Source organism: Macaca nemestrina, chromosome 1, assembly GCF_043159975.1.
Source record: "Macaca nemestrina isolate mMacNem1 chromosome 1, mMacNem.hap1, whole genome shotgun sequence".
NCBI lineage: Eukaryota > Metazoa > Chordata > Mammalia > Primates > Cercopithecidae > Macaca > Macaca nemestrina.
Genome location: NC_092125.1, coordinates 103126126 through 103196434, shown reverse-complemented (window position 1 = coordinate 103196434; position 70309 = coordinate 103126126). Strand labels below are relative to the sequence as shown.

At 48.8% G+C, this 70309-nt stretch overlaps 1 protein-coding gene and 1 non-coding gene across 6 annotated transcripts; one reads left to right on the top strand and one right to left on the bottom strand.

Moving 5' to 3' along the window:
• Positions 1–23507: 23507 nt before the first annotated feature.
• LOC105498056 (IQ motif containing GTPase activating protein 3) lies at positions 23508–69544 on the bottom strand. Of its 5 annotated transcripts, XM_024798036.2 has the most exons (39): positions 69446–69540; positions 67673–67725; positions 66089–66176; positions 62479–62635; positions 62115–62192; positions 60694–60770; positions 59851–59918; positions 59647–59760; positions 59228–59406; positions 58681–58759; positions 57932–58095; positions 57032–57119; positions 54835–54998; positions 52563–52720; positions 50390–50511; positions 50123–50286; positions 48689–48779; positions 47026–47193; positions 46793–46932; positions 46518–46688; positions 42697–42780; positions 42464–42535; positions 42293–42362; positions 39059–39267; positions 38190–38342; positions 37726–37889; positions 37161–37385; positions 35850–35990; positions 33509–33593; positions 32877–33109; positions 32385–32517; positions 32149–32251; positions 31367–31493; positions 29553–29640; positions 28492–28704; positions 27011–27177; positions 26604–26705; positions 26043–26151; positions 23508–24683 (listed from the first exon to the last, which is right to left on the bottom strand). In XM_024798036.2, the coding sequence occupies exons 3-39, from the start codon at positions 66151–66153 to the stop codon at positions 24570–24572; spliced, it is 4839 nt and encodes a 1612-aa protein (XP_024653804.2). In that variant the 5' UTR covers positions 66154–66176; positions 67673–67725; positions 69446–69540; the 3' UTR covers positions 23508–24569. The 5 variants fall into 5 exon arrangements, with proteins under 5 accessions (XP_024653804.2, XP_011768145.2, XP_011768146.2 ...); XM_011769843.2 differs by lacking the exon at positions 67673–67725 and having other exon boundaries at positions 69446–69544; XM_011769844.3 differs by lacking the exon at positions 67673–67725 and having other exon boundaries at positions 46793–46929; positions 69446–69544.
• Positions 27422–27522, top strand: LOC112429540 (small nucleolar RNA U13). The gene has a single exon (XR_003021832.2). It is a non-coding gene; the product is annotated as a small nucleolar RNA U13 (small nucleolar RNA).
• Positions 69545–70309: the final 765 nt, after the last annotated feature.

Below are 70309 nucleotides of genomic sequence, written 5' to 3'. Positions count from 1 at the left end.
GTTGCTGGAAGTTAGATTGAAATAAGGACTTCCTCAAAGTGTCTCACTAAATCTTTTTCTTCTGGCCCCTGGATTTCCCATTCCAGAATCCCCTAGGTAGGAAATACCTGAGCGAGTTCAGATGCCTAGGTCTCATTTTTCCTCCTCCCACTCTGGCTACCCATCCATTTTTCCTAGAGAAAAGTTACCTAACAGGCCAAAGCTGCTATAAAATCCTTTAGGAATCAAACACTTACATGCTCACTGAAGTCTTTTAAAAGTGTGTGTAAACTCCTCTCCACCATATCATCTTCGTAAGTTTATATGACAGAGGGATATAGACAACTCTTTTTGTTCACCCCTTCCCAAGCATCCCTAATCCAGCTTAAATTTGTAAAAGTCTTCCTCATCCTCGTGCCCCAAGGGCCGTTTCTCTGCCTGCCTATCCAGTAGCCCTGGGAAGCCATTACTGCTGGTCCAGCCTCTAATCTGTCTGGCACCTTGGTTGGCCCCCTCTCACCTTCCCTGCAGCCATCTGGACAATCTCCAGTCCCCTATGTCCATCCCTCATCCCTTCCATTGAGCTGATCATTTTTCCCCCAGTTTTCAAGTGATCCCAGCAGTCCCTACATCTGCCACCTTGTCTTGTGAGAGGAAAGGCCATCAGCAGGTGTACAGCAGTTCTGTGTATACATGCTCTGTGTGGACTTGGGTATTATTCTGCACCTGCTTGTATAGTGCACCCTGCTCTGTGTATCTGCCTCCTCTGTACACACTCCTCACCAGATCCTGGGCCCCTTAAGGGCAGCAATCTAACTCGACTTTGAGTCTTCAGGGCCTTGCAGGACCTGGCATAGAATGCACTCAGCAAATGTGTTAACATGAATCTGTATATGTGTGTGCGTATGTGTGTGCAGCTATGTATCTGAGTTCAGATTATAAAACCGTTTATTGAACACCTCATTTGTCCATTGACAACTGTGCTAGCCTGAGGATGGGGCTGTGGTCTGGCCTGTCCCACCGCCCCGCACAAGTCCCACTTAAGTTTAGGCCAGAGTTGGGGGGAAAGGGCAGTCAGGCAGAGAGGTGTCAGGCTGTACTGGCAGAGTTGTGCCCCAAGCTCAGGGTCAGGGTGCTTGGGGCAAAGGGCAGACGGCCCACCCTGGAGCTGAAGCGGGCAGGGAGGGGGTGCCAAAGCCAGGTCCTCGGTCAGTGCATCAACCCCACAGAAGCTCCCTGCCCCCGGCTGGGCAGGATGTGGTGGCAGCTGCAGGAGAGTGGGCAGGATGTGGGGGTGGGGGCAGCTGAAACACAGCCTGACAGTCGTCTCCCCAGCTCCTCCCTCCTTCTCTCTTGCCCCCCCCACATCCGCCCCCTCCCGGTCACGTGCTCCCAGCCAGGGCACCGACGGACTATTTCCCCCTTTCCGCGGAAGGACATAATTGTCAGCGCAAACTCCAGTCGCCGCCTATTTCAGCTGTACCACGGCTTTTTCTTGCCCCATAACCCAGGACAGAAAGTTTGTCGAATAAACATTTCTTTAGAGCCCTGATCGCTAACCAGGGAGTGGCCCCTTTAAATGCAAATTAACCGCCTTCTCTCTCGCCCCCCACCCCCATCCCAACTTCGCTCCTCGTGCCCAGACTCCACCAGCTGCCATTGACGTCACGCGTGCGTCAGCGTCGCCAGCCCAACCAGACGGCACGTGGGGGGAAGAAGGTAGACTTAAAGGGCCAGACGCTCGCGGCCTGCCAGGTTTTGGCTATGAGACTTGGCCTGGGAGGAACGAAATGGGATGTGGGGAAATGTCTTGGAGCAGAAGGAAATGCAGGGTAGAGCCGGGCGCGGTGGCTCACGCCTGCAATCCCAGCACTTTGGGAGGCCGAGGTGGGCGGATCACGAGGTCAGGAGTTCGAGACCAGCCTGGCCAATATGGTGAAACCCCATCTCTACTGCAAATACAAAAATTAGCCTGGCGTGGTGGCGCGCGCCTGTAGTCCTAGATACGCGGGAGGATGAGGCAGAAGGATCGCTTGAACCCGGAAGGCGGAGGTTGCAGTGAGCCAAGATCGCGCCACTGCACTCCAGCCTGGGCGACAGAGCGAGACTCCGTCTCAAAAACAAGAAAAAAGAAATGCAGGGTAGACGTTAAGAAGGACTTCCCAGAGTAGGAGGGTGTATTTGCTCATGGGAGAGAAACCCAGGAGCAGGAGAGCAGAACCACTGTGAAAGTGGAGGCTTGGCATTTGAGACTTGCCCAATTATAATTTTAGCCTTTCCCTTATCCTTGCCCTGCATGTCCATAAGCACAAGGACTTCTTTCACTTGTGTGTCGCCAGCATCTAGAAAGCAGCATGTAGTAGGGACTCAATTTAAGTCCAGTCCTTCCTCCTTACCTGATGGGGTACTGGTTCCAGGACACTTCCCATAGCAAAATCTGCTGAATCTGTGATATAATGTAACATTTGCATGTGACCTATGCACCACCTCCGATACACTTTAAATCATCTCTAGATAACTTAGTATCTAATACAATGTAAATGCTATGAAAATAGTTGTTATACGGCATTGTTTAAGGAATAATGACAAGAAAAAAAAGTCTGTTCATGTTCAGTACAGATGCAATTTTTTTTCTGAGTATTCACCATCCAAGGTTGGTTGAATCCATGGATGCACAGTATTTGTAGAATGAATGAACTGATCCATTGAGTCCAGTGCAAAAACACTTCCTTTAGGTGGCTTTCCTTGATTGCTCCACCCAGCATGCATAGCACAAACACGCCCAGCTAAAGACAATTGCACTGTCTTTTGAATGCTCACAGCAATTAATAAGCCTGTCGCTTCCTTCCATGCATTAGAGACCATGAGAGCAGTGGTTAAGAGCACAGAACTAGGAATAATATAAACTTGGGTTACAATTTCATTAATACTGTTTACTAGTGGAGTGACCTTAGACAAGTCTCTTCATCTTAGTAGTAATAACTGTCCTATGGGGTTAATGCTACTTAGAGCTAGACTTGCTGTTTGAATTAAATGCATCCATTTCTGTGAAGTTCTAGTATGGTACCTGTTGCATAGTAAGCATTCAATACTTGTGGGGGGTAGGTTTTAACATGGCCCTTTCTCCCACTAAAGTGTGAGCTTCTTGAGAACAAGGACTTTGCCATCCTGATTTATTCCCCAGCATCAAGCTGGGGGATAAAGGCTTATAATTGGTGCTTTAAAAATGTTTTCGGCCAGGCGCAGTGGCTCACATTTGTAATCCCAACACTTTGGGAAGCCAAGATGGGAGGATCACTTGAGGTCAGGAGTTTGGGGCCAGGTGTTCAAGACCAGCTTGGTCAACATAGTGAGACGTTGTCTCTATTTAAAAAAAAAAAAAAAAGGCCGGGTGTGTTGGCTCACACCTGTAATTCTAGAACTTTGGGAGGCTGAGGTGGGCAGATCACGAGGTCAGGAGATCAAGACCATCCTGGCCAACATGGTAAAACCCCATCTCTACTAAAATACAAAAAAATTAGCCAGGTGTGGTGGCACATGCCTGTAGTCCCAGCTACTCGGGAGGCTGAGGCAGGGGAATCGCTTGAACCGGGGAAGCAGAGGTTGCAGTGAGCAGAGATCGTGCCACAGGACTCTAGCCTGGCGACAGAGCGAGACTCCGTCTTAAGGAGGAAAAAAAAGTTTTTAGAATGAATAAACATCTCTTTCTTTTTTTTCTTTTCTTTTTTTTTTTTTTTTCAGATGGAGTCTCACTCTGTTGCCCTGGCTAGATGGCTGGAGTACAGTGGCACAATTTCGGCTCACTGCTACCTCCGTCTCCCCTCCCGGGTTCAAGTGATTCTCCTGCCTCAGCCTCCTGAGTAACTGGGACTACAGGTGAGTGCCACCACGCCTGGCTAATTTTTATCTTTTTAGTTGAGATGGGGTTTCACCATATGGGCCAGACTGGTCTTGAACTCCTGACCTTGTGATCCACCCACCTCAGCCTCCCAAAGTACTGGGATTACAGGCATGAGCCGCTGCATCCGGCCACAGCGAGACATCATCTTTTAAATAAAAATTTAAAAAATTAAATGAATACGTGAACAATTTCAGTATTCCCTGAAATTTGACCTCCAAACTCAAATCTGAAGTTGTTATCCAAAGGAAGAAAACATTATAAATACCCCCTTACCACTTGTTGTGCCCCTTCTGTGCCCCAGGTTTTAAGGCTCTGTGGTAGAAGCTCAAGGTACAGTTGAGGTTAATCTCTACAGTTGAACCAAAAGTACTGTATTATGCAAACAAGCCACAAAGGATTGGTCTGCGATGAAGACCTGGGTGGGGAAGGGGGCTTCTGACCTCTCCTCATCCCCAGTTTAGCTACTGAAACCCTGTCCCAAGAAACCCAGGCTGGGCTTCTGTCAAGGACAGAGAACACTAAAAGAGAGCTGGAAAAGGGGTTTTTCATCCAAACACTAACCCACGTTTGAGCTTTTCTTCTCTGGAGCCTCATCTTACTCCTGACCCCCAGCCAGTTCCTCTCCTGTCCCTAGCTCTGGTTCCCACTCCCCACCCCCACCTTCATTCCCTCCACAGCTCCCCAGTGATTATAGTGGAGCGGGGGACAAGACCTCCTATCACCTGGTTCCAGTTCCTTGGCCAGAGGAGCAGTAGCCACCTTGTCCTTGTTCAGCCTGTCTTGCAGCTGCTTATCGATCTGATTTTCAATATCTGTCACCATCTCTGAAGTAGAAGGCCTGACAGACAACAGGAGGGACTTCCTGCCCGGGGAATAGCTATGATCAGAAGGCAGTGAGAGCCCTCTCTTTCCTTGAGGAGGAGGAAGAAGTGGTGAGACCCTCCTCTGGCTGAGAGCAACCTCCTCAACACAAGGAACCCTGGGGGTGTGGGTGGGTTTCCCCCACAGGAATCTCCCATCAGCCTTGATGTTAGCTCCGCCCCCCTGGAGGGGTGGGGTGACACCCAGGAGCACTGTGTTCCAGAAAACCCCAAAATAACCTGCCTTCACTGTCCGGCTGCTATTTCTGTCCGTCTTGTTTAATTATTCAAACCTAAGTTGGGGAGTGAACTATAAAAAGCTCTCCTACTTGGGGACCCAGGAGACCTGGGAGACTCGCCAGGTTGCAATAGCAGCAGACCACAGTGTTTGGGTGAGGTCACTTGGTCCGGCCTCTGGCCTGAAAGTTCCTTCTGCTGTTTGGCTGCTTCCTCTGCTAGAAGGCAGAACCCAGGCCTCCCTCCCAAAGCTCCCTCGTGCCCTCACTTCAGCACCCCTCCAGCCCCTATCTTGCCTGGGGACTGTCCTCCACCCCACCCCACTTGACTCTGGCCATACTTATTGTCAGCTGTCCCTTTGCCAACCTACTCCCTAGTTCAGGATTCTTAACCCACAGATGATATTGTTAGACCCAAGCATCAGCAGTGGAGGGAGATGGGATGGCAGAGGACTAGTTTGGTGAACACAGAGACCGGAAGATGGCACCAGGCCCTCGGGTGGCATCACCATCAGCAGGGGGTGGAGAACACTGTTCTGGGTGGGCCAGTTCTTGGCTGTCACGGGTGCTGAGCCTCTTCAGGAGCTTCTCTTGGGAACTCTGACATGGTAGCTGAAGGGATGGAGGTAAGGTAGTCCTTCTTTTCTTTCCTGGGCCTGGCCCTCTTCTTTTTTTCTGTCACCCAGGCTGGAGTGCAGTGGCGCTATCTCGGCTCACTGCAAGCTCTGCCTCCCAAGTTCACACCATTCTCCTGCCTCAGACTCCCGAGTAGCTGGGACTACAGGCGCCCGCCACCATGCCCGGCTGATTTTTTTGTATTTTTAGTAGAGATGGGGTTTCACCGTGTTAGCCAGGACAGTCTTGATCTCCTGACCTCGTGATCCGCCCACCTCGGCCTCCCAAAGTGCTGGGATTACAGGCGTGAGCCACCGCGCCCAGCCAGGCCTGGTCTTCTTCTAATTGGACTATGCTGAAGTCCAATGTCAGTTTCCACTGAAACAGAAGCACAGGGCAGGCTAAGTGAGAAAGGCAGGTCTCCCTGAGGGCCACTTCTGTGACCCCTCCTACCACAGGCCTTTCCTAAAAAGGTAGTAACAGAGGATTATAGTCATGGTGATTCTGGCAATGTGGGGTTATCACAGTGAGCAGCCCTTGGGGGTGGGAATGAGGGGATTCTTGCAGCGAGGGAGAGACTGGCAGTTACACAGCTTGAGCAGGAAGGAGGGCAAGAGAGGCTGTGGCAGCCACAGAGACCCAGAGACCCATACGTGGACAGGAGTTATAGGATGGGCAGAAGGACAAGTGGCAGCAAAAGTGACACTTGAGCCCCAAGAGAGGGAGAGACCCCAGGAGCAGACCCAGAGACCCAGGGCAGACAGAGGGGCAGACACCAAGCGCACAGAGGTGGAGTAAGAGGCCCAGTGTGGCGGGGGAAGGCAGCAGCGTGGCAGAAGCTGGGGACAGGGGAGCATGGCAGGGCTTTCCAAGAGTCAGTGTGGGACCTGAGTGTTTAAAAAGAGCCTTGGGTTTCACACTCAGGCCTATTTTGGGGTTTGTTCCCACACATCTCCGTCAGCAGCAGTGGCAGCTCCTGCAAGGTCCAGCTCAGCTTTCCTTTTCACGGCTGCTCTTTGAGCTGCTGTGGGAGGTTGCTGAGCTATGGGGAAGAGGTACGCCGTCGCTAAGCAACGAGAGGCTGTGCACCTGGAGGTCCTAGGAGAAGACCCTGTCACCAACGGTATGGGGGAGGCAGGGAGACAGTAAAGGGTTGACCAAGCTCAAGGCTCCCTCTCCCAGCCTCCCCAAGACAGTTACAGAGGTATGGACCCATCGCTCAGGAAGCCTGTTGAGTTAGCTCACAATCCTCCGGGAGGCTGCGATTGTGCATGCGAACCTGTGTGACATTCCATGGACTGAGAGTTGGAGAGGGCAAGGGCTAGGGCATGAAAGACAAGGGTGAGCATCTTTCACACCAATCTTGGAGGAAGGTCGAGGACTTGCCCATCTGCTAAAAGGTAGGAACTTCTGTGGAAGTGCAAAGACCTGAGGGAGGAGACTTGGTAGGGAGGTGACAGAATGGGAAGGGAAGCCAGTTGGACCCTGGACCAGCCTCCCAGTCACAGAGGCTACTGAGGAGCCTACACAGAAGGGAGGTGGTGGGGCAGCAGGGGCCCTGCACCCATCAGTCATCTGCTGGAAGTCTCAGTGTCCTCAAAGCTGAAGTGCTGCACTATTTGCCGTTATTTTTCTTCTCTTTTATTATTATTATTATTATTTTTTTTTGGTGGACTGGAGTTTGAATGAGGTAATGATCAAGAGGGAAAGACTTGTCGATTGACCCTGTCACCTGCCTCACTGCATCTCTAACAGGCCTGTGTGCCTGTAAATGTGAGGAACAGCTCAGGGTTGACAGAGGGCCATTGCCTCCCTTTTTCTGTCACTTCCTCCATTGCCTCAACCCCTATCCAGAAGAGGGCACCTTCATTAAGCAAGCATGGATCAAGCACTCATGACCTGCCAGCCAGGGTGCTGGGGAAGTGATGAGGGGTGTGTTCCGTGGTGGCGGACACCCAGCCCCTCCTCCTCAGTGCCCGTCTCCTCTCTGGTATCTTGGCAGGCTCCTGTTCTCCCATCAGATGCTACACTCACACATGCTGCACATACTGGTGAATAGCTTCTTGCTGTCCATCCTGGCACGGTCCCCAAATTCCGCAGGGAACAGGGTGTGCTTCAGCCCTCTCCCTCTCTCACTAAGGGCTAGGAAGTTCTGAGTTTTCCATCTCACACACCCCAGAGGCTGCATTGCCGAGAAGACATAGGGGCAACGTGAGGCCCACGAGAAAGATGCCAAGTTGAGGACAAGAAGGGCACAGGCTTGTTTTGCTTTCATTCCTGCTTTATGCCAGGCACTCTGAAAGGCATTGTGTGCACTATTTTCATCATCAGACAATAGCCCATAATACTTTGTCTGACATCTGACAAAGAACGATCAGCCTTATTTTACAGATGGTGAAACTGAAGGAGGATGTTCATGTTCATACAGCACAAAGTGAGTGGCTCTGGGATTTCAACCCATAGAGTACTGTTAGGATAATACCCTCACAAATTCAATGTTGAAAGTGTTAATGAAGGCCGGGTGCGGTGGCTCATGCCTGTAACCTCCCACTTTGGGAGGCCAAGGCGGGCAGATCACCTGAGGTCAGGAGTTTGAGACTAGCCTAACCAACATGGAGAAACCCCGTCTCTACTAAAAATACAAAATTAGCTGGGCATGGTGGCGCATGCCTGTAGTCCCAGCTACTCGGGAGGCTGAGGCAGGAGAATCGCTTGAATCCGGGAGGCGGAGGTTGCGGTGAGCCAAGATCGTGCCATTGCACTCCAGTCTTGGCAACAAGAGTGAAACTCCATCTCAATAAATAAATAAATAAAGTGCTAATGAGACAGAAAGGGCACTGAAAGATCCAGTCACCCAGGGACCTCTCAATTGCTCAGATTTGGAGAAGGTGGGGAGAGAAGATTGGGTCAAACAGACCTGAGATCCAATCTCAGCTCAGTCATTTCCAGCTGTGTGACCTTGGGTAAGTCACTCACCCTTTCTGAGTCTCAGTTTTCTCAATGATTATGTGACAGCAATGTTCATGAAGTGCTGCCAAAGTTACAATAGATCATGTAAACTATGTGCAATGTACTTCGTTGCCTTGCAGCAATGGATGGCGCCTCTCCTTCCGTCCTCTACAGAAGTAGGAAGAGGTAACCAAGAACAAGTTCAGGAGGGTGCAAATCTGTTGGTATAGTATCAGGAAGCCCAAAGCCTGGCAGAGGTTTGTAGAACAGGTAAAGGATAGCAAAAGGCCCTTTCTCTCTTTCAAGGGGGTGGGGGGTGATGGGTGGGAGGAGGGAACCAGGGGAGGGGAGTCATTTTTGGAGCAAGAGTATCAAGAAAAGCCAAAAAAGGGACCTCTGCTGGAGCAGGTAGAGTAACGGTGGCAGATGACAGAGTGAATAGAACTCCCAACTCCTATTTTCTTCCCGTTTCTCTCCTAAGACAGATGTTTAAAGTGGAAATAAGAGAATTGGAGTTCTGAAAATGTGAGAATCAAATCTACAGCCCCATTCGTTCAGTGACTTCCTATCTCCACCCTGTGAAGTTCACCAGAGGCACAGAGGGAACTTGCCCAGATGGTTGTGGTGGCATTGTCCCTGGTGTGTGAATAATTTTGGAGAATAGAAGAGGTGTAAAAATACTATAGATGAAAATAGGAGGTTCTAATCTTTAAGAAGAGGGAAAGATATTTTCAAAACTCTGGGATTTCATTCCCACGACTGTTGTGGAAGGCTAGAGAAAAAAAGAGGGACGATCAGGAGCTAGATGGGGTTCACTAATTAATCCCTGGCTAAATGGGCATCACCCGGGAGATTGTCAGGACATCAGAGGATCCCACTCCACTCCAGACCTGTGAATCACAGTTGGCACTTTAACAAGAGGCATAGGTGATTCAAATATACATTCAAGACCGAGATGCACTGCCATAACCTGCTCGTTTTTTTTTGTTTGCTTGTTTGTTTGTTTGTTTGTTTTTTGAGACAGTCTTGCTCTGTCGCCTAGGCTGGAGAGCAATGGCGCGATCTCAGCTCACTGCAACCTCCACCTCCCGGGTTCAAGCGATTATCCTGCTTCAGCCTCGTGAGTAACTGGAATTACAGGGGTGCATCACTATGCCTGGCTAATTTTTGTATTTTTAGTAGAGACAAGGTTTCACCATGTTGACCAGGCTGGTCCCAAACTCCTGAGCTTGTGATCCACCCACCTCAGCCTCCCAAAGGCCTGGGATTACAGGCGTGAGCCACTGTGCCCAGCCCGTAACCTGTTCTTGAACCCTATAAATAGGTGAGTGATTGTAAAGATGCCATGGAAAGCTAAGAGTTCCTTCAGGAACCTCTTCCTCCAGGAGAGGATTGGAGGGCACTGTTCAGGGCGGGGTTCTGCCTCCTTTGCCCCGTGGCTTCGTTCACTTGTTTTACACAGTGGGCTTCCAACTAAGCTTTCCTTTGAAGAGCCGGGCCACAGCCAAAGATGTGTGAAACTCGTCTGTGCCGTGTTATGGAACATCTGTGCTATGGAATGCTGCACAGTCTTACGAGGCATGAACTGGATCTGGGCCCACTGACAGAATGGTCCCAGAGACAAATTGTTTAGTGAAAAAAGCAAGTCTCAGGCCGGGCGTGGTGGTTCACACCTGTAATCCCAGCACTTTGGGAGGCCAAGGTGGGCAGATCACCTGAAGTCAGGATTTCAAGACCAGCCTGGCCAACATGATGAAACCCCGTCTCTACTAAAAGTACAAAAATTAGTTGAGCGTGGTGGCAGGTGCCCATAATTCCAGCTACTTGGGTGGCTGAGACACAAGAATCGCTTGAGGCCGGGCGCGGTGGCTCAAGCCTGTAATCCCAGCACTTTGGGAGGCCGAGACGGGCGGATCACGAGGTCAGGAGATTGAGACCATCCTGGCTAACACAATGAAACGCCGTCTCTACTAAAAATACAAAAAAATTAGCTGGGCGTGGTGGCGGCGCCTGTAGTCCCAGCTACTCGGGAGGCTGAGGCAGGAGAATGGTGGGAACCCGGGAGGCGGAGCTTGCAGTGAGCCGAGATCGCGCCACTGCACTCCAGCCTGGGCGACAGAGCGAGACTTGGCCTCAAAAAAAAAAAAAAAAAAAAAAAAGAATCGCTTGAACCAGGAAGGCGGAGGTTGCAGTGAGCCGAGATCACGCCACTGCATTCCAGTCTGGGTGACAGAGTGAGACTCTGTCAAAAAAATAAATAAATAAAACAAAAGAAAGAAAGAAAGAAAGAAAGAAAGACGGAAGCAGCTGCCAGGCATGGTGGCTCATGCCTGTAATCTCAGCACTTTGGGAGGTCGAGTCGGGTGGATTACCTGAGGTCGGGAGTTCAAGACCAGCCCAACCAACATGGAGAAACCCCGTCTCTACTAAAAATACAAAATTAGGGCCGGGTGTGCTGGTTCATGCCTGTAATCCCAGCACATTGGGAGGCTGAGGCAGGTGGATCACCTGAGGTCAGGAGTTTGAGACCAGCCTGACCAACATAGTGAAACCCTATCTCTACTAAAAATACACACACACCAAAAAAAAAAAAAAATTAGCTGGGCATGGTGGCAGGTGCCTGTAATCCCAGCTAGTCAGGTGGCTGATGCAGGAGACTTGCTTGGACCCGGAAGGCAGAGATTGCGGTGAGCCGAGATCGCGCCACTGCCCTCCAACCTGGGCAATAAGAGTGAAACTCCATCTCAAAAAAGAAAAAAAGGCCAAGTACGGTGGCTCTCACCTGTAATCTCAGCACTTTGGGAGGCCTAGGCGGGCGGATCACGAGGTCAGGAGATCGAGACCATCCTGGCTAACACCGTGAAACCCTGTCTCTACTAAGAAATACAAAAAATTAGCCAGGCGTGGTGGCGGGCGCCTGTAGTCCCAGCTACTTGGGAGGCTGAGACAAGAGAATGGCGTGAACCCAGGAGGTGGAGCTTACAGTGAGCCGAGTTCGTGCCACTGCACTCCAGCCTGGGTGACAGGGCGAGACTCTGTCTCAGAAAAAAAAAAAGAGGCCGGGCGTGGTGGCTCACGCCTGTAATCCCAGCACTTTGGGAGGCCGAGGTGGGCGGATCACAAGGTCAGGAGATCGAGACCATGGTGAAACCCCGTCTCTACTAAAAATAGAAAAAATTAGCCGGGCACAGGGGCGGGCGCCTGTAGTCCCAGCTACTCGGGAGGCTGAGGCAGGAGAATGGCGTGAACCCGGGAGGCGGAGCTTGCAGTGAGCCGAGATAGCGCCACTGCACTCCAGCCTGGGCGACAGAGCGAGACTCCGTCTCAAAAAAAGAAAAAAAAAAAAAAAAAGAAAAAGAAAAGAAAAAAAAAAAGAAAAAAGTAATTATCTGTGTAATCTATAGAATAGACTATTTATGTAAATAAGCATGTATAGGTATGTGTGTATTCATCAACTATCTGTACTCAGTGACTTAAAACAGCAATGACTGCTTTTGTTTTTGGGGATTGACTGGGTTCCACCAGGTGATTTTCCCTCAGGGTCTCGTGCTGTTGCAGTCTGACAAGGTTTGGATCAGGGGTCTCAAAGTCTTCTTCACATGTCTGCCACCGAGGCTGGGAACACTTAAGCAGGTGGCGTCCAGAACAGCTACAGTCTCTTTCTGTCTTTGGTCTCTCCTCGTGGTCCTTGTGGTCTCTCCAGCACGGGGGCTTTAGGGTAGCCAGCCTTCTTACAAGGAGGACTGGGGCTCTGAAGGCATTATCCTGAGATAGAGAGCTAAGGGGAATCAATATTGCTTTTTATGACCTAGCCTTGGGTGTCACCGAGCATCACTGTCATACATTAGTGGAGGCAGTCACAGAGTCCTGCTCATGTTCTAGGGCAGAGGACAGAGCCTTCCACCTCATGTGGAGGCTCCAAACCTCAGGGTTTTGGAAGAGCCCATGGAATGGGAAATGTTGTGGCCATATTTGGAAAATACATTCTGCCACAATATGAACATATATATGAGGGCAAATGTATAGAAAGAAGGCCTGGAAGGATCTATACCAAATTATCAACAATGTTTATTTCTGGGGAAGATGCAGATATATTTTACCTTATTTTTGTACATATGACTTGGATCTTTTACATTGAGATGATATATACATTATTTTATTTGTTTAATGAAAAGGGAACTCAGGAAAGAAAAATTTGCTGTAGGCTTTTTATAATAAAAGGGTTTAATAGATTGGTATTGCTGAGGAGTGTTTCATAATGCATCTGAATTTTATGAAAGCATTTCATTAGGTTGATTATATTATCTTTTTTAAAAGATGCAGGAACATGGACAGCATTACTCATTCATTTAACAAATAGTCAGTGAATGCCTACTGTGTGTTAATGGAACAGTTATACCCAGAAAATCTTGTTAATAAATCTGAGTCAGCTTGGAGAGATATCACTGGTAGCTCCATACATTGCCCTGTCCTGGTTAGCACTTTTGTCTGGAAAGAGAAAAGGCAGACTAGGCAAGAAGGTGGCTTATTGGTACAAAAACACTTGACTATATTAGATTAAAACAGTGGCAAATGTTCAGCTCCACTCTTCCATTTATCTATTGCTATGTAACAGACCACCTTAAAACTTAGAGGCTTAAAACAACATTCTTTCATTATTATTATGGTCCTGGGCTCTACTGGGCTAAACTAGGCAGTCGTCGCTTGACAGGTCTCTTACGTGGTTGCAGACAGCAGCTGGAGTCATCTCAAAGGCTTCCTCATATGTCTGGTTGTCAGCTAGGACCTCAGCTGGGAAGATCAACAGGAACGTCATAGAGATGTGGACTTCTCCATGTGGCCTCAGCTTCCTCACAGCATGGCAGTAGGGTTCCCAGAGCAAATGGCCCTTAGGACCAGGTGGAAGCCATAAGTCACATAATCTCACTTTCACTGTAGTTAGAGGCCTTCCCAGATTCAAAGGGAGGGGCTGTGGATGCTCCCTCTCAATGGGATGATGGATAATTCCCCTGTAAGAAGAGCATGAAGGAGCGGAGACTTTGTTATGGACATCTTAGAAAATAAAACCTGCTGGGCTGGGCGCGATGGCTCATGCCTGTAATCCCAGCAGTTTGGTAGACCGAGGTGGGTGGATCATGGATCCTTTGAGATCAGGAGTTCGAGACCAGCCTGGCCAACATGGTGAAACGTGGCTCTACTAAAAATACAAAAATTAGCCGGGCGTGGTGGCATGTGCCTGTAGTCACAGCTATTTGGGAGGCTGAGGCAGGAGAATTGCTTGAACCTGGGAGGCAGAGGTTGCAGTGAGCCGAGATCGTGCCACTGCCCTCCAGCCTGGGGAACAGAGCAATACTTCATCTCAAAAAAAAAAAAAAAAAAAAAGAAAAGAAAAGAAAAGAAAACCTGCTGCATTCACTAATTATCAAATAAATAAAAACTAATCAATGATGCTTCCCCTTCTTCAAAGTAACAATTGACTCAGTTAACACAGAGTAAAAAAGTCAAGCCCTTCTGTATCAGGCCAGATGGGTTAAGTTATGCTGTAGTGGTAACCATTCCCTCAAGTCTCAGTAGGTTAATGTAATACGTCTCAGTGGCAGATAGTGACTGTCTTTCTTTCCAGGTTGCTACCAGCTGGTGATAGCTCATGACACATATCACACTCAGGTTAGTAGGGGAGGCTCTGTTCCACATAGTCACTCAGGGACCCAGGCTGACAGAGGCTCTACCATTTTCTAGCTACACCATCTGGAACACAGATACCATATCTGGGAAAGAAAGATCAGAGAATCGCATATGGGATTTTTATACTTTTTATTTCCTTTTCTTTTTTTTGAGATGGAGTTTCACTCTTGTTGCCCAAGCTGGAGTTCAATGGCGCAATCTTGGCTCACTGCAAACTCCGCCCTCCGGGTTCAAGTGATTCTTCTTCCTCAGCCTCCCAAGTAGCTGGGATTATAGGCGCCCACCACCATGCCTGGCTAATTTTTTGTGTTTTTAGTAGAGATAGGGTTTCACCATGTTGGCCAGGCGGGTCTCAAACTCCAGACCTCAGGTGATCCATATGCCTCGGCCTCCCAAAGTGCTGAGATTACAGGTGTGAGCCACCGCACTCAGCCTTTTTATACTTCTAAAGTTTTTTTTTTTTTCTTAAAAAAAAAAAAAAAAAAAAGTAGGTCCACTTGTGGTGGCTCATGCCTGTAATCCCAGCACTTTAGGAGGCTGAGGTTGGGGGATCCCTTGAGTCCAGGAGTTTGAGACCAGCCTGAGCAATATAGGGAGATCCTGTCTTTACCAAAAAAAAAAAAAAAAAAAAAAATCAGCTGAACGTGGCGACACATGCCTATGGTCCTAGCTACTTGGGAGGCTGAGGTGGGAGGATTGCTTGCTTGGACCCAGGAGGTTGAGGCTGTAGTGAGTCCTGATCATGCCACTGCACTCTAGCCTGGGCAACCGACTGAAACCCTGTCTCAAAAAACAAACAAACAAACAAACAAAACATGTGATGGGGTCTTGCTATGTTGCTCAGGCTGGCCTCGAACTCCTGGGCTCAAGCGATCCTCCCACCTCAGCCTTCCAAAGTGTTGGGATTACACGTGTGAGCCACTGTGCCTGGACTCATATGGGATTTTTATTGTCTAAGCATGGAAATGGTACATTGTACTTCAGTCACCTTTCATTGGCCTAAACTAGTCATATAGTTCTGCCTAACTGCAAGGGGATTGGGAAATGTAGCAGAGTAAATGGAGTTTTTGGTGAGTGTTTGGTGGTATCTGTCACACCTTGTTATAGCCTACAAGGTTATATCAGATCTGTCCTTCCACCTTACTTTTTAGACCTTGTCTCCACAGATAGTTCATCTTTTAGCTCCTTCAAGTCATTGCTGAGATGTTGCCTTCTCAAGGAAGCCTCTCCTGGTCACCCTGTTTAAAATCGCAACCCATCCCTTACTCCTCTCCTCCACCCTTGATGTCCCTTACCCTGTTTTTCCTTTTTCCAAGGCACTTATTTCTTTCTTTTTTTTTTTGAGACAGAGTCTTTCTCTGTCACCCAGGCAGGAGTGTAGTGGCATGATCTTGGCTCATGGCAACCTCCGCCTCCTAGGTTCAAGTGATCCTCCTGCCTCAGCCTCTGGAATAGCTAGAATTATAGGTGCGCACCACCACGCCCAGATAATTTTTGTATTTTTAGTAGAGATGGGGTCACCATGTTGGCCTGGCTGGTCTCGAACTCCTGGACTTTGTGTTTGTGTTTCTCTGCTGCAACGTCAGCTCCACTAGGTCATTGATTTATGTCTGCTTTGTTCAGTGATGTATCCCAAGTACCTAGGGCAGTGTCTGGCACACAGAGGGCACTTAATAAATATTTGTTGAAGGATTAAATTTTTTAAAAAATATTTGCTGCTAGCAAGGGTGTGGTTACACTAACAGTTCCACATACTTTTAGTGGGATTCTACATTGGTGCAATACATTTTTAAAAATAAAACATCAAATTTTGTACTAATTTTAGATTTGTGGAAAAGTTGCAAAGATAGTACAGTGAGTTCCTGTGTACCCCTTACTGAGTCTACCCTAAGGTTAACATCTTACATTGCTGTGGTACGTTTCTCAAACTAAGAAACCACTATGAACCTATTACTGTTAAATAAACTCCAGAATTTATTTAATTTCACCAGTTTTCTATTAATGTCCCTTTTTCTTCTGTGCCAGGATCCAGTTCAGGTTACCAAATTGTATTTGACAACACATATTTTTTAAATGTCCATGCTTCTTGCAGAGAATGGGGCCCTCTTCCCTGCACTGGTAGAAAGGTAACTGAGAGGTTTCATAAGCCCCAGCAGAGACAGATTTGTGTTGATTTGCAGCAAAGTCAGTCTGGGCTGCTTTCTTGACCCTGAACGACTGGCCCCAGTAGTATAGACCATTTTCTCTCACTTTCTGTCCCTTCTTTCTTTCTGTGAATGGGTGTAGATTTTCTGTAGGACATTAGGCCTCATGTAAAAAGATCCTTTATAAGATGCACTCTGACCAAGCAACTTCTCATCTAGGGGCCGGGCGCGGTGGCTCAAGCCTGTAATCCCAGCACTTTGGGAGGCCGAGACGGGCGGATCACGAGGTCAGGAGATGGAGACCATCCTGGCTAACCCGGTGAAACCCCGTCTCTACTAAAAAATACAAAAAAACTAGCCGGGCGAGGTGGCGGGCGCCTGTAGTCCCAGCTACTCGGGAGGCTGAGGCAGGAGAATGGCGTGAACCCGGGAGGCGGAGCTTGCAGTGAGCTGAGATCCGGCCACTGCACTCCAGCCTGGGCGACAGAGCGAGACTCCGTCTCAAAAAAAAAAAAAAAAAAAAAAAAAAAACAACTTCTCATCTAGACATGTAGTCCAATACAGCATTATTTTATTTTATTTTTTATTTTTTTATTTTTTTGAGACACAGTCTCGCTTGGTCCCCAGGCTGGAGTGCAGTGGCGCGATATTGGCTCACTGCAACCTCCACCTCCCAGGTTCAAGCAATTCTCCTGCCTCAGCCTTCCTAGTAGCTGGGACTACAGGTGCTTGTTACTGGGCATAGCTAATTTTTGTAGTTTTAGTAGAGATGGGATTTCCCCACGTTGGCCAGGCTGGTCTCAAACTCCTGGCCTCAAGTGATCTGCCTGCCTTGGCCTCCCAAAGTGCTGGAATTACAGGCTTGAGCCACCACGCCCGGGCAATACAGCATTATTTTATATACTAAAACTTAAACAATCTAGTTATTTTATAGTGGATGGATTAAATAGATTATGTTATATCCCATGTAATATGGGAGAATGTTTATAATGATAAATGGAAAAAGCAGGTTACAAAAGAAGATACATAGTGTGGCTCTAATTACAAATATGATTGGAAGAAAATGTATCAAAATGTTACAAGTGGTCACCACTTGTTATGGTATCATGAATTATTTTTACCTTTTTTGTTTTTTTATATTTTCTAAATTTCCCACAAAAAATATGTATTATAATTAGGAAAAAAACCTATAATTTTTTAAAAAGTATATACTCTTTGAACTACCTTCTGTTCTAGTATTCTATTCTAAGGAGTTAATTAGAGATGTAACAAAGGACCGGGTGCAGTGGCTCACGCCTGTAATCCCAGCACTTTGGGAGGCTGAGGTGGGAGGATCACTTGAGCCCAGGAGTTTGAGACCAGCCTGGGCAATACCCCCTCTTTACAAAAAATAAAACATAAGCTGGGCATAGTGGTACATGCCTATAGTTCCAGCTACTCAGTAGGCTGAGGTGGGAAGATGCCTTGAGCCCAGGAATTGGAGGTGGCAGTGAGCCGTGATGGCGCCACTCCCTCCAACCCGGGCAACAGAGTGAGACCCTGTCTAAAAAAAAGAAAGAAAAAAATGTAACAAAGATTTTGTCTACAAAGATATCCATTACATAATTACTTATACTAGTGAAAATGGAAAACAATTCAACATCGTAGGAATGTTAAATACATATGGGCTATATTATAGGCATTAATAATATTTTTGAAGAAATTTTAAAGACAGAGGAAAATATTTTTCATGGCTAAGTGAATAAAGCAGAATCTAAAATTGCATATACAATACGATCTCAGCTATTCTCAACTCAAGTCTCTTTACTTTTTATTGTAAATTGGCAAATTATAGTGCTATATAAGTCTCTCTAGTTTGGTTCAACAGAGCAAATGCATTCTTATATCACATTATTAAAGTATGCCCTCTAGAACAGTTCTCAAACTGTCTGTAGTGAAGGATGCATTTTTTAAAATTTCCAGTCTTTTATGGACTGATATTTTTGTGAAATGCAAGAAAAACTAGTTACTAGAAAACTGAAATGAAAAAGAGCTATAAAATACAAGCCTCAATTTTTAAAATTATTACATTCAGATGAAAAATTACTGGCAGTTCCTGTAAGCTTCTAAATGTTTGCTCTCAATTATTGCATTTATCCAGTTGTGGACCAGTAACAGTTTGTGGTGCTCACTTTTAGAAGCACTGCTCTAGAACAAGCAGCCTGCCACTCTGTCCTGTTGCTCACATCTGGGCAACAGAGGGAGATCTCATCTCTAAATTAAAAAAAAAAAAAAAAAAAAGAGCAATATAAGCTTATTGTAATAATAGTACAAGAAGGGCCTTCTCCTCATCTCTACTCTCCAAAGGTGACCACCGCCAAGTTTCTTGTGTATCAGTCCAAAATGACAGCTTTCTACATTGGCACACACAGATCCACCTTGTTTTTTTTTTAAGAGACAGGGTCTCACTGTGTTGCCCAGGCTGGTCTCTCTTTTTTTTTTTTAATTAGATTAATTAATTAATTAATGTTTTTTGAGACAGAGTTTCGCTCTTTTCACCCAGGCTGGAGTGCAATGGCGCAATCTTGGCTCACTGCAACATCTGCCTCCTGGGTTCAAGCAATTCTCCTGCCTCAGCCTCTTGAGTAGCTGGGATTACAGGCACACACCACCACACCTGGCTAATTTTGTATTTTTAGTAGAGACGGGGTTTCTCCATGTTGGTCAGGCTGGTCTTGAACTCCCAACCTCAGGTGATCCCCTGCCTCAGCCTCCCAAAGTGCTTGGATTACAGGCGTGAGCCACCATGCCCAGCCTTTTTTTTTTTTTTTTTTTTTGGCTCTGTCACCCAGGTTGGAGTGCAGTGGCGTGACTTCGGCTCACTGCAACCTCTGCCTCACAGGTTCAAGTGATTCTCCTGCCTCAGCCTCCCGAGTAGCTGGGATCACAGGTGCATGCCATCACGCCTGGCTAATTTTTTTGTATTTTCAGTAGAGACAGGGTTTCACCATGTTGGCCAGCCTAATCTCGAACTCCTGACCTCAGGTGATCCAGCCACCTTGGCCTCCCAAAGTGCTGAGATTCCAGGTGTAAGTCACCATGCCTGGCCTTCCCAGGCTGGTCTTGAACTCCTGGGTTCAAGCGATCTTCTGGCCTTGGCCTCCCAAGTGCTGGGATTACAGGCATGATCCACCATACCCAGCTTCCAGCTAATAATTTTTATTGGCTGCATAATGTTCCATTGCGTGGCTGCCCTACTGAGTTTATTGCCAATACCAACAATACTGCAACAAATCCTCCAGAGCTCTATGCCCACGTATCCAAGTATATCCACAGGAAAAAGTCCTTGCTGGGGTATGTGCACTTACATTAAGAAAAACAAGCTCGGGGCCGGGCGCGGTGGCTCAAGCCTGTAATCCCAGCACTTTGGGAGGCCGAGGCGGGCGGATCACGAGGTCAGGAGATCGAGACCATCCTGGCTAACACGGTGAAACCCCGTCTCTACTAAAAAATACAAAAAACTAGCCGGGCGAGGTGGCGGGCGCCTGTAGTCCCAGCTACTCGGGAGGCTGAGGCAGGAGAATGGCGTGAACCCCGGAGGCGGAGCTTGCAGTGAGCTGAGATCCAGCCACTGTACTCCAGCCTGGACGGCAGAGCGAGACTCCCTCTCAAAAAAAAAAAAAAAAAAAAAAAAAAAAAAAAAAAAAAAAGAAAAACAAGCTCTATTGAAATATAATTCACAGACCATACAATTCACCCTTTTAAAGTATGTAATTGTGTGATATTTTATTATACTCAGAGTTGTGCAGCTATCACCACTCATTACAGAACATTTTTATCACCCCTAAAAGAAAGCCCATATCCATTAGCAGTCACTCTCTGTTCTTCCCTTTACCCAGGCCTTTGCAATTACTGATCTACTTTCTGTTCCTATGGATCTGACTATTCTGGGCATTTCACATAAATAAAAGTGTACAGTATGTGGCATTTTGTGTCTGGCTTCTTTCATTTAGCAGCACATTTTCTTTTTTTTTTTTTTTTTTTTTTTTTGAGACAGAGTCTGGCTCTGTTGCCCAGGCTGGAGTGCAGTGGCCGGATCTCAGCTCACTGCAAGCCCCGCCTCCCGGGTTCACGCCATTCTCCTGCCTCAGCCTCCCGAGTAGCTGGGAGTACAGGCGCCCGCCACCTCGCCCGGCTAGTTTTTTTTGTATTTTTAGTAGAGACGGGGTTTCACTGTGTTAGCCAGGATGGTCTCGATCTCCTGACCTCGTAGCAGCACATTTTCAAATTCATCCATGTTGTAGCATGTGTCAGTACTTCATTCCTTTTGATAGGTGAATAATATTCCACTGTGTGGAGATAACACTTTTGTTTATCCACTCATCAGTTGATGGCCATTTGGATTGCTTCCATTTTTTGGCTATTATGAATAGTGCTGCTATAGATATTCATGTGCAGATATTTGTGTGGACATATGCTTTCAATTTTGTTAGATGTACACCTAGGAGAGGAATTGTTAGGTCACATGATAACTCTATGTTTAACATTTTGAGGAGTTGCCAAATTGTTTATCAAAGTGGCTCCACTATTTTAACCCTTCCAGCAATGCATATGAGTTATTTCTCCACATCCTCACCACATTGATTATTGTGTCTGCTTTATTTTAGCCATCCTAATGGGAGTAAAATGGGATCTCATAGTGATTTTGATTTGCATTTCTCTAATGGCTAGTGATGGCCAGGCACAGTGGCCCTGGCCTGTAATCCCAGCACTTTGGGAGGCCAACGAGGGCAGATCACTCGAGCCTAGGAGTTCAAGACCAGCCTGGGCAGCATGGCGAATACTTTGTCTCTATAAAAAATACAAAAATTAGCTGGACATGGTGGCAAATGCCTGTAGTCCCAGCTATGTGGGAGGCTGAGGTAGGAGATCACCTGAGCCTTGGGAGATCAAGGCTTCAGTGAGCCATGATCACGCCACTGCACTCCAGTGTGGGTGACAGGGTGAGACTTCATTTCAAAAGAAAAAAGGCCATTTGTATATGTTCTTTTGGGAGAAATGTGTATTCAAATCCTTTGCCAATTTCTTAATTAGGTTGTCTTTTTATTGTTATGAGTTCTTTATATAGTCTGGATCTAAATCCCTTATCACATATATGATTAGCAAATATTTTCTCCCACTCTGTGGGTTTTTTCATTTTTTTTCTTCCAAGTTTTATTTTTATTTTGTTTTTTGAGATGGAGTCTTGCTCTGTCACCCAGGTTGAAGAGCAGTGGCATGATCTCGGATGACTGTAACCTCCACCTCTGAGTTCAAGCGATTCTCCTGCCTTAGCCTCCCAAGTAGCTGGGATTACAGGTGTGCGCCACCATGCCTAGCTAATTTTTGTATTTTCAGTAGAGACGGGATTTCTCCATGTTGGCCAGGCTGGTCTCGAACTCCCAACCTCAGGTGATCCACCCAGCTCGGCCTCCTAAAGTGCTGGGATTACAGGCGTGAGCCACCATACCTGGCCTAAAATACCTACATTTTTTAGAGATGGGAGTCTCACTATGTTGCCCAGGCTGGTCTTTAACTCCCTGGACTCAAGCAATCCTCCCATCTTGGTCTCCCAAAGTGCTGGGATTACAGGTGTGAGCCACCATGCCTGGCCTTTTTAAAAAGAGTTTTATAGTTTCATCTCCTACAGTTAGGTTTGTGGTTCATTTTGAGTTTATTTTTGTATATGGTGTGGGGTAGGGGTTCGACTGCCTCCTTTTGCATGTGGATTTCCAGTTGTCCTGACACCATTTGTTGAAAAGACTACTTTCTCTGTTGAATTATCCTGGCACCCTGCACTTAATTTTTTTCATGCCACCTTGTCTAAGAAGCACTTATATGTTTTATATTCCCAAATTGTCCTCCAAAGAGGTTACAATGGCATATAATCCCATCCATAGAAGCTAAGAGACTGTATCTCAGATTGGGCATTGAAGGTTAGCAAGGACATTAATGAGCTCAAGCTTATCAGGGACACACAGCAGAGTGGAGTGTGCAGGGAGCTTGAGAGTGTCATGAAAGGGGAGGTTGAAGGAAGTAAAAATGTTTCTCTCAGAGAAGAGAAAAAATGCTGGGGAATGTATATCTGGTGGGCCTGAGTTTAAAGCCCCGTTCTGCTCCTTTCCAGCTGAGTAGCCTTGGGTAGCTGTCAGATCCAACTCTGAACCTCAGTTTCATCATGTTAAACCAAGATGGAGACCACAACAACCTTTGTAGGGTTGTTGTGAGGAGTAAATGTATGTAAATATCCCAGCCCACGACAGACTCTCAGTAACGGTAGCTATTGTGACTTTTCTATATGTGGTATATGTGGCTGAGATCATGTGATTGTGGGGGAGCATTGCAGCCATTTGGTGAGTATGAGATTTTTAATGATGACTGATCACATGTAGAAACTTGGATCTACTGGTAAATGTCACTGTCACCCAGAGCAAGGCAGTACTTGAAGTCTTTGCTGTGACACGTTAAGGGGGGGAGAGGCTGTGACTGAGATTGGATGTGACAGCAAGACAGATCCTGAGTGACAGAATGGAACGGAGTAGAAGGAGGCAGACTGCACCAGGCAAAGGTGTGTCCCCAACAGGAGCTGCCTGGGAGTTCAGATGTCAGGGCAGGTGTCTGTCTCTACTGTCCCCTCCCCAACAGACTTCCCTCCCTACTTTCTGAAAGCAAAGAGGAAAGGAGGGAGCTTTCCCCTCAGAAAGGAGATCTTGATCAGAGTGTAGAATCTACAATACCTAAGGAGTTATGGCTTAAGCACCTTTGATATCACCACCCAAAGCTCAGGAAAAGAACCTGCTGGAACTGTGTGTAAAATGGGTGGGGTCGAAGTTAGAGTGGCTTCCCTTCTCAGCTTTAGTCTTCAGAGTGGCCGATAAAAACAGAATCGAAACCTAAGCATTCCTTCCTCCTCTCTGTCCCCCGGGAGAGGAAAGAGAGAATAAATGCCACATCTCATTAAGCTTTTACGAGCTCAGGCGGGCAGAGTGGGCCCACACCGGAGGCAGGCAGAGGGCTGGGGGAGGCTGCAGGAAGGATTCCCCAGTTCTCTCAGGGAAGATGAGTTCCAGAACTTCAAGACCAGCTCCACAGAAAATGAAATAAGGGTTAACAACAGATGTGGGAGTAACAGCTGCTTTTATTAACATCAGAAGGGCAACAGTACAGGAAGTTGGGTAGATGTGGGGACAACAGAGACTGTGGCAGAGGCAGGACAGAAGATCTACGGAAATTGCCTGGAAGAGTCAGCTGTAAGGCATGAGAATCCTGAGGGTAAAAGAGAAAAGGGAAAGACTCCTCTTGGATCTTATGAAGCTGAAATAACAAGATCTTAAACATGAGTGAGGACTCTTTTGCCCCAACCTAAGGTGACTTTAAATCCAAGGTATAAAACATGGCATGGATATTAGTTTGAATAGGGAAAATGAGAACTCTCTTTGAGCTAAAAAAAAAAAAAAAAAAAAAGAAAGCATTAAAACCCTGATTAAGGCTGCACAATGATCCAGTGTGTAAGGATGGGAGAGAGAATAAATACCCTAGTGACCCACATATTAAACAGACCACAAACAAGAGAACAAGACTTGAGGCTAATGGAAGGTCAACTTGCCCATGCTGCCACGGGGGGCAACAGTGCCACAATGCCACGTGGGCACTAACACACACTGTATCCCCCCAGTCCCTGCCCGGGTTGAAGGGTGTGCAGATCACAGCAGCAGAGCTGCCTAGACTCAGGCAGGGCAGGAACACCCACTGCTGATGCAGTGGGAGGTAGGGATGGGAGCCTGGCCCTGGCTTTGTGCGAGTGCAAAGAGAAGGAACACAGAGGTGAAATCAAGTCGCTGGGGCAGCGCTTGTGATATTGGGGTGACCGTGGGAGGGCAGTAGCAGACACAAGAATAATGGCCTTCCCAGGCCAAGGTCCATGTTCTACCATCTGGCAGGAAAGCCAGGGGTTTATCATACATGATAAAACCCACACAGCTGGACTCTGGGCAAGGCCCATTTTAGCCAATTAGAAGATACACTGTCTGTGGCCAGGCAAACAAGCTCCTCCCAGCTGGGGAAGAGGTGAGAATCCCTGGGCCTTGCCCAGTCCTGAGGTCTGGGTGTCTGCAGGGAAGCGCAGTGGTGAAGAAAGCATCCAGCAAGGTAAGAGGGGCTTGGGTAGCACCCTTTGCTTCTGTCACTTCCGCAAAAACTTCTTGTTGAGGAGGAAGATGAGAAGGTTGACATTGACTTTGGCCTTGTTGAAGAGTTTCATGACAGCCACACCCTCATACTGGAGCTGCAGGAGGTCCTAGGAGGGAAGAGGCAGGGAGGGGAGTTTAAGGGCTTCTGAATGTGGTCCAGTCAGATGGTGTACAAAACACTCACATCATGGGGCCTTCTGCAGTCACCAGTGGCACTGGCCACTGAAGTAGGGCATTGAAATCCCACTTCACAAATGAGGAGACTGAGGCAAGAGAGGTACAGTGACTTCATCAAATGTCAGCTCAAGCAGAACCAGGGATTGAAATTGTTTTCCTTATTTTTTTTATTTATTTTTTTGAGACACAGTCTCACTCTGTCTCCCAGGCTAGAGTGCAGTGGCGTGATCTCGGCTCACTGCAATTTCTGCCTCCCAGGTTCAAGTGATTCTCCTGCTTCAGCCTCCTGAGTAGCTGGGATTACAGTCAGGTGCCACCACACCAGGCTAATTTTACCACACCAGGCTAATTTTTGTGTTTAGTAGAGATGGGGTTTCACCATATTGGCCAGGCTGGTCTCGAACTGCTGACCTTGTGGTCCGCCCGCCTCGGCCTTCCAAAGTTCTGGAACTACAGGCGTGAGCCACTGCACCCGGCCAAAATCATTTTTCTTACTCAAAAGGCAAAACAGCAGAGCAAAAAGATTTGGATTTAAAACTACTGCTTGGCCGGGCACAGTGGCTCATGCCTGTAATCCCAGCACTTTAGGAGGCTGAGATGGGCAGATCACAAGGTCAGCAGTTTGAGACCAGCCTGACCAACATGGTGAAACCCCGTCTCTACTAAAAACACACAAAAAGTTAGCCAGGAGTGGTGGTGTGTGCCTGTAACCCCAGCTACTCAGGAGCGGAGGCAGGAGAATCGCTTGAACCTGGGAGGCAGAGGTTGCAGTGAGCCGAGATCGTGCCATTGCACTCCAGCCTGGGAGATGGAGTGAGATTCCGTCTCAAACCAACAAACAAAAAAACCAAAAAAGCAACAACAACAAAACCCAAAAACACCACTGCTTCACTCCTTTCCTGAACACTGGCCTATGACTTAGGCCAGCTTCTTAACCTTTTAGCCTAGAGCTTGTAAAATAGGGATAATACTTCAGAGCTGTGGAGAGGATTAAAGGAGGTAACATGTAAAGTCCTTGACATGTGATAGGGCTTCAAATATTAATCCTGCTTCTGACACCAGCAGCCCACTCCACTCTCCCTGATGCTGGGTCTGTGTCAGGGCATGGGGAAAGGGGGGCTGGGGCTGCAAAGACCCCCACCCTTCTCTTCAGGAACAGACAATACTGATTGGGTGAAAAACTGAGCTGGTGTCATCTGAGGACTAGGGAAGTGAGGCCAGTTGCTCTCTTCAGGCCAGCACCTAAAGCCCAGCAGGTGTCCTGCAGGCTCACGGGACTGTCCCCTCACCTGATAGTGAAGCTGAAATCGCTCCATGTCCACACCCAGGAACTTGGCATTTACTTCAAACTTTCCTGCCTCATCTCCCGGGGTGATGTCAAAGATGACGTTTCTGAAGCTGTCAGGAACAGGATTCAAAACAGGAACCCACTGCCTCTTCCCAGGGCTACAGCCACATTCTTGCACCTACTGCTCCTCATCCTGGGCAGCGGTGTCATCCAGAGCCAGCTTTCCCTCTGTCACTCCCAGAGGGTCCAGCTCGCTGTCTTCTCCTAGTTTTACTTCTGCTCCCCACACCATCTCTTTATCTGCCCCGCCCTACCCAGCTGTTCTCACCTCTGGAAAGCTTTCCCAGTACCCTCGCCTCAGGGCATCTAGAACTGTGCTAGACCATGTCCACGGCCCTTCACTTTCTGTCTGGGCATGCTCTGTCTCCACCATCATTCTAGCAGCTCCTTCAAGACCGGGACCATGCTTCTCCTTCTCTTCCACCCGGTGCCCAGCCCACAGCTCCACCCCCAAGTTAGAGGACAGGAAGGGGCTGACATCCTGCCCTCCAAAGACACATACTGAGAGGCGGGAAGATCTTCAATTTCCACCAAGACACCCTTTTCCAGAAGCTGAGCAGCAGTGTAATGAAGAGAAGGCTGCTTCTTCCCCTTCCCAGAACTCCTGATTAAAAGAAGGCCCCAGAGAATTCATCCAACAAACACTTTACCACCAAAGAAACTTGTTTTTTGTGGCTGGAAAGGAAATGAGACCCCAAGAAAGACTTCTCACTGATGGACGACAGAGGAGGAGGGCTGCACTTGAGCCCAAGACTTTGTAAGTGAGGCTCAAAGACCAGACTTACGAAGGGACCGTGCTGTGCTGGGTGAGATTCCCCTTTCACAGCTGGGAGATAGTGGGGCAAAGGTGACATGGGCAGGGGTGAGAAGTCACACATAACCGTCCAAGTACGAGAAAGCAGCACCTACATGGAGTCGGGGGCCAGGTGGTCCAGGCAGGCCCGGATGTACTGGCTGTAGTAGTCACCCTGCTCCTCATAGAAGGTGGTCTTAGTGCTCAGGCCCTGTAATGTGGCCTGCAGCTTCACCAGCTCCGCCTTCCGCCTGTGCCTGTGTCTGTGCTGGTTGCGGATGTCCTGGGGTTGGGGAACAGAGGGAGGGATGAGTGGTCCTTCCTGGCAGGAGAGACTTAGGGCCTGACACAAGCCCAAGAGTTACACACTGAGGCTCTTCGGAAGAACAGGCTTCAGGGCTGTTTTCCTAGAAGGAAAATCTCAAGGATGGTATTCCAAATCCTTAAGGCATGTCCTCAGGGCCTCTGTCCATTGAGGACTAACTGGTTTCAAGGCCTTTGTTTTTTGGTAAGAGAAAGTTGCAAGGATACTTTTGTAGGTCATAAGCTGAGGATTGGGTTTTCATGCTCATGTGTGAGATATGCTTCTCTCAAACCTTCTGACCTGGGCACATTACCCAGGCCGGGCGCGGTGGCTCAAGCCTGTAATCCCAGCACTCTGGGAGGCCGAGGCGGGCGGATCACGAGGTCAGGAGATCGAGACCATCCTGGCTAACATGGTGAAACCCCGTCTCTACTAAAAAAAAAATACAAAAAAACTAGCCGGACGAGGTGGCGGGAGCCTGTAGTCCCAGCTATTCGGGAGGCTGAGGCAGGAGAATGGCGTAAACCCGGGAGGCGGAGCTTGCAGTGAGCTGAGATCCGGCCACTGCACTCCAGCCCGGGCGACAGAGCGAGACTCCGTCTCAAAAAAAAAAAAAAAAAAAAAAAAAAAGAGTTGCAAGAACACCCTCCTCCCTGAGTAATTTCAAGATCTTTCCTTCAGGCCAGGTGTGGTGATTCACACATGTAATCCCAGCACTTTGTGAGAGCCTAAGGCAGGCAGATTACTTGAGGTCAGGAGTTTGAGAACAGCCTGGCCAACATGGTGAAACCCTGTCTCTACTAAAAATACAAAAATTTGGCCAGGTGCAGTGGCTCATACCTGTAATCCCAGCATTTTGGGAGGTCAAGGTGGGCGGACCCTGAGGTCAGGAGTTTGAAACCAGCCAGGTCAACATGGTAAAACCATGTCTCTTACTAAAAATACAAAAATTAGCCAGGTGTGGCAGCGCGCACCTGTAATCCCAGCTACTTGGGAGGCTGAGGCAGGAGAATCGCTTAAACCCAGGAGGTGAAGGTTGCAGTGAGCCAAGATCACACCACTGCTCTCCAGCCTGGATGACAGAGTGAGACTTTGTCTCAAAAAAAAAAAAAAAAAAAAAAAAAGATGTTTCCTTCAAAACGGACCCTCAGCCTTCCTCTAGCTGGTGACAATTTTGGGTGGGCACTCATCAGGAGGGGCCCACCAACATTTATGGATTAACATGTACATGCACACGCACACGCACACACACACATACACAAAGGCACACGGAGCCCAGGCCCAGGTTGTTACCTTGGCCAGCTCGTCCACTAGCCCCTGGTAGCCATTTCTGGCGCTGACCAACCCCAGGGCTTCAAGTTGGCGCAGGTTCCGCAGGACACGCCGCTGCTTCTCTGCCAGTGGCAGGAGGGAGTGAGCTGTCAGTGAGCGGTGTCGTCGCAGTGGCTCCGGTGTCTGGGCTGCACAGGCCTGGCGTCGGCTCATCAGCTGCTTGTGGGCTGCTTCCTGGGGACACAGGGATGCTGGAGGGGTCTACCAGGCCCTACCAGTCTGCTCCCACACCAGGGAAGACTCCATGGGCACCAGCAACAAAGGGAGGCCTGAGATTTTTCTGGGTATCATTAAGAAAGTGCCCCAGAGCCCAGCCTCTGCAGGGTATGGCTGGGGCAGGGCATAGCTTATGAAGAATATCAAGGTATAACATCGTAACACATGGTGTCACACATGGGAGGGCCTCATAGATCACCTCATAGATCACCACAGGGGAAGAGTGGCTCAAAGAAGACCCAAACCCAGGTCATGGCATAAAGGATTCCGGACAGACACTAGCTGTGACTTCCCAACAATGGATCTTTCTGATGGCCCAGGATGTTTGGGGGCATTTCCCTGTCTGTTTCGTTTTGGGACATACCTCTACTGGCCATCCCCACCTTTTCTCTGGGAAGACCCTGGTTCAGTCTTTGCTCCATCAGGCCCAACATGCCCCCCCCACCCGCCTACTACCTTCTCCTGCCTCCAGGCTTTCTAGCAGACCACTCTTCTGAGTACAGGCCTTCCAGGGGTGCCTTCCCAGACCGCCTCTCAGCGCCCCCCATAGCCCTAGTGTTGGTGCTTGTTTCAGTGTGTGCAGTGGGGAGAGGGGTGGGGCCCCATGACTCTGTAGCCTGAGGCTTCCCAAGGCTAAAGCTGTGTCCCTCACCCTGTAGGCCTCCAGAGTTTTCATTACTGGTGAGCACAGGTGGCTGCTTCTGGCCGACTGTGGGTGAGGTTCAGAGGAGGGAAGCAGCAGCGGTGCAGTTGGGGTGAGGCGGGGATGAATGAGATAGAACCTGTGGGCTGGCGCAGCTACCCACCTGCTCTCTGGAAGCTGAGAGGGACAGGATCTCCTTGAGGGTGTCCCCGGGATTGAACTGTATGATATCGGCCAACAGCTGCTTGGTGCTGCACAAGGAGGCAGTGACAGAGGAGAGGTAAGGGGCAGGGGAAGGGCCTGGACATGGGACTGGCCAGAGGTCTAAGAGTAAGTGGACCATGCTCTATAGCATGGCTGCTAGGAGGTAAGGAGAGAGAGTGAGGGATAGGGGATGTCGTAGACTAGGATACCTTCCCCACAAACTATCTTCCTTTGAGTCCTTCAGCTGAGCACACATGTCCTTCCAGCCCAGCCATACCTTCTCCTTAGCTCTCAATGCATCTGACACCCACTGCCCTCTTGGTGGTGCTGTGTTCAGCCCTAGCCCGACCCTGCTCTCAGCCCTTTGATGGGCAGGACAAAGACGATACTCAGCTCACTTGTTTTTTTGTTTTTTGTTTTTTTGAGATGGAGTTTCACTCCTGTCACCAGGTTGGAGTGCAATGGCATGATCTCAGCTCACTGCAACCTCCACCTCCGAGGTTCAAGTGATTCTCCTGCCTCAGTCTCCCAAGTGGCTGGGATTACAGGTGCTTGTCACCACGCCTGGTTAATTTTTTAATTTTTAGTAGAGACAGGGTTTCACCATGTTGGCCAGGCTGGTCTTGAACTCCTGATCTCAGGTGATCCACCTGCCTCGGCCTCCCAAAGTGCTGGGATTACAGATGTGAGCCACTGCGCCTGGTCAGCTCACTTGTTTATTGAGTGCATGAGTGGGTGGAAGGGGGGTTGCCTTGTTGGCAGGGAGTTTGAGCTGGCACTTTGGCTCCACTTCCGCCCAGATGACCAGCCCACCCCTACTGGGGATCCTCCCTCACTTTTGTAGAACTGGGGAAGAAAAGCCCCATGCCCATCTCCTGACCATCACACTCAACAAGAATGTGGAATTAGGCTGGGCGTGGTAGCTCACACCTGTAATTCCAGCACTTTGGGAGCCCAAGGCAGGCAGATCACTTGAGGTCAGGAGTTCAAAACCAGGCCAGCCAACATGGTGAAACCCCATCTCTACTAAAAATACAAAAATTGGCCGGGGTTGGTGGCAAGCACCTGTAGTCCCAGCTACTTGGGAGGCTGAGGCAGGAGAATCGCTTGAACCCAGAAGGTGGAGGTTGCAGTGAGCTGAGTTTACGTCACTGCACTCCAGCCTGGGTGACAGAGTGAGACTCTGTATCCAAAAAAAAAAAAGCGGAATTAGAACATGAGCTCTACAACCCACTGGCTATGGAACTTTGGATAAATCACATAACTACTGAGTCTTTCCTCAACTATGAAGAGGAGAAGCCACCATCTACCTCATAGCTTGTCTCTAAGAATAAACGATAACATATAAAAAAGCATTTGGGCCAGGCGCTGTGGGTCAAGCCTGTAATCCTAGCACTTTGGGAGGCTGAGGCAGGTGGATGGCTTTGAGACCAGGAGTTTGAGGCCAGGTTGGGCAACATGGCGAAATTCTGTCTCTACTTGAAAAAAGAAAAAAGCCATTTGGTAAACAGCACAATATGCAAACATCTGCTGTTGCCAATATCTTCATCATTCCTTTACTTTCAGTACAACACAGAGCAAAAAGCTGAGGATATCAGACAGAAAACAGCCAAGGCTGCAGCAAGGGGAATAAAGGTAGGCGTCAGGGAGAACTTCCTGAAGGATAAGGGAGCCCAGGAAGAAAGTGAAATGGGCGCCTCAAAGTAAGGCCATTTTACTGGCCTCAGGGCTGGGGAGCTTAGGTAGGCAGGGGCAGAGGCTGGTGTCACCCACCTCAGAAGCAGGCTACGGGTGTTGGAGTCATCAGTGTCTGCCTCCAGTCCTTCAAACTTGTTGGTCAGTGTCAGGGACACTTCTAGCTTGCTCAGGTCCGTGTGCCCATCTGCAGCAATGCTCTCCCCTGAGGTGTGGTGAGGAATGAGAGGGAGACAGGCATACACACGCACGCACGCACGCACACACACACGCACCGATCGGGTCATGTTAAATCGGCTGCTCTACATGCCCCTCTTCCAAGAAGTTTTCCCACGCTGGCCTGCAGAACCACCCTGTGTCCCCAACCCTTAGCACCGATGGAAGGGCTGTTACCCACAGAGCATACCCTCGTGTTACTGGGGCTGTGCCACCCCCACACCCTCAGCCCTGGGTGCCCTGAGGGTAGAGGAGCCATGCCTCCCCCAGCCTGCAGCTCCTGGCTCTCTCTAATCACCATCTTCATTCTATCCTTCCTCCCAGTAAGTTGGCTTCCTCCTATTCCGTGGCCCAGAAACGCCTCCTTCTCAGAGAAACCTAATGAGACCCTTATCCCCGTGCCTCTTTCACATCATTTAATTGGCCATTTACCTGATGATCACGGGTCCCTCTACCGTCTGTCTACCTTCTCCACTTCAATCTGTGTCCCTGTGCCCATGTCAGGACTAGAGGGAGAGTATGGAACTAGCCGCCTGGCACAAGACCTGGACTGCATGGGCGCGCTCACATGGCCTGTCTGCCTGCCTGTCCCTCCCTCCCTGCAGGCCCCTTAGCTGGCCCCGGCTGCCAAGGAGGGCACACACCAATAAGGTCAGGGATGGTGGGCAGCTCCCCAAGGTCCTCCAAGAGCTCATGCAGGGGGTCTTGGTGATCAGAGGCAATGCAGTCCTGGTGCTCCAGCAACAGCTGCAGGACAGAGGAAGAAAAGGAAATGCAGGGTCTGAGCCAGGTCTTCTCCCTGGGGCCAGCCCACTACCCCATCACAGGCTACCAAACCCCTGCCCACCCAGTCAACACTCTCCAGATCTCAGCCCCTCACCCTGTGCGTGTTGACCAGCTCCCCCACGGTAATGTACACCACAGGTTTGGCCACAGCCACCATGTCTGAGTACTCGTCCACTGCAAAACGCTCCTCTGGCTCTGGCACCTGGCAGGCTCTATGGATGAACTTCCTATCCAAAGGGAGGGCGTGTGAGAGAGCGGGGAGGGCCAGCACCCCACACATCTTCTGTCCCCATCCTTTCCCCAGCCTTCTCCAGCGATTGCTCAGGCCAGTTTGGACTCTCCAGTCTCAGCTTCTGCCCTCTGTCCTGTCCTACCTCCATCCCAGTGACCCCTCAAGCCAATCTCTCTTAATAGTCTCCTTTTCTCTCCACTGAGGAGTCCTTCCAACAACCTATCCTCCACCCCACTCATTACGCTCTTCCCTTCTATTTATGCCTCTTGTCCTCATGGATTCTGGAGGGGAGAAGCGGGATGTCAAAGATGAGAAGAGGGAAGAAAGGGGACAGAGAGGAAAGGGACCCAAGACCTGAACTTGAGGTGTGTTTCCTCCAGATAGTCATTCAGGACCCGCAGGTGCTGGCTCTGCCCAGAGAAGGCCTTGCCAGCCGCAGCGTGCTGTAGGAGCTGAGCCACAGCCCCCAGGGCATGGCGCTGGGGGGCAGCCAGGGTGCCACCAGCTGCCATGGCCACAATGTCGAAGGCGTCAGGAGCCACCACAGCTGGGTTCAGGAAGCGGTAGTACAGGAGGTTCCCGACCACCTGAGGGCAGAGAAGACTCTCCCAGAAGTGTCCAGGGGCCACCTTGACTGGTGCAGCCCCACATTCCCAGCTTGCTTGGCTGGAAGGGATACCTGGGCCAACCCCCTCACTTCAAAGAAAACAGGCCCAGAGCAGGCAGGCAACTTTCTCAAGGCCACACAGCAAACCTGAGCAAGAGCTGGGACTTGAACCTAGATCTCCTGACAAGAAGCCAGTGTTGCCCACTCTGTTCGCTCATGCCCCAGCGTGAGCCAGGTTCCATTTACAAGGGGCAGCATATTTCCCTCCTTGGATTTTTATGGCATAGGATTTTTTGTGTTTTTGTTTCGGTCTGAGGATCGCAGGTACCAGCAAAGCAAAGGAGGGATTGGAAGGTGGGGGTGGGAAGATAACACTTGCCTTATAGACCTCGCTGTCTGTGGCGTCAGGGAATTTCTCTGCCAGAGTTGCCTTCAGGACTTTGGCCACATATCGCATCCCGTACCTGGGGACAAAGAAACAGGTGCACTGTGCCTGTGCCTCTGCCCATCTCTCTCTGCCAGATATAAGAGCTTGAGTGCATGGCTGTCTCTCCTCCCCCAGGCTCAGCCACTCCAGAGTGGAGCTCAAGCACTGTTCCTCCACTATACATAGCCACCTCCCTGCTGCCTTCCTCTGAACATCTCTGGGCCTTGTCTATCCCTCCTGCCTTGTGTCAGTAGTCAGGACCAGGGGCCTATTACCTACTAAATGTCTCACACAGCCTCCAACCTGGCTTGAGAACCTCTTCTTTGAGACTCTCTGGTCTCCCCTACAGAGCACTCCAGATCACCACAGTCATCCCCCATCCCCCAGAGGCACTGTTAACCTAAAGCTTGGGTATTTGACACTCACAGCCAAAACCCTGTCCTAGGACAGCCTAGGTGGCTCCGAGGTAGTCAACCTTGTCAGCTGTCACAGAGCACCTGTGAGTGGCCTAGTCTGGGCTAGAGGCAGGGTCCCAAGGAGATCAAGTAGCCAGGAGAAGAAGCTCCAGTTTGGACTCCACCACCAACCAGAGATATTATCTTAGGCTATTTCCTTCCCCTTTGTAAGTCTGTCCCCTGGTCTAGAAAATGGGAATGATCATTCTTGCCCTCTCTTCTCACAGGGTTTTTTGAGGATCAAGTGAAATTATGTCTGCGAGAGTAATGCATAATGGTAGAGTACTATTCAAATGTGCTAGACTTCATTATCATTATTATTCTTATTATGGATGTGCCACCTACAAATGTAATTAAATTCGTTTAAAAGCAATTTCCCCTCCTAGGGTACCAGAGACAGAAGTTTACAGCTCATTGTGTACTTTCCTTTCTTAAGCCTAGAACAATCTTTTCTTACTCCTAATTGTAAACTCTTAATCCAGTTCTCCAGGTTTGGGGAGCAGGGTTATGAATTCTATGGGTTCCCCCTTTCAGCATCCTCATCTTGCCCTGGGCACTCCAGCCTGGGCAACAGAGTAAGACCCTGTCTCAAAAATAATAAAAAATAAAGAAAAACAGCCGGGCGCGGTGGCTCAAGCCTGTAATCCCAGCACTTTGGGAGGCCGAGGCGGGCGGATCACAAGGTCAGGAGATCGAGACCACAGTGAAACCCCGTCTCTACTAAAAATACAAAAAATTAGCCGGGCGCGGTGGCGGGCGCCTGTAGTCCCAGCTACTCCGGAGGCTGAGGCAGGAGAATGGCGGGAACCCGGGAGGCGGAGCTTGCAGTGAGCCGAGATCGCGCCACTGCACTCCAGCCTGGGCAACAGCGTGAGACTCCGTCTCAAAAAAAAAAAAAAAAAAAAAAAAAAAAAAAAAAAAAAAAAAAAATAAATAAATAAAGAAAAACAAACAAAAGAATGAAATCCTGCCATTTTCGACAACATAGATGAACCTAGAGGTTCGTGTTAAGTGACATAAGCCAAACACAGAAGGACGAATACTGCATGATCTCACTCATATGTGGAATCTAAAAAAGGTGATTTCACAGGAGTAGAGAGTAGAATGGTGGTTACCAGAGCCTGGGGAGGGCAGGAGAGGGGGAGAGAAGATGGGGAGAGGTTGGTCAATGGGTACAAAGTTATAGTCAGGCGGGAAGAATAAATTCTGGTGCTCTATTGCACAGGAGGTGACTATAGTTGATAATAATGTATTGTATATCTCAAAATAGCTAGAAGAGAGGATTTTGAATGTTCTCACCACAAATAAATGTTTGAGGTAATAGATATGCTAATTACCTTGATTTCATCATTCATTGCACAATGTATATATGTATCAAAACATCACACTGTACCCTATGAACATGTACAATTATTATGTGTCAAAAAATAAATGTAGAAAACCAAATGTATTGACTAAATTTAAAGAAAAGAGAGAACTATAAAGTACTTTATGGGCTTAAAATATTTATTTTTGATATTAGGAACTGAAGAGTCCCATTTTCTCCTCATTTGCTCTTAGATAATAAAGTGTCCCTGAGATCATTTTAGGGTCCCTGCTCTGGTTCCACTGACATCTTACCAGGCCACATGCAGACCTACATGCCATCTTTCAGCTCAGCTGTCTAGCAGGAGCTTGGAGCATTCCCCACATCTCTCCAGGAACCCCTCTGAGTACCCCTGGCTCTATCTCCCTCCCTGCCTTCCTCCCTGCAGGACTATCACCCTGCTCTGCTCCCCATGGTGGCCTGGCCCTCTCAAAATCCCATGTGTAGGCTGGGGTGGGGCTGTTGCACATACGGAATTTGGTCCACAGATGAAGTAATGGCTACAAGGAACTTATCAGTCATGGCGAGGAGGTTGCGTAGGGCGATATCCAGTTGTCTCTGGACCTCGGGGTGGCTCAAGGCCTGCTCCGGGGTGACATCATACGGGAGATGGCTATGAGCAGAGAGAGACAAGGTATAAACAGGAGCACCCTCCAATGGCCTCCTTCCCCAAGGCCCTATTCCTTAACCTCTTGTCTAACAACAAGATCTTATACAGATGTGCTAAGGACAGCTCAGCATGCTAAAGGAGAAAGGGCCAGAATGAGAGTAAGGACTGGAGAAATGCAATCGGGAGGTGAAGAAGAGTTGGAGTATCTACAGGGAAGCTGGAAGAATGTAGGAAGGAACAGAGAACCTGGAATCTATGGACACTTCTAAGGGGAACAGATGACAAGCAGGCGGCTGCGCTGCAAATAGTCTTTGGGAGTTTGGAATAATGGAGAGGCTGGGCCAGAGCCTTATCGTTTCCTCACTTAAAGCCTCCTGTGCCATCCAGAACAGCCACCAGGATTGCCTGCTCGCCTCCATGGCTATGTTTCCCTAGCACCTAGAGACCTGAGCAATGACCCCAGGCGATAAGGGCAACCTATTTCTCCCACTATCTCGTTTGCCTATTCATCTATAAATAGAAATATTCATCTATACCCCTATAAATAGGAGTCCATGTCCTAACTCCCAGCAATTTTTTTTTGGTAGGGGGGACAGAGTCTCACTCTATTGCCCAGAGCTGGAGTGCAGTGGCACGATCTTAGCTCACCGCAACCTCTGCCTCCCAGGTTCAAGTGATTCTCTTGCCTCAGCCTCCCGAGTAGCTGGGACTACAGGAGTACGCCACAACACAAGGTTAATTTTTGTATTTTTAGTAGAGATGGGGTTTCACCATGTTGGCCAGGCTAGTCTCAAACTCCTGACCTTAGGTGATCCGCCCACCTTGAGCCCCCAAAGTGCTGGGATTACAGGCGTGAGCCACTGGGCCCAGCCCTACTGCCAGCAAATTTGACACATCATTTGCAAGCACTGACATAGCAATTAAGCACATTTGCATATTCATCTGTACTCATTTTAGTTAAGCCCACCAGGTCTGGAGTCATTTACATTAGTTTCATGTTAATTATCAGAGGGGGTCTAAAAGACTACCTTATTCATGCCTAAAAAGCTGGTATCATATTTGCATAAATCAGCACGCCCATTTATATGCCACCTTCAAAGTACCCCCAAGCTTCCCCAGTAGGGTCGAGACACAGCTGATCAAAAAGAGCTCTCCCTCTGCCCATGTGCTCACCTGCGCTGCCCTGTCTGGGCCTCAGTCTGGTTGATCCAGTTCTTATAGAGGTGGACAGGGTCTGTGTGGACGCTGAGCACTTTGTCCTCTAGCACATCCTGGATAACCTTGCCCAGAATCTCCTGCAGGGCACTCTGTCCCCGCCCATTGCGGTAGAATCTCACCACCAGCCTCACCACTGTTGGGTTGCCTGTCACCACGTCCTGGGGCTGCTCCACCTTTGACCTGTGGTTTAAGAGGTCATTGAAGCTAGTCTTCTGCCTCTGTGTAGGACAAACCGTTACTTTTCCTTTTTGAGATTTTGGCTCTCAAAGCCTGCCCTGGTGTCCCTGCTCTTAAGGAATGTCTTGATATCTCTCTCATCCTTTGTGTTAGCATGTCAGCCCACATCCTCCCACTGTGCTGTCCCAGATGTTTTACAGTTTCTCCACAGGAGGCAGAGAAGAGAGGTCTTCTGATTCCATTTCTACCCTTAAGCCTCAACAAGCTGTCACCTTGTGAAGAAGCCAACAGGGGCATCTCTTAACCCATTCTCTCCCCATTCCTTTGTGTCTGGAGAGCCTACTTGACTTCCTCCTGGAGTGCTGTCTTGAACAGCTGGAGCAGGAGATAGGCCTCTCGGCGGCTGGAGGCATAGTTGTACAGGCTGAAAATCACTGCCTCCATGAACTTGGTGGTTTTGTTCTGTGGCATCTGAAAGATCAGCTTGGCCAGGTAGATGGGCTGAGTCTGCAAGCAAGAGGGGAGACAGGAATGGCTGACCATGTACTTCAAGGACCAGTGATAGGATAAAGAAAGGTTTTCCCTCGATGGAAATCTGGAATGGAGAAAGCACTACCACACTTTCTCCAGGTGCTAGTGACATTCCAGACAAACAGGGGAAGAGGTAGTCTCTTTTCCTGGGGATAAGGAATTAAGATTATGGGAAAGGACACCTTGCATGGTGTCAAAGGCACAGACAAGAAGGCCTTGAAGTCTCAGACCCTCAGGAGATGGGAGAGACTTCTCCTTGGAAAGTCCTCTGCTAACCTGGAGCAGGTAGAAGAGGTGTTGGTATGCTTCTAGTTTCTGCCGTTTCTCTTTGCTCAGTGACTTTAATCCCTTCTGCTTGTCCAGAACCATCATATCCGACAGCTGTTCCTTATTCCTCTTGGTCAGCTTCTTGCAGTGGGAGACCACTTCCTGCAGGGGTGGAGGAATGGGTGATACAACCAGCCTAGGCCATCCCAGGGCACAGAACGTATGGTCCAGAATCAGTGCCTTGAAGAGCCAGGGCTTTCTGCTGTTCAAGGAACAGGCATAAGCTGGGGGAGAGAAGCAGTTCTAGGGTGAGGAAGGGCCCCTCCGAATGCCCTGAGACCCCATCTGGTTCCTCTCCTGTCATGGGAGTGAGTCTCCAAAGAGAATTGGGTTGCCAGGCTGAGGAATTGTGTCTATTTGGCTTTTGCTATCACTTCTTATTAGACTGCTACACACATTTGAGGTGGAGCTATCACTATGTCACGATTACCCTGTCACTGCATATTTGTATGGTAATTTATGATTTAAAGAGCTTTCTTATCTATCTCTATATTTGGCCTGGAGAGGCGGACATTCTCATTATTCCCAGTTTGCTAATGAGAAAACAGACTTAGAAGTGAAATGAGCACCCACAGCCCCATCCCTAGGAATCAGCAGAGCCGGGCATTCTGATTTTAGGTCTCATGCTCTTTCTACTCTGTCATGGGTCCCCCGAAATGATTTATTAGAATGGCAGAGGGCCACTGGAACAAGGAACTGAGTCAGGTGATAAAATCCACACCATTTTGAAAAAATTGATTAGCAAACAGAGAATGGTCAGCATCACATCTCCAGAGGTAGACAGATCTGGGGAAGGGGAGGACTGGTGGGCCCCACACCTGCAGAGTGATCCGGTTCTTCACCAGCAGGCCAATCTTGATGTCCATGATGTTGAGGTCCTGCTCCAGCTGCTGATTGGATCGGATCTTCCTAACTACCTCTTCCTGGAGCTTCAGCAGCTCTGCCTCAGCCAAGAAGTCCTGCTGGCTTTGATTCAAGAGATGGGCAAATCTGCGGACCACACTGAGAGGAGGGTGGGGTGCATGCACTGGGAGGAAGGGAGGAGGCATCAGGATTAGGCATGTCTCATCAGAGGCCTCCTTGCCAGTCCCTGCCCCAGAGTTAGCCCACCCCAGTCCCCGTTCTGCTTGGAATCAGCAGGTCCCCAACCCCAGTCGTCTTCTAACTGGTTCTGCTTGCACTTGGAGGGCAGTGGGTAGCCTCTTAGCCAGGCCTGTCCCTGAGCCCCCTGTCTTATAACTGGAGATGACATAATAGCTGCTCTTCCCCTACTTCTGATTCACCCCAGCCTGGGCCTATCCCAGGGACCTCTGACACCAAAGCCAGAGCCACAGCTCCCTCTGATTATCCTCCCAGACCTCCCTTGTCTACCGCAATTTACCACTTACTTCTGCTGGGCCAACCTGCTCCTCCTCCTACCTGCCAGCCACCACTCAGCCCTGCTTGCCTTCACAGTGCTCCTCTGTCAGGAGTGTCTGTACACACCAGGAAGGACAGGTAGATGGGATGGACAGTGGGCTTTATAATATAGGAGAGGTCAGAGCTAGCTGGTGATTCTCCTTGAATCACCTTTGGAATTAGTATTTGAGCAAAAAAGAAAGAAGCCTCTGAGCTAATTTATTGGAAATAACAACAAAACAACTAATACATAGAATGTTTACTATGAGACAGAAGCTGTTCTAAGTGCTTTACACACTTAAGACCACCTGTGAGGTCAGTACACTATAACTATCCTCTCTTACCAATGATAACTCTGAGACTCAGAGAAGGTAAGCAACTTGCCCCACGTTACACAGTTAATAATAAATGAAGGAGTCAGATTTGGAAGATGAATAAAACTAGTCCCTGTCCCTAAAGGCAGTCTAGTAGGGAAACTAGACAAATAAACCACAATTCACTGCAATGTGGTTAGCGCTTTGAGAAGAGCAAACATGGGGATCTTTGGGAAAACAAAAGTGGGTTGCCCAACCCCACTGGGGAGTGAAGAAACACTGCAAGGAGGAGGTGAGACATCTCTGATGTCGGTGAAAAGGAGGTGGAGAGGGTGAATGTGGGGAGTGCCGAAAGTCCACTGTATCTGGAACACAGTGCAGAAGGTGTAGGTGGTGAGGGGCAGGTAAGTAAGGTTAGAGGTGCAGGGAAAGGCTGGATCACAGAGTCCCAAAGCTGTGGTTAGGAGATTGGACCTTACCCTCAAGGCAACAGGGCATCATGACAACTCTTAAGGAGGTGAGTGACATGATCACATGTACAGGTTTAATGGATTAATCTGGCTACAATAGGGGAACAAATTTTTTTTTTTTTTTTGACAGAGTCTTTCTCTGTTGCCCAGGTTGGAATTCAGTGGCATGATCTCAGTTCCTTGCAACCTCTGCTTCCCGGGCTCAAGAGATTCTCCCAAGTAGCTGGGATTACAGGCGTCTGTCACCACATCTGGCTAATTTTTGTATTTTTAGTAGGGACAGGGTTTCACCATGTTGGCCACACTGGTCTTAAACTCCTGACCTCAGGTGATCCTCCTGCCTCAGCCTCCCAAAGTGCTGGGATTACAGGTGTGAGCCACCACCATGCCTGGCCTGGGGACAAATCTTTGAGGAGTGAAGAAAGGTAGAATCCAAGACAATTCATGGCATCTTGGATTCGATGAAATACAGCATATTAACTCCTCAAAACAACCCTACAAGACAAATATTAGAATTATGTCCAGTTTATAAAGGAGAAAAGTGGGCAAGAAGGAAGTTAATTGGCCAGGTGTGGTGGCTCACGACTGTAATCCCAGAACTTTGGGCAGCCAAGGCGAGTGGATCACTTGAGCCCAGGAATTTGAGACCAGTCTGGGCAAAATGGGGAGACCCCCATCTCTACAAAAAATCAAAAGTTAGCCAGTTGTGGTAGTGTATGCCTCCAGTCCCAGCTACTCAGGAGGCTGAGGTGGGAGGATAGTTTGAGCCTGGAAGGTTGAGGCTGCAGTGAGCCGTGATTGTGTCACTGCACTCCAGCCAGGGTGACAGAGTGAGACTCTGTCCCAAATAAATAAATAATCAATTAAAAAAAAAAAAAGAAGTTAAGTAACTTGCTGAGGGCCACGCAGCTAGTAAATGGTAGAGCTCTGAATAAAGTTTGGGGGCCAGTGAAGTCAGGAGACAGCACTAGGGAAAAACAAATTCTTCCAGAAAAACCATAAACTGAAGAGAAGAAAAAGAAGACAAAAAATGGCCAGGACAATGGTATTAGTGTAGCCACAGAGACAAAATAGAATGGGCTAGGTTGGGGAGAGGGAAGGAGAGAAAGAAGCTTGTTGACAGGAAGCAGATGGCCTGAGTGTGCATGACCAGAGAAGGGACAGGCAAAGTCCCTGTGGGCAGTTCAGGGGCGAAGAAGGACTGAGGAGGTGAAGGAGAGGATTCCTGAACAGGACATTTCACCAGAAGCCCAAGAGTGCAGCCTTAAGGCCAGGAAGGAAAGGGGTCTACTGCTTCAGGAACTCAGGGGCTAGAGGTGAATGTGGAAATGGACTACTTGTCAATTTCACAAAAAGGAAGGGGATGCCATTTGCTGGGCTTCTGAACTTGTAGAACAAGGGCCAGGAAGGACCTCTTTAAAGCTTTAAATGAGCACTCAACTAATGGGGAATACGGAGCAGGAAGGTGAAGCACCCTTGGGTGCTTCTCACATTCCCCACACCACAGAATGGACTCTGTGCCTCACCAGGCCTTGTTTGTGCTGGGCCACAGAGGTCTGGAGGGGAGAAGTTGGAACCCGAAGGAAAGAAGCAAGATCCTTTTCTTTTTGCTTTGGTGGTAGCAATAGGTAGATAATCTAAGCCTGGTACAAAAAGAGCCTGGTTAGAACTTTCACTGTGACAAGGCTGTCTGTGATTGGGATGAGCAGGTGGGCTTTTGTTACAACCTCTGCTCCACGTTCCTGCACAGACGACTTATGACTACCTTCCCCTTACCTGCTGTGCAGTCCCAGAAGGATGTCTAGACCTGCCTGGCTCTGTGGGGTGCTCTCCCTCCCATCAGCTGGGGAGGGTGGATCAGGCAGCTCACCTAATATCCTGTAGTCATCCTGGGCTTTCCTGGCTCGGAAAAATGCCTGGATCTTTACAATGGACTTAACCTGCCACGAACACAGTTGGGAAAAGGGTTGCTGGCTGTCCTTGCTCTAGTCTCATGGGTAAAGGTTGGGTATGTGGGCAGGGGGAGCAAGGTGACACTCACGTTCTTCTGGAAGTAGTGCAGACGCCTCAGGTATTGCCTCCGAGTTGCCCACATCCGGGCCCAGGCCTGGATCTGGGAGAAGAAACACACTGCCTCAGCTCCAGCTTGAGGCCCACCCTCAGTCCCAGGCCAATTCAGCCAAATCCAGAGATCACAAGGAGGTGACAATACTGCAAGATTGTTCTCAGAGGGTCTTTCGAGAGAAAGAAGCCTGCCAAAACCACTGTAGCTACCTTGATTATGGCATCCAGGTTTGCCTTAAAATACTGCAACCGCTCCAGGTAAATCTTCCGCTGCCTATAACCCCGCCAGTGAGCCTGCAAATCAGGAGAGAAAGGGCAGTAACTCAAGTAGGTCTCCTTTGGTCAGGGAGGCTTTTAAGAAAATCCTTGTCCTGGGCTCTCCAGGGAACGGAAGTGGGCAGTTAAATAGAGGGGGAAGGGGAAAGTGGCCCTGTTCTCAAAGAACTTCCAACTTCATGGGGAAGACCAAATGGCTGCACATAGCCAACAATGCCCTCTGCCACACTCCCTGGTCCCAGAACAAACACCCACATACCCACACCCACACACCTCTAACCAATACCTCTTCACAGAAACTCAACTATAAGATACAGTCCTAAAAGATAATAAAGCATACACCTACTCACCAACTTCACCAAAGTATGTACCATATCAGCCTAAAATACACTCATACACCCATATGCAGACCACCCACACCCTATCACACACTCCACCCTCCCTCATGTGCACAGAAAGTGGGCAGAGAGCAGTCTGGAAATGAATGTGGTTGTGTGGATGCGAAGTGTGTACAGGCACAAAGCCGTGTGCTCACCATCTCTGCCAGGGGCCACCTGGGCAGCAGGTCACTAATGCTCTCATAACTCACATTCTCTTTACAACACAATCCAGCTCCTGACCCTAGCTTTCAGCAAATCGTCCCACCAAGGTCCCCAGTAATTCAGCTGTCAGGCCAATGGCCTCTCCCCTAGCTGATCTGCTGCAAAGGGTCCAACTGACATCTGCACAAATCATGCCTCCTTTGGTCTCTAAAATCTCAAGGCCCTCTTCCATTCCAGTCTCCTTCCTAGGAGCCTTTTCCCTTTCACTCCAAGCTTGTGTGGGATTAATTTTCCTAAAGTACCTCTTAGACTGTCCCAGCCTATTTCCAGAAGTTTTCAACCATCTGACCCCACACTGCCTATTTGACTTTCCACTGGTCCCCACCTTCTTAAGGATCCTAGATGCATCAGACTTTTCACTTTCTTCTAAACATGCCTTATGGTTTTCTGTCCCCAAACCTTTTATACCCACCCTTGTTCCCAGCCCTATCTCTACCCACTGAAATCCTTCCCATCTTTTTTTTTTTTTTTTTTCCTTTGAGACAGGGTCTCAAAGGCTGGAGTGCAGTGGTGCCGTCATGGCTCACTACAGCCTCCACCTCCTAGGCTCAAGTGATCCTCCCGCCTCAGCCTCCTAAGTAGCTGGAATCACAGGCATGTGTCACCATGCCTGATTAATTTTTTATGTTTTGTAGAGATGGGGTCTTACTATATTGCTCAGGTCAGTCTTGAACTCCTCGACTCAAGTGATCCTCCCACCTCGGCCTCCCAAAGTGCTGAGGTTACAGGCATGAACCACCATGCTTGGCCCTTCCTGTCTTTTAGTCCCCATGTTCACTGCAACCTCCACCTCCCAGGTTCAAGGGATTCTCCTGCCTCAGCCTCCCAAATAGCTGGGATTACAGGCGCCTGCCACCATGATCAGCTAGTTATTTTTTTAATTTTTAGTAGAGACGGGGTTTCACTATGTTGGCCAGGCTGGTCTTGAACACCTGACCTTGTGATCCACCTGCCTCAGCCTCCCAAAGTGCTGGGATTAACAGGCGTGAGCCACCGTGCCCAGCAAGGGAGCAACCCCTTTCATTCAGTTGCCCCCAACCCTTCCTAAAGCCAGTTCTGCCAGCTTTCCCTCGAGGCTTACATGGCCCCTCTGTTGGGAAAGGATGTAAAAGAGGATAGCTTGGTCCATGATGCCAGCTGTCCATGTTGGAGCCTAGATGTCAGGAAGCCCCATTTCCATGCCTGCCCTCAGGACTCTTTCTTTTCCTCCTCCAGGTACTGCCTGGAAAGTTGCTGTGGGTGGTCTGAAGTTGCTGTGGGTGTGAAAGAGAGTGGTCTGCTCTCTGCTCTTTCCCACTACACAACCTCCACCAGGCTCCTTAAGGCCTCTGAATTGGTCAGAATTCAGGACCCTGGCTGGGGTTCTGGCCAGGGTGGGTCAGAGCTTTTGGGAGATAAAGTCTCAGCACACCTAGGCAGCCTCATTTTGGATTTTCCTTTCCCCTGGCAAGAGGCTCAAGGCTCTGGGCTACCTCTCTCTTTCTCTGTCTCCCAGAACCCAGGCCACAGCCCACACAGCTCTGGTACTAGTGACAAATGTTCCCTCTGACTCCATCTTCTTTCTCACTGTCGGTGTGGTTTTTCATCGCCTTAGTGTGAAATTCCAGACTGGGCTTAGGATGGAGAAATCCCTATGATTCAGACCACTAAATACAGCTCACTAAAGTTCTGTATTGAGTTCTGGGACCAATGCCCTGAAAACAAAATCTCATAATGGCTCCCATCAATGGAGCACTTACCACACTAAGTGCTACATGTAATTTTCCTATTGAATCTTCCCAATCAACATATGAGGTGAGCACCATCATTATGAATGAGAAGACTGAGTGCTAGAGAGGGCATAAGTAAGGTGCCCAATGTCATATGACCCAGAAGTGGTAGGACCAGGAGGCAAACTCCACCTTCTGACCCCAAAGCCTAAGCTCTCAATTACCCCCCAATACCGTCAGTCATAATCAAGGGCCATTTGCCAGTCCCGGTCTGCACATCTGTCTCCCTTGGAGTCCTCTGGTGTTGTCTTTGTGTCCCTCCTATCACAATGTCTAACATCAAGTGTACTCCAATTTCTGTGAGGGGAGAGATGTGATTACTCACCCTTAGGCCTCGCACCCATCTCCCACCCTTGCCTAGTGCCAAGTGGCATGCTCTTGGCATTCAAAAAGTTTATGAAAGCATCTTTACATTGCCAGCACCCCCATGAGGCCCTCCAGATCACATCTGCCTGGGAAGGTATCTGCTCAACTGCCATGATTCCTGGCTTGCACAGTGCCTCTGGCTATCTTCTCTACCAGCCTCATGTCTCAGTTACTTACAGGTCAGTCTCAGAGGCCACACTGGACCATCCACGGGTTGGAAGAATAAAAATGGGAAGGGCTGGTTGGAGAGGAAAGGTAGAAGACTCTTCTTTTCCTAAAGGATATTTCACCCCTTTTCTGTTTAACCACCACTTCTTCGAGCCCTCCTGGTGTCTAAGCCTTGATGTCTTACTAAACACACACACACACACACACACACACACACACACACACACACACACTTTTAGAGACAGGGTCTCACTCTGCTCTCTCTGTTGCCCAAGCTGGAATGCAGTGGTGCCATTATAGCTCATTTCAGCCTCAAACTCCTGGCCTCATGCAATCCTCCCACCTCAGCTTTCTGACTGGCTGGAATCATAGGTGTTAGCCACTGCACCCAGCTAAATCTTATTTCACTCTTCCCTTGGGGAAGCTAAAAAGCAGCTCTTACTCTCTGGATAGTGATGATGATGACATAAATAGCATGGTAACTTCTACCATGTTCTTACCTACCTCCCAGGCACAATTTATAAACAATTGAGATATTACCCAACTTAATCCTCATAACAACTCTATAAGGTAGGTGCTTTCATTAGCCCTATTTTTCAGATGAAAAGACTGAGGGACCAGTGAGGAAACTGAGGGAGAGAGGGTAAGTAACTTGCCAGGGTCACACAGCTAAGAGGTGACAGAGCTGGGATTCAAACGTACATGGTCTGGGTCCAGAACCTATGCTTTTAACCACTACTATTTAGAGGCCGAAAGATCATTCCCATGTCAGTAAAAAGGAAGCAGGGTGGATACCCTGGAGCCCAGATAAGCCCAGGCCCTGAAGACTGAGAAAGCCAGAGCCTGCCACCTGGATCTGGATGACTGCTGGGAGCCAGGTCCTCAGAAAGTGGGAATGCTCAGCAAACTTCTGTCGAACTAGGAAGCCACGGAGGCGGGCCTGGAGCTGGACGATAAAGCCCGTGTTGGCTTTCCAGAGCTGTTGGCGGTCATAGGCAGCAGTGACCTTGGTGACAGCTGACTGTGGAGGCAGGAGAGAGATGCTGTGGTCTTTCAGGGAGTGGGAGCCTCTTCTTCAGGGCATTCCCATCCAAAATCCCCCACCCTTGCAGGGGCTCTGCCAACCTGGATCTCCTCCCGGGTCAGGTGAGAGGTGTGGAGGCGGCAGCCAGAGGGTTGCTCCCAGGTCCCCTGGAAGGTCTGCAGATGGAAGTAGTAGGCAGTGCCATCGTTCATGTCATGTTGAACCCAGAAAGCTGAGTCTGCTAAGCAGAAACCAAGCAAGCAGAAAAGGTTCAGAGTAGGCAAGGGGTGGCTGGGGCAGGCAGAGAAGAGGAGGGTCAGGTTGGGGCCATTACCTGGACGCTGTTTCTTTGCCATGGCACCTTCCAGGGCTCGCTGGTAGCCGTTGGCACAGTTGGGAACTACCCCTCGAAGGGCCACTGCGGGGTTCCTCAACACCCGCTCAGTCTGGGCTGCCTTGCCCTCCTTGATGGCTTGATTGATGGCGGCCACACCAAGAGCCACTGACAGGGGCATCAGGAGACAGCAGTCAATACTTTGCCTAAGTCCCTCCCATGGGCCTTAGCCTGTCCACTAGGGACAGATTCCATGAAAGAGGACACAAAATCACCCTTCTGAAGGAGTAGACAGGAACATCCCAGGATGGACAGAGACACATACATGAAAAGCAGCACCATGCAACTGTGCTTGGAGGGAAAGGCAGCAGCAGTCAAGGAAGCACTCCGAGGGAGGCAGCGTGGGGCTAGGCTGAGTTGGGGCTTGATAAAAGGAAAATCAGCTTGAACAGAAGCATAAAGGCCCAGAGCAGTGGTTCATGCCTGTAATCCCAACACTTTGGGACGCTGAGGCAGGCAGATCACTTGAGCCCAGGAGTTTGAGACTAGCCCGGCCAACATGGCAAACCCCCATCTCTATAAAAAAAATACAAAAATTGGCCAGGCGCTGTGGCTCACGCCTGTAATCCCAGCACTTTGGGAGGCCAAGGCGGGCAGATCACCTGAAGTCAGGAGTTCGAGACCAGCCTGGCCAATATGGTGAAACCCCGTCTCTACTAATAATACAAAAATTAGCCAGCTGTGGTGGTGGGTGCCTATAATCCCAACTACTCAGGAGGCTGAGGCCCAAGAATCGCCTGAACCTGGGAGGTGGAGGTTGCAGTGAGCCAAGATTGCACCACTGCACTCCAGTCTTGGTGACAGAGCGAGACTCTGTCTCAAAAAAAAAAAAAAAGAAAAAATATTAGCCAGGTATGGTAGTGCATGCTTGTACTTCCAGCTACTCAGGAGTCTGAGGTAGGAGGATTGCTTCAGAGGTTGCGGTGAATGGAGATCACAGTACACTGCCCTCTAGCCTGGGTGACAAGAGTGAGACCCTGTCTCAAAAGAGAAGCATAAAGGCAGGATATGGGCAGAGGACTCTGGGACAGTTTCTTAGGAGAAGAGAGCCTAAGAGGTGGGAATGGCTGATGTAGCATCTGCCTTCCAGTCACTAGTAGACAGACAGATGGACAGAGAGACCACAGCCACTGAGAACTAACACTACCAGCACCACACATCAGCACACCCCTGTCTACTTGCACTGAGTCTGCCTATTTTCCTCAAACTCCTGCCAATTCCTCTTCTCTCACTCCAAGTCTAAACATTTTCTACCCAGAGCTGATTGACTATTGGAACCCAAACTCAAGTTACCAGCAGAAATGGGATTTCTGACTACTGTGTGATCTCACACGCCCACATTACAGGGAAAGTGTCCACAGGAAGGCATAGAGGGAGGCAGCGGGTGAACCATGGATTCTCACCTCCTGAGAATTTCCTGCCCTGCTGACTGCCAGGAAATCCATCCTGCAGTCCGAACAGCAGCCCTCCTGCTCTGACTCTGGCCTGCCTCACCACAGAGGTTGAAGGAAGACGGAGGTGACCAGGGAGGCCGCCTGACCATCTGGGCTGCTGCTGAGCCCACATCCCTCCCCTCCCAGGGTCCCCTGCTCAGCCCATTTACTTCTCTGAGCTGTATTAGTGTCCTGGTTGGCTCTGACCACTCCCTGGCGGATCTCCTCAAGCCACAGCACAGCTCCAGGATCCCCTGTCACCTGGTAGATTGAGGGAGGAAAAAAAAAGATGAGACCCCAAGCTAATCTCTCTAGGTTCCCAGGCCAAGATGCCTAAGGGAACCAAACTGCAGGCAGGCATTGGGAGCCACAGGGACAGTGATCTCTACTCAGCTCCCTGTCCTGTGTGTGGGCACGTGTGGCATGTGGTTCCCTGGGATGTGGCCAGGCTCAGAAGGCTCTCTTTTCCTGCTGGGCTTTTAACTCTACTCAGTTTGGCCACAGCACCTCCAGAACCACAGAGGCTCTGCATAGCTCCTCAAACCCTCAGCATCCACCACCTTCTCAACAGCTCAATTCCGTGCTCTTGTGCCTCAGTCATGTCCAGGGATAGCCCACACTGGAGGCTCCACCTACCTGCCCCCACGCCCCACTCCCCTAGGCCTCATTGCAACTTCTCAGGCTGATCCTGACCATGACTTTTACCTTCTCTTTCCTTTTCTTGCTCCACACTCCTCTACCCGACAAGGTAGTGGGAAGATTACATGAGGCCACAGGTTAAGTAATCCCATGCCTGCCACACTGTCAGACTGATAAAGGCTTGAACCCTTCCTTGCCTCACACAACCCCAGATTCTACTCCTTCCCAACTCTCCTCATTAATAATAGACTTTGTAAACTAACATTTTATTGAGTACTGACTATGTGCCAGGCAGTATTCTAAAGCACTTTCTTAGGCATTAATACTTGTAAAGCACATAAAATGATGCTTGGCGCAGAGTGAGGACTCAATGAATGTTAGCCAGTACTACTGTCATATTATCTCACTTACACCCCATAACTATGAGATACGCTCATTACTGCCACAAGCTTGTAGGTAATGAAACAGAGGCACAGAGAGGTTAAGTAACACGTGCAGGGTCAGGCTGCCAGGACGTAGGCTCCAGTAGTCTGGCCCAGGAGCCTGGGCTCTCAACCACTCTCTACTGCAATATACTCAGGGCGTTTCAGGTTCAAAATCCTGCCCCATTTGTCAATTCATTTAATTTTCACCCTCATTCTGGGAGCTGGGTAGGACCAGGTAGGCAGTACTTTACAGATGAGTAAATAGAGCTCAGAGATATCAAGGGATTTGCTCAAGGTCACATGGTCACTAAGGGTCAGAGTGGGAAATCCAGCCTGGTTCTCTGGCTCCCAGGTCTGTGCTCTTCCCATGGACTGTCCACTGCCCTGGCAATGGGGGCCATCCTTCTTTACCAGATTGGAACACCCCCCGACCCCCACCCAGAAGCCATTGTGTCCATCAGAATAGAGCTCTGCCAGACTGGGTACAGTGCAACCCACAGAGAATGTTCTTCCTGCTCTGATGACCAGCCCTAACTTCACCTGGGCCTTCTGCCTTTTGGCTGCCACAAGGAGGAGATGGTACCGAGGGGCGACAGGGAGGCTGATATCATCGAGGCCAGCTGCAGGAAGCAGTAGGGCAGACAGAGTCTTCTCAGGGCTGCCTTTGTCCAGAGCCTCATTGATGAGGCTGATTGCAAGGACCCCTAAGAAACAGAGATCTAGGTGTGTGGGGGGCCCCTAGACTTACGGCTAAGGGACAGGCTGCCTAAGTTGGGCCATCTCCACCCAGCTCCAGACTATACTCACGGTCAGTCTCTTCCTGGGCCTGTGCATTGACCTGGCTCACGGTGGCCTGCAGGTCATTCCAGCTCAGGAAGTCCTCACCCATCCCACGCTCCTGTCGCAATTTCAGCAGGGCATCGAAGTAACTGGCAGCGGGGTGAAGGGCAGAGAGGTGAGTAGCATGTAAATCATCAGCCAGAAGTCAGGGGAAAGAGTTGAACGATTTTCCTCACTTGACCTCCAGGACACCACACTCTTTTAGTTCTCTTCTTGCCTCACAGGCTGTGCTTTCTGAGACACCCCTGCTGGTTCCTCCCTGACATCTAAACATGGGAGCACCCCAGTCTTCAGTCTCCAGACCTCTTCTCTCTCCATACTCACACTGTAGGTGATCTCACCCAATCTCATGACTTTAACACCATATGCTCCCGAAAGCACATCTCCAGCCCATTCATTTATCCCAGCCAGCTCCTTGTGATTTCCAAGTAAATGTCTAACAAGCACCTCAAACCCAACAGCTCACATCTGAACTGATTCCCCTGCTTAACCTGCGTGTCCCACTATCTCTCCCATCTTGCCCCAAATCTTGGAGTCATACCTAATTCCATTCTCTCTTATACCCCTTATCTATTATATGACCAAATCCTGTCAGTTTGCTTTCAAAATGTATCCAAAATCTGACTCCTCTTCCCCATCTCCACTACCGCTCAAGGCCAAGCCCCCATCATCTCTTGCCTAGATTACTCCAATAGCTGTCTAACAGGTCTCCCTACTTTCCCCTTGTACCCCTGCAGTCAATTCTCAGCACAGCAGCCAGAAAGATCCTGTTACGTAGATCAGATTGCTGGGCATGGTGGCTCACACCTGTAATCCCAACACTTTAGGAGGCCAAGATGGGAGGATAGTTTGAGCCCAGGAGTTCAAGACCAGCCTGGGCAACATAGAGATCCTATCTCTACAAAAAATTAAAAAATTAGCCAGGCATGGTGGCATGTGCCTATAGTCCTAGCTACTTGGGAGGCTGAGTCGGGAGGATCACTTGAGTCAGGAGTTCAAGGATGCAGTGAGCCGTGATTGCATCACTACACTCCAGCCTGGGTGACAGAGCAAGACCCTGTCTCTAAAAATAAAAAAAAAATGAAATAGGTCAGATCAACTCCCTCCTGGCTCAAAACCCTCCCATGGCTTCCTTCCTCACTCAGAGTAAAAACCAGAGTCCTACATGGTCAGGCCTTGGCTACTTGGTCTTCATCTCCCACTCCTCTTTCTTCCTCACTTGACTCCACCACACTGGCTTCTTGGTGTTCTTTGAACACACCATGCACATTGCTTTCTCAAGGCCTCTGCCCCAGATAGACTCATGGCAATCATTTATGCCCTTTAGGTCTCTTTCAAAATGACCTCCTCAGCAAAGAGGCTTTGCATAACTACATTATGTAAAACAGAAAAACCGTCCCTACTATGTCTCTACCCGTTACTCACTTTGCCCTATTTTATTTTATTTTTCTCTATGCCTCTTCTTCTTTTCTTTTCTTTCTTTCTTTCTTTTTTTTTTTTTTTTGAGACGGAGTGTCGCTCCTGTTGCCCAGGCTGGAGTGCAATGGTGCAATCTCGGCTCAACACAACCTCTGCCTCCCGGGTTCAAGTGATTCTCCTACCTCAGCTTCCAGAGTAGCTAGGATTACAGGCATGTGCTACCACGCCCAGCTAATTTTGTATTTTTAATAGAGATGGGGTTTCTCCATGTTGGTCAGGCTAGTCTCAAACTCCTGACCTCAGGTGATCCTCCTGCCTCGGCCTCCCAAAGTGCTGGGATTACAGGCATGAGCCACTGCTCCCGGCCACCTCATCTTCTTTTCTAATCATCTGTCTCCCTCTACTAGCATGTAAGTTAGACAAGAGCAGAAAGTGTTTTGTTCACTGGTGTTTCCCCAGCACCTAGAGTAATATCTGGCACATGGGTCAGTACTCAAACATCTGCTAGGAAAGAATGAATCAAGGAAGAAAAGAGGAATGACTGTGACCCCATCCACTCCCAGGAAGAAACACAGGCGAGGGAACTGTGAACAGACCCAGAGGGTGGGCCTGGGCCCAAGAATGGGACATCATACACAAGGCAAGTCTCCAACAGAAGACTGCTGAGTCTTGGCTGCATTCCCCATCCCTCACTCCCAGTGTGTGGCTAAGCCTTTCTCACCGCTGGGCATTTTCTCCTTCCACCTCTGCCAGGCCTGTGGCAGGGTTCACCAGGCTGCTCCAGAAGCCACTGGCATCCTGGGCCTCCAGGGCCCGGTTAATCAGGACCACAGCTGAGAGCATCTCCACAGCCACGAAGAGCTCCTCCTGGCCAAGCTCCTACAATGGGTGGGAGGGCCAGTTCCCAAGTGGGCAGGTGAAAGGTCTAAAGGCCTATTCACCATCCTGCCCCCAAGGTTCTCAAATATCCCAGTGTCTCTATCCCAAAACCCCAGTGGCCTGATTCATTCACTAATAATCATCATACGAAATGCTTGAGAATACTTACTATGTGCTCAATTATAAGTACTTCACATACATTATCATTTAATTTTCATAAGCCGACAATAGAACCATAGTACCATTAATATCCCCATTTCATGGATGAGCCCACAACCAATAATGTAAGTCAAAATGAGCTGCCTGATTTCAAAGCCCACACTTAACAAGTAAGCTCTACCAGCTCCCATTGGTCCCTACTGCACATCAAGAACTGCATTAGCCAGGTGCAGTGGCTCACGTCTGTAATCCTAGCACTTTGGAGGCCAAGATGGGCAGATCGCTTGAGCTCAGGAGTTTGAGACCAGTCTGGCCTACATGGCAAAATCTTGTCTTTACTAAAAATACAAAAATTAGCTGAGCATGGTGGCGCGTACCTGTCGTCCCAGCTACTCGGGAGACTGAGGCAGGAGGATCGCTTAAACCCAGGAGGTGGAGGTTGCAATGAGCCGAGATCATGCCAGTGCACTCTAGCCTGGGTGACAGAGTCAGACCCTGTCTTAAAATAAAATTTAAAAAAATTGAACTGCACTAGGCCCTGGGTATACAGAGATGAAAATGGAGTGGTCGCCTCCACACTGCACTGCACCACACACCCAAAAAGCTCTGGCCCCATTTCCCTGCCCTGCCTTCTTCTCCTTTTCAAACATCTGCTTATGCTGTGCCCTCTGTTTAGAGCACCCTTCCTATTTTCTTCTCTTTTTTTGTTGCGATAGAGTCTCTCTGTGGCCCAGGTTGGAGTGCAGTGACGCAATGTTGGCTCTCCCGGGTTCAAGAGATCTCTGAGCCTCAGCCTCTGGAGTAGCTGGGATTACAGGCATGTGCCATCACCACACCTGGCTAATTTTTGTATTTTTAGTAGAGATGGGGTTTCACCATGTTCGCCAGGCTGGTCTTGAACTCCTGGTCTCAAGTGATCTGCCTGCCTGGATCTCCCAAAGTGCCGGTATTGTAGGCGTGAACCCCCATGTCCAGCCCCCTTCCTATCTTCTCCTAACAGAATGTTGTGAACATCAACAACAATAATATTAATAGCTAAAGCTTACTTTCCAGGTTCTTCTCTAAGCAAATATGTTACTTCATTTAATCCTATAGCCTGAGGTAAACATATTATTGTTCACATTTTATATTCAAAGAAATTGAGCAGCAGAGAAAGTAATTAACTTGCCCAATGTCACATAGCTAAGAACTAGCAGAGTCAGATTTGAACTCATGCAGCCCAGCTCAAAAGTCCACAACTTTAGTCACAATGCTTTACTTCTTAGTACTTATTTTATGCTTCCTTGTACATAGTCATTCCTATGTTGAACTATGCCTTTCCTGAGGGCTGTGCCTGTATCCAAGTCATGCTGGGAGTAGACGCTCTATAAACACCTGCTGTGGGTGTAATTCTCTATTGATTCTCTTCCAGGAAGCTTTTCCAGCTCTGCTTCCTCCATTTCCTTGGTCTGAAGACTTCTTCCACCTATGTCATCTGCTCTTCTCTCCCTGTGTCTCTCTTTGGACCCTCAGGTGTATTCTAACTCCTCCAACAGACTAAAAGTCCCTAAGTGAGGGCCCTGTCACTTCACTGTCAGAGAAGAGGTATGGACTGGGACGAGGTGGGACAGCGAAGTGGTTCAAAGCATGGGCCCCTGCATCCACTCCCAGCACTGGCACTCACAGCTGTGTTGGGCAAGTGACTTAACCTCTGCATCTCAGTTTCCCCATCTCTAAAACAGAATGCCTCCCTCATAGGGTCTTTTTAAGGATTAAGTGAGTATATAAAGCAGTGTTTGCTCAAGGTAATGGCTATTAAAATATGCTCAGTAAGGCAGGGATGGTAGCTCTTTCCCCATCCTAATCTTGTGCCAGCATCTCATATTGCACTCACAAGAGGGTGGCCTGGGCTGCCTGTCCTGATCCCTCCAACTACTTGGGGGCTGCAGAGCTAGACCCATATTTCTGGGGCTTACCCCCTGCTGCTGCCGCTGGAGCACTGCCAGCTCCTGCTGGTACATAGCTGACGCAACAGGGTACACTGGAGGCAGCTGGGCCTCAGGGCACATCAGCTCCTTCACAGTGTCAGCCGCCACTCCCCTCTGGATGGCTTTGTTGATCCGCTGCACAGCATGGAGCACTGCAAGGGAGGAGAGCAACAGGTTGTACAGGCTGGGCATTCAGTGGCATCTCCACTCTCCTGACCAACTAGGCTCTGCTGGGGGATCTTGGTGGGGAAATTGCTTTGTAACTGCTCTGAAAAACCTGTGAGGTTTTCTGCTAGGTTTAAAATGCATTTCTAAATGTTCAGGAAGAAAAGGGGCTGGGTCCCTTTAAGAAGAGGCTCTGTAAGAAGCAATTTGTCAGGCCTTGAAATTGAGTAGCTCAGCATGTAACACAGAGTGGCTGTCATGGCAGAGGGTGAGTTCCTAAGGTGGTGAGCACAAGATTGACAGGTGGCTATGGAGCGTAACTAAGATGAGGTTAGTCAGGGGGCTCTAGGGACCAAGGCTTGATGACAGCACAGAGAAATAAGGAACCAGTTCCAAGGTGGAGCCATTTGCTGCAAAGGGCAGCAGTAAGCTTAAAAGGGGCTGTGGTGCCTCAACGTAGTCTGAGTTTACAAACTCCGTGGCTAACAAAATGCCAAGCAGATAGGGGCACTGGCATCAAGGAGAGCACAATCTACTGGGAAGAGCTAAGGATACCAAAGTACTTACAGTGCACTGCTGTCAATGTCATGTTAGAAGTCCACCTCCCCCAACCCCCACACAATGCTATGGCAGAGCAGGGGAGGAGGGATTCTGGCTGGCAGAGCAGGAAGACTTCACAGAGGAGGAAGCCTTGGAGACAGCTCTGGAGAATGTTTTCACCTGCTTATCAACAGGTGAGAATGCGGGAGAAATGTAACCCAAAGGACCAGAGGCCGGTGACGGGAAAGGCTGGAGGGCAATCTAGGGAGAATAGATAGTTTGCTAGGCTGAACTGGGTGGAATGTGAACAGAAGAGCTGGCGAAGAACTCTGGAAAGGTCTTATCTGCCAGGACAAACAGACAGGACTAAAGTGTGGGCTAAATAATGCAAGAATCCATGAAGGTCTGAAGATGTTCAACAAGGGAGATAAGATCAGATCTGTGCTTCAGAGATTACTCTGGCAGCGGCAATCGGCAATCGGGAATGAACTGAGCAGATTAGGAAAGCAGCCAGTCAGGAGTGGCCTGGGGGCTACTGAAAGCTAGTGAATGTTGGAAAGCTCTGTTAGACGAAGGCAAATGGTTACTGAGCAACCTCTAAACCTGACAGCAAGTCCAGACTAAGGCAAGCAACTGTAACAGGTCTAATGTCCATAGGCTACTGCATTTTGCCTCAGCACTGTTTCTCTTCATACTTGCAGTGCAGATAGATCTCTTGGAGGAAGACAATTACTAACTCGCATTCTTGTAATAAATAATTATATATGTGGCCAGGCCCAGTGACTCATGCCTGTAATTCCAGCACTTTGGGAGGCCAAGGTAGGCAGCTCAGTTGAGGCCAGGAGTTTGAGACCCACCTGGCCAACACAAAGAACCCCACCTCTACCAAAAATACAAAAATTAGCCTGCCATGGTGGCAGATGCCTGTCAACCCAGCTACTCAGGAGGCTGAGGCAAGAGAATCATTTGAACCCAGGAGGTGGAGGTTGCAGTGAGCTGAGATTGTGCCACTACACTCCAGTCTGGGCAGTAGAGTGAGCCTCTGTCTCAAACAAAAGCAAAAACAAACAAAAAAGAATTATAATTTGTATATAATGTTTTCAAGGGAAACGGAGTTAGAATATGAGCTTCTTGCTCATATTCTAGAAAATTACTACATTTCAGAAGCCAAAGGAATTCAAGCGGGTTGAAACTCAAAATTATAGGTAAACTACCTGGAAGAAAACTGTCTGCCCCAGGAGACCGACCCAGTGCAGTATTGGCATGTCATTATCTCTAAGTTCTTAATGAACTTATCTGTAGTGTCCCCCCAGGCAGCAGGAATACAGCAGATTATGTGAGGGGAGAAGTCCCTAGCCAGGCTGGAAGCAGCAGCAGAGCAGTGTGCACTGCCCAACACAGAAGCCAGCAAAGAGGTGGGATACTCTTCTAAGAGCCAAAGATATGCACAGAGCAGGCCTCAGACCTGGAGATGACTTACTGGCTTGTTCCTGGTCACCCTTTGTGTTGGCTGCAGCCACACCAGCCTGGACTTCCTCCTTTTCCAGAATCTCCACCAGGCCCAGCTCCTAAGAGAGGGAAGAGATACAGTAGAATGGAGTCCTTCTGGGGCCAAGACCATGGTTTACAAGCTGCCAGCATGAGCTCCCAGGTCTACCCAGCCACCTAACCTCAATCATACCTCTCCCCTTTAGGCTGGCTCACTCATCCTTATTAACCTTTTTTTTTTTGAGATGGAGTCTTGCTCTGTCGCCCAGGCTGGAGTGCAGTGGCACAATCTCGAATCACTGCAACCTCCGCCTCCTGGATTCAAGCGATTCTCTGTCTCAGCCTCCCGAGTAGCTGGGATTACAGGCACGTGCCACCACACAGGCTAATTTTTGTATTTTTAGTAGAGACAGGTTTACCATATTGGCCAGGCTGGTCTCAAAGACTTGACCTCAAGTGATCCACCTGCGTCAGCCTCCCAAAGTGCTGGGAATACAGGCGTGAGCCACAGTGCCCAGCCCTATTAACTCATCTTTAACCTTTCTTGCTCAGCAAGCATGTAAAATAACAACACAGACAACACAAATAGTGTCGGGGGAAAAGTCAACTGCATTAAAAACAAGATTGCTAAGTGGAGGCACCAGTTCAGCAATGGGGGAGCACATTACTGCCTATGCGACTGTCCTTGGGTTCCTCCTGGTCAGTCTGGGGGACTCTCAGGGACAGAAGCTGATCAGTCTGGTCTACTAGGCCTTGGGGTGATTTAACCATTTAAACATGCAGTCAGCACTTACAGAATACAAAGGACCAACAGTGGTGATCCCTGAGTAAGAGGCCCTCTCCCATTCTACAGTCACATAGAGGGGGTGGCAGGTAATAGACAGAGGCTAACCTGTGCCTTCTGCTCTCTGTCTGAGCTCAATTGCTCCAGGTACCAGACAGCAAAGTCTCTCCTCACCCCTCGCAGGGCCAGGGCAGGGTCTTGAAGGGCCTTCAGCAAGACTTCAGGGCTCTGTCTTTCCAGGGCGTCATCAACAACTTCTAGAGCCCCATGGACTGAAAAAAAAGAGACTCCATAACAGACAGGGTGAGAAAGCCACCTCTCATAATCCCCTAGTCCAGCTCCAGGAATCTGCCCTCTTCTTGCCTGCCCGGAGTTACCCCGACCCTTTCCCCCTTGGTTCCTGGGCCCATTTGGTTCAGCCCAAATTCTTCAGCTTGGTCTTCACAGCCTTCTCACTTCACCACCCCAAACCCCAGGGATATCCTCACCCAAACAGGCAAATGCCTACCTATCCTGAGCCTTCACACAGCTCCTACCCAGATCCCCCTTCCTCATGTATTATCCACACTGCTCCTCTTGAAGGACCCCAGTCCAACTTCCCCCCAGCAGCAAGAGCTGCTCCTCTCTGTGGTTCTCCAGTCAGACAGAAACTTCCTGGACACACTACTTCTCCTCTAGACACTGATGGCCAGAAAGCAGTGCACATACTCCTTGGACTCTGATCTTTCCCAGAGGCAAGAGTTGGCCCAAGTGAGACCACAGGGCTTTCTGGCTTGAGAAAAGCTATCCCCCAACCTCCCAGTGCAGGGGCTTACCCTGAGGGCACCCCCAAACCACTCCTGCCTGATCTCTCTTACCGTTGACATGGTTGATATTGCCCTGGATTTCAGCCTGAGTTAGGTAGTGGTCATAGATGTCCTGGCTTTCTCTTTCATCCTGCAAAAACTCCATTGAGAGGGAATCTGCGAAACCCAATTCAATCTTCTTGTCCTGCTCTTCCCTCCCTGGCTACACTTATTTCTTCTTCTGGGGACCTTCCCAAGGCCAAAGGTCAGTCTGCTCAGAATTCAGAAAATTGTGGGGTCTAAACACCTGGCACTGACACATTTAAGCCAAACCAACCTTTGGAACCTCCAGTCCAATCTCATTCTGTTCTACATTCCAGCGCCCTTCTCAGGCTTCCCTGAAGATCATCCCCCAAGAACCTCTTCTCCAGTCTTCTTTTCTGAATTTTCATCATTCTTCCAAGTTCCTTTCCTATTTCTCTAAAATCACTGACAAGTTATGGTTTCTCTAAGAAGCAATTTTGGATCCTAGAGACATGACAGACAGGAGTCCTGGTTTCACTCAAGACTTTCCAGCCACTCAACTTTTCGGTCCCTGCAACCCAAGACTACTCCTTACATGGTTCCTGGCATTGGCTGCCTTCTCCATCTTGGCCTGGGCCAGTATCTCCTGGTAGATGGCTGCCAGAGGCTCTCGGAGATTCTCCAGAAGAGCACTGGGATTCTGCAAGGCAGCCAGGGTGTCCTCCACCACCCCTCGCTCCACTGCTTCATTGATGGCAAGAACAGCTGCATGGACTGGGAGGGGGCATGGAAACAAGGTCAGGAGGCCAGAGTGAACCCCAGACTGGAGCGCAACCAGTAGCAGGACACTCTAACGTCATCCTTTTTCCCACCCTCAGGGGCCAGGAAAACCAGGTAGCCTTATGGCCCTATCTGTGGACGAGGGCTGGCCAGAATCCATCCAATGGCTGTGAGGCTTGGAGCCCTCCCATACCCACTGGCTCTACTCCTGGCAGGGCAGAGCCTAGTCCTTACCTGCAGCCTCATCCACTGATAGCTCATTGGCCAGGATGCCCCCGATCTTGCTGAAGGCAGGCAGCTGGAGGCCATATTTGGCCAGTTCGGATGCCATGTTGCTGAGTTCCTCAGCTGCAATGATGCCACAGGTGCCCTTCATCAGGTCCAGAACCCCCAAGACCCTGCCCAGGCTGCGGTGGTAGGGGAAGGAGCTGGGCTTACCTGTGAATTTCACTTTCCCGTATAGATCATGTATCTGAGGGGCCAATCCCAGCCGGAAGAGGAATAGACTAGGAAAAAATGGAAGGCATTGGAAGGCACTGGGGCCTATTCGTTTTGACACTCTGCCCACGATGGGTTTGAAGGAGATACTATGGGGACCTAGAGATGAAGACCACTCAGCACCTGTCCTCAAGTCATCCCCAACCCACATAAAGAAATATGACCATAAATCAGCCCAAGGAAAGTGCTGCAGAAGGTCAATAAGATGGTGTTGGGGGTCTGAGGGGATTAGGAAGGCTTCACAGATAAGGCCACATTGCAGTAGCAGGTCACTCAACGGAGACAGAGGACAGGAAGGGCACAGAGCAGATACCTGCTGAGCTAAGGCACAGGGGCACAAAGGGACATGAGAAATGAAGTCAGAAAGAGAAACACAAGGAACTGGTCAGTCACTTGCTGTGATTTAGACAACTGGTTGCTGATGGCTGGCTGTAAGTAGGACCAAAGCGCCTACACCATCCACACTAAGTGGCTTGCCTGTGTTGCTCTCAATAGGTCCTGTTCTGATTCCTTTATGCCCAGTTACACACTGAAGGCCCTACCCTGCTACCTTCCTGCCTCTGGTACCCTGCTTGCCCTTCCCCTTCACCCACACAGGCCATACATAAATGTGCCACAGACATGCACACAAATCTAAACACAACTCTGAAAATCTGAAAGCTCACTCGCCTGAGCAGGGCTCCCTGTGCTCTACCCTTCATCCTTCTCGCTGAGTTTGTTGCTGCTGATTGTTGGTTGCATCCACCTAGAGGAACCTGGATGATAAAATTTGAGGTTTCTCACCTGAGAGCATGGATGCAGTAGACTACCCGGGGCATGTTCTTTTTGTCATAGATGTCTGTGGTCTCTGGGAAGAAGGTCTAGAAGAGAAACCAGTCAGTTACTGCCATTGGGAACCTTTAAGCAGCACCAAATATGGAGGGGGGTGCCGAGGCATGGGTCTTCCTCTCCAACCTGAGGTGTGCGCTCCCTTGTTACCTGGGGTATCTAGGTCAGTCTCCCCCAACCATTTCAAGTCAAAAAAGTATAAAAGAAAGGCACTGCGGATGCATACTAAGCCAAGGCTCAGTCACAGACACATAGTCCTAGGGTGCCCTGGATTAACCAAACACCAGATAAGGCTATCAAGGCTACAGGATATAAGCCATATCCTCCAAAAATAACAACAACAACAACAACAACAACAAAAACAAGCCCCCAGTTGTCTTCCAGATGTCTACAGTGAGCCTGCATGCCTCACCTTAGACCCTTGCCAGAGAGGTGGTATGCTGGAGAGCTGGCCTACTCCCATGGAGGGCCCAATGAGGCATGTATTGCCAAGAACCACAAAAGTGTCAGGCTGTTATCCCTGTCTCCAAACCAGCGGCTTCTGATCAATGAGAGACCTTCTAAGAACCGAGTGGCACCAGGTATGGCTTCTCAATGCCATCTGACAACTGTAATGAGGCCTAACCTCAATATATCTTCATTACATTTAGATTCACAATAAAAGACCAAATTTAGAGACCTAGAGTATTCCAGTCCCACTGAAGACACATGACATCTATTGCTTCTGCCTCCCATTAAAGTGTCTTACTTTACTGCTGATTCCTGTATTATAGTTCCTTTCTACAGCGAAGAAAAACAAAGCAGAAAGAAACCATACATTGTAGAATCCTATCATGCCTTCATTTGTATACCTCTTCACAATTCACAAAGGGAGTTCACACAGACCATGTGATCCTCCTGACAACATTGTAAGGTAGACAAGGCAGGGCTCACTATCCACATTTTATAGACAAATAACAAATTGAGGTTCAAAGAATGAAATCATGTGTCCAGTTGGGATTTTGGACCTAGGCTTCTAATTCAAAGTCTACCACCTAGGGATGTGTATACCCTTGCTTCACACTGTGAAATTTGGTGGAGATAGGGCTGGCCAATACGAGCATGACATAGCAGGCCCTCCTGCACCCCCTACTGCATAATGGGAACCGTGCCACTCAGGCCCGGGAAACTTCACCTCCTTTCATTCACAGGGAAGAGGAGGCAGAGAAAAGATAACCTGATTCAAAGACACACAGCTGCAAGGAACTGTTCTCTTAGATTAGTTTAGAAGACACATGGAAATAGGGCTAAAGGGTTCAGGGAGATAAAGCATGGGATTGTGGGGCGGTGGCTGGTAAGGAGTAAAGATGAATACCAATCTTCAGGCCCAGTATTACCGAAGGCAGACCAATGTGGGCTATTGCAGACAGCCAAAAGTTGATGTTGTCTGTGTGACGGAAATGTAAGCCAGTTGCCTGAAAGGGAAGGAAAAAGAAAATCTATTTCCACAGTTCTCAGCACTCCCTGTGGGTACAGCCCAGACTACAGCTTAAAGATTCAGGAGAGATGGGCAGAGGGGAACCAGAGGACCGTATCTTGTGAATTTTCCATCCTTACCAGCACAAAAAAACATAGATTAATAACACTCCTTTTTAATCCAGATTTGGACAATAAGTTATATGGTCACTGTACCCTCATAGCTTTGAGGAGAAGGGATCGTTTGAAGGGAAGTAGGTAGAAGGTGGAGTCCAATCCTCCCACCTGGTACCGCAGCTGCTCCACATCATAGATCTTCTTCAAGGGAACCACGGAGGGTGCAAAACAGTGGCCCAGCTTGGCCAGCAGCACTCCATTGCGAAGGCTCTCCTCCAGCTCCACCGGGGAAGGAAGCTCCTCCTTCAGGCAGGCTTCCATCCAGCTACGAACATGAGAGCACCTTCTCACAAACTCTGGCAGACCACAGTGATTTATTCGAACAACAGGAACTTCCCTCTCTCCCTCCTTTTTTTTTTTTTTTTTTTTTTTGAGACGGAGTCTCACGCTGTTGCCCAGGCTGGAGTGCAGTGGCGCGATCTCGGCTCACTGCAAGCTCCGCCTCCCGGGTTCCCGCCATTCTCCTGCCTCAGCCTCCTGAGTAGCTGGGACTACAGGCGCCCGCCACCGCGCCCGGCTTATTTTTTGTATTTTTAGTAGAGACGGGGTTTCACTGTGGTCTCGATCTCCTGACCTTGTGATCCGCCCGCCTCGGCCTCCCAAAGTGCTGGGATTACAGGCTTGAGCCACCGCGCCCCGCCTCTCCCTCCTTTTAAGTGGCCCCTGACCCTCCTCTGCTTCCTGTTCCTGCCCTACCTCCAGCTCCCCTCTCTGCCCATTGCCTGTCTGTTCCCACTTTCTCCCAGGCTGCCCCAAATATCTGCATTGGCCAACCCTCAGCCCCATCCACCCAGCAAATCTTCCTTGACAGATCCTGAATCTGCCCATCTTCAGTGAGGCTTAACTGTTACATAGCTTCTCACTCAGTCTAGTTACATCTTTTTTTCTTTTTTTTATTTTTATTTTTTGAGATGGCGTCTTGCTCTTGTTGCCCAGGCTGGAGTGCAGTGGCGTGATCTCAGCTCACTGCAACCTCCACCTCCTGGGTTCAAGTGATTCTCCTGCCTCAGCCTCCCGAGTAGTTGGGATTACAGGCACATGCCACCACACCCGGCTAATTTTGTATTTTTAGTAGAGATGGGGTTTCTCCGTGTTGGACTGGTCTCAAACTCCCAACCTCAAGTGATCCACCCGCCTCGGCCTCCCAAAGTGCTGGGACTACAGGCATGAGCCACCGCACCCGGCCCTAGTTACATCTTTAACTGTTAAACCAAACAGAATGTGCTCACTTCTTTCATTCTGGATTGTTCTCCGAGAACCTGGGTGCAGAAAGGTCTGCCTGAATGATCTACATGGCTCATAACCCAGCTTTGATGATGATGAGGGTAGTGGGGCTGATGGAAGGGAAGTAGCACAAAGGAACAGAAAGACCACAGCTCTTGGAGTATGAAGGCCTGCTTTCCAACCATCTCTCCTACTTCACCTCTGTGAGCCTCAGTTGCACAATTTGCAAAATGAGGATAATGCCACCTGTATTTCCTTCAGTGGGCAGCTGCCAGGATCAAATGAGCTAATGAATGTGAAAACACTTTGAATATAAATGTAAAGTATTATTATTACTGGTGGTTGTACAAGGGAGAGATTAAAGTCTTCTCAGATGGAATCTCTAAACTTCCCTACATATTGGGGTCTAATTGGAAAGTACCTGTTTCCAAAAAGAGAGCCAGTTAATACATTGTTCCATGTCTTCCCTGCCTTAGACACCTGATTTTTCCTGATTGCCCCATCCTATTGACTTCCTTTAAGAAAATTAAAAGTATCCTATTGATTAAAAGCAAAAAATTAAGTATGTATCCTGTTTTTCCTATACAGATTGACTTTTAGGGTAACCAAATAGTCCTAAGATGATGAGGGAATGTTCTTTAGGATTTCAGCTAGTAAATATGGAAGAAATGACAGAACTAGAAAATAGTCATTTTACACCCTTGATAAAATAATAAGTTCTGATGTAGACCAACAATGAATGAAGGCATTAGATGAAAAGTTAATGGGAAATTTTATGGCGTGTAAATCAGGTTGGTTTCACCTAAACTCCCAGATTTAGCATCACTAAAATTGAAACAAGCAGACATTGTATTCTTTCTATAAGATGTGATATAGAACACATATCTTACATATGTTAAATATCACATTTATATATATATATATATATATATATATATATATATTACAGTATATAAGGGGTAAAAGGATCTGAGGGAGGGGAAAAAAAACCCACCAACACTAATGAAGACTTCTTGTCAAAAACGGTTTTTTTTTGTTTTTGTTTTTTTGAGACAGAGTCTCACTCTTTCACTCAGGCTGGAGTGCGGCGGCACGATCTCAGCTCACAGTAACCTCTGCCTCCTAAGTTCAAGCGATTCTCCTGCCTCAGCCTTCTGAGTAGCTGGGATTACAGGCATGCACCACCGCGCCCAGCTAATTTTTTGTATTTTTTTGTAGAGACAGGATTTCACCATGTCAGCCAGGCTGGTCTCAAACTCCTGGCCCCAGGTGATTTGCCCGCCTCGGCCTCCCAAAGTGCTGGGATTACAGGCGTGAGCCACAGTGCCCATCCAGGTTTTCCTGTTTGTTTTTGGAGACACAGGCTCACTTTGTCACCCAGGATGGAGTGCAGTGGCACAATCTTGGCTGACTTGCCTCCTTGACCTCCCAGATTCAAGCAATCCTCCTTCCTCAGCCCTCCAAGTAGCTGAGACTATGGGCACATGCCACCATGCCTGACTAGTATTTGTATTTTTTGTAGAGATGGGGTTTCGCCATGTTGCTTATCAAAAATGTTGAACCCGGCCGGGCGCAGTGGCTCAAGCCTGTAATCCCAGCACTTTGGGAGGCCGAGACGGGTGGATCACGAGGTCAGGAGATCGAGACCATCCTGGCTAATACGGTGAAACCCCGTCTCTACTAAAAAATACAAAAAACTAGCCGGGCGAGGTGGCGGGCGCTTGTAGTCCCAGCTACTCGGGAGGCTGAGGCAGGAGAATGGCGGGAACCCGGGAGGCGGAGCTTGCAGTGAGCTGAGATCCGGCCACTGCACTCCAGCCGGGGTGACAGAGCGAGACTCCGTCTCAAAAAAAAAAAAAAAAAAAAAAAAAAAATGTTGAACCCAAATCTAATTAAGCCAACATTCATTTATAGGAAATACAGGGTACAGAGGAACAAGTTGAATGACATAAGAAAGCAAGTAGACAATCATCTCTAAAAAACAAAAGGAAAGAAAAAAGAAATAGAGACAAAATGTAGGATATTCTTTAGGAAAAATGACCCGGTTTTCTTCAGCAAGTCAATAATACAATGAACTGAAAAAAGGAGATGGGCTGCTCTGGATTAAAGAAGACATACAAGCAGATATAATTAGTGAACTTTTCAGATCCTTATTTGAATAAGATAACTGTAAAAACAGATTTCTTTTCTTTTTTTTTTTTAAGACAAGCAGGAAAATTTGAAAATGGGCTGGGTATTGATCTTCCAAGTATTTAAATAATTTAGTTGGATAAGCGAACGTCCACATATTTTGGAGATACATATTGCAGTTTATAGGGGGTAAAATGATGTGACTGGGATTTGCTTCAAAAAAAAAATTAAAAAGTTATTTCAGCTTGCCCTTTCCCACAGGACGGACTCTCCATCTGTTGCAATTGCTTTGGGGGCAGATGCCTAGGGTGGGGTGGTGGAAAGGGAGAGCAGAAAAGAGTCCATCTTCCTGGACTCTGCTCACCGCTTGGCCTCCTCCAGCCGGCACAGGTACTGATAGGCAACGTTCTGCCGCCTCTGCTCATCCATTTCCTCAGCTGTGAGGCGTTCATCTGAGGAGTTAAACGGGATAAGGTCAATGAAGAGAGCATTACAGGGGTCTTAGCATTGAAGTGTCTTTTTTTTTTCTTTTTTTTTTTTTTTGTTGAGACGGAGTCTTGCCCTGTCGCCCAGGCTGGAGTGCAGTGCGCGATCTCGGCTCACTGCAAACTCCGCCTCCCAGGTTCAGGCCATTCTCCTGCCTCAGCCTCCTGAGTAGCTGGGACTACAGGCGCGTGCCACCATCAGGCCCGGCTAATTTTTTGTATTTTTAGTAGAGACGGGGTTTCACCATGTTAGCCAGGATGGTCTCAATCTCCTGACCTCATGATCCGCCTCCCAAAGTGCTGAGATTACAGGCATGAGCCACCGTGCCCGGCCCAAGCGTCTTCTCAACGGACTTGTTTAGGCAACCCTGCTCAGAGACCTGAAGCACCTCCCATGTGTCCCTCCTTCTCTTCCCAGGATATCCTTTAATAGGCAGCCTCCTCCTGTGCTGGAGGCATTACTTCTTTTTCCTCTGTAGCCATCTTCCTGTCCTCTTCCTCCTCAAGTCTACTAATGGAACTTCCTTCAGTGCCTCCCAGCTGAGACATCCAGAGCCTTCTTTGGCTTTAAACTTAACTCCTTTTCTTATCCCTAATTAGACTGAGTTCTCCAAGAACTGGACCTGTGTCATCCTTGTTGGTTACTCTCTCAGAGGTTAGGTAATAGAACCAACCAGGATTCATCATTCACTCATTTATTCATTCATCAATACCTCCTTTATGCCAGGCACTGGACTAGCAGACCCCTACTCTTAAGAAATGCAGAGATAAAGGCCTGCATGGTGGCTCATGCCTATAATCCCAGCATTTCTGGACGCTGAGGCAGGTGGATCACTTAAGCCCAGGAGTTTGAGACCAGCCTAGGCAACATGTTGAGACCCTGTCTCGACAAAAAATGCAAAAATTAGCCTGGAGTGACAGTGCACACCTGTAGTCCCAGCTACTCGGGGCAGGGCTGAGGTGGGAGGATCACCTGAGCCCAGGACTTCTAGGCTGCAGTGAACCATGATGGTGCCACTGCACTCCAGCCTGGACAATAGAGTTATTGGTGGGTTTGTTTTTGAAACAGGGCACCACTATGTCTGGCTAATTCTTGTATTTTTTGTTGAGACTGGGTCTCACCATGTTGCCCAGGCTGGTCTTGAACTCCTGGGCTCAAGTGATCCTCCCACCTTGGCCTCCCAAAGTGCTGGGATTACAGGCGTAAACCACAGCGCCCAAAGATTATTGTTATTAGAAGAGAAAAACATCTAAATAAATTAATCTAATGTGATAAGTATGATTATGGCCCATGAATAAAAACAATGGAAGCAGCAGAGGAAGCAAAGGATTCTAGCTATGAACTAGATCTTAAGGAATAAATAGGCAGAACATGGAGAAAGGCAGTCCAACAGAGGGAAACATGCCACTCACTTGAGATTAAGTGGAAGGACAAAGAAAAGTTTAAAAGATCACAAAGGTACCTTCACTATCCTTTTTTGGTATAGGTCACCCAAGGAGGAAAAGAATCTTCAAGCTAAATAAAATACAGAGTACTGATTCCAAACCCAAGAATAGCAAATCCCTCAAGTGAGACAGCAATCATAATTTACCTTAGTTACAGCCTCCCTTAATCCTTCTTTCTCTCCCCTCTCTCTATTTTCCTTGAGAAACACGATACAAAATCAAACAGAAAGAGTAAGAGAAAGCTACACACACAGTAAGAAAATAAACTCAGAGGGCTTGAAAAAAGGCAGAGCTTGGCCAATCTGTCTTTGACTCAGTACTTAATGTCATTCCCGGTTTTTATCCTATTTCCTTATATTGCATATTCTGCAATGATTCAGGCAAGGGCAGGGCTTATTTGAATGAGCAGTTAAGTAAATTAAAACACATGCGCGAGCACACACACACACCCCCCTCCAAATACAGATTTGAAAACACTGGCCAACCACAGGAAAGCCATCAGTTCCTCCAACAGGGTGTACAAGGAACAAGTGTTGGTTGTTAAGCATGGAAAATAAACCAGTAAGTGAATGACATCACCTCAGAGTTATGAACTGAGGACTGTGGGCGATGGGAGGGATTTTGTACATACACAGGCTGTCTCAAAAAAATAAAAAAACAAAAAACGGTTTTCCTGTCCTTCTCAGGTCTGGAACTAGTTTTCCTTTAACAGAAGACTGGACATGGACTTTGCTTTTTGAATCCTAATAGAGAGGAAGGGAGGGGTGGAAGAAGGAGCAGGTTTTGCCTTTCATTCAGAAAATCAGATAGAACTTTTCTGCCCCTTCCAACCTTCCAACTCGTCTGTCTCTCTCTAAAACAGTGTTTTTGGCCGGGCGCGGTGGCGCAAGCCTGTAATCCCAGCACTTTGGGAGGCCGAGACGGGCGGATCACGAGGTCAGGAGATCGAGACCATCCTGGCTAACACGGTGAAACCCCGTCTCTACTAAAAAAATACAAAAAACTAGCTGAGCGAGGTGGCGGGCGCCTGTAGTCCCAGCTACTCGGGAAGCTGAGGTAGGAGAATGGCGTGAACCCGGGAGGCGGAGCTTGCAGTGAGCTGAGATCTGGCCACTGCACTCCAGCCTGGGCGACAGAGCGAGACTCCATCTCAAAAAAAAAACAAAAACAAAAACAAAAAAACAAAACAGTGTTTTTGAAAATGTGGCCCAGGGACTACCTTCCTCACAATCACCTGGGGTCGGGGAAGAAGCATAGCAGTGCTTGTTATAAATGCAGATTATGGGCCCCAAACCAGACCTTCTGGAACTGAAGCTCTGGGACAGGTCCCGGGAATCTGCATTTCAAACAAGCTGCCCGGGTAATTTCAGCCCCCTGTTTGACAGGCATTGTCCGAAAGCGGCATCTCAAAGCCCAAGAGTCCCCCAGATCCCTTGAGGCGTCTTGTCCCGTGGCAGCGCTGGACAAGTATGGTAGCCAGCAGTAACTGCGGAATTTTAAGGAGCCATCAGGACCACCTACATTCTCCCGACTCCGGAACCCCAGAACTTGGAAATAGGGAGAAAATTCTTTGTAAGCTTTAAAGCACGTTATTCGGGGGACAATGCGCCGCTCACAGTTCCACTCGGGCCCGCGGCGCCCGGGCTGAGGACTCCCGTCCCACTGAGCAGTCCCACCGCCCTCGCCCCTCAGGCTCCACGCCCGACACACGCCCCAATCTCTCCCAGGACAGCCAAGCCCCCGACCAGCGGCACCACTGCGAGATCTTCCCAGACCCTTCCCGCACTCACACGCTGCCCGGCCTGGGCCCGCTGCTCTCCTCTCCATGTTCCTCCTTTTTCCAGGTTTGAATCTCCCGCCGTTGGGCCGCCGCCCCTCACCGTCGCCACGGCCGGACAGGACACTTCCTGTTCACACCGCTGAGAATCCTGGGATTTGTAGTTCCAGGCCGCGGAGCGGGGCCGCCCACGTGCTGGGAGAAGAGGCGCACCAGGCCGGGGCAGTACCGTTCCCCTTACAGCAGTTCCTCGCCTTGTTCCTCCCAGGCTCCTTTTCTGCTAAACAGTCTTATTCTAGCTGCTGTCCCTGCCTTTATCTCCAACTAGTATTCCCATTAACCCCTACTCTGCTTCCTATGTGTTCCCAAGTCTGGCTAACTTGTGGGCCTACTTGGCGCTACGCACTAAGCTAAGTGATGCGAATGCAGAGATGTATAAGCGCAGTGAATGCTCTAAAAAAGTTTGCTGTTCTGACACGAGTGATAGACATACAGTCAAATAAATTAGAGGTCTGTGATGCACAGAGGGAGGGAGTCATTGCTGTGATTAAGAGCAGCGAATGACAGGGAAGACGTCCTAGTGGAGGTGACAGCTGATTTGGGTTTAGAAATGAAAGAGAATTCATCAGATTGAAGAAGACAGGCAGTGCAGTCAGTGGAAACAGCATGTGCAAGAACAAGAAGATGAGTTCGGGAACTTATACTTGGTTCAGTTTTAGAGGAGAACAAAGCTCAGCCAGGGAGAGGCCAGAAGGGATCCTGGAGGCACAGGGTGAGGTCCAGTAGCACCTTGGGCACCATGCTAGGGCCCTGGCATGGGGTCTGGTGAACAGTCACCAGCCAAGGAACACTTTAGACATAGGTCAGAGCCAGATTT

Bases quoted from the DNA above. Each gene is read 5' to 3' on its own strand.
- LOC105498056 (XM_011769843.2), bottom strand. From the start codon at position 69,482: ATGGAGAGGAGAGCAGCGGGCCCAGGCCGGGCAGCGT. The intron at 58,760-59,227 runs GTAAGGAGTAGT...GAGTTTTTGCAG, and splicing joins CAGCCAATGCCAGGAACCAT to GATGAAAGAGAAAGCCAGGA. The intron at 27,178-28,491 runs GTAACAACCTGG...CCCCAACCCCAG, and splicing joins TAGTGGACGAGCTGGCCAAG to GACATCCGCAACCAGCACAG.